The sequence below is a fragment of the Rhinolophus hipposideros genome (genome assembly GCF_964194185.1).
Source record: "Rhinolophus hipposideros genome assembly, chromosome: 13".
Classification (NCBI taxonomy): Eukaryota; Metazoa; Chordata; class Mammalia; order Chiroptera; family Rhinolophidae; genus Rhinolophus; species Rhinolophus hipposideros.
The window spans coordinates 29,136,434-29,208,522 of record NC_138059.1 but is presented as its reverse complement, the minus strand read 5'-3'; the positions used below and the strand labels follow the sequence as shown (position 1 = coordinate 29,208,522).

At 38.7% G+C, this 72,089-nt stretch overlaps 1 protein-coding gene across 1 annotated transcript; it reads left to right on the top strand.

The window, feature by feature from the left end:
- The first annotated feature begins 22,217 nt into the window (after nucleotides 1-22,217).
- On the top strand, nucleotides 22,218-57,847 carry ATP6V1C1 (ATPase H+ transporting V1 subunit C1). Its single transcript, XM_081070300.1, has 13 exons — nucleotides 22,218-22,433; nucleotides 36,848-37,016; nucleotides 38,256-38,323; nucleotides 43,059-43,144; nucleotides 45,424-45,518; nucleotides 47,143-47,234; nucleotides 47,987-48,085; nucleotides 50,242-50,310; nucleotides 53,822-53,914; nucleotides 54,008-54,101; nucleotides 54,832-54,929; nucleotides 55,936-56,062; nucleotides 57,160-57,847. Exons 2-13 carry the CDS (start codon nucleotides 36,885-36,887, stop codon nucleotides 57,253-57,255), a joined length of 1,149 nt encoding a protein of 382 aa, XP_080926426.1. The 5' UTR covers nucleotides 22,218-22,433; nucleotides 36,848-36,884; the 3' UTR covers nucleotides 57,256-57,847.
- The last annotated feature ends 14,242 nt before the right edge of the window (nucleotides 57,848-72,089 follow it).

Genomic DNA, 72,089 nt, shown 5'->3' with positions numbered 1-72,089 from the left:
TAGTAGTAGGCATAGACATAGTAGGCAGTATGTCTACTACAGTCCACTCCTTTTGCTGGTTGGATCCATTCTCCAAGGGCGTTTAGAAAGCCACTTCTCCAAGATTCTGATGGGCCTCTCTTCTTAAGGTGCACTTTATCAGAAACAAATTCTGTCCCTACTTCTACAGCTGGTCTCTGGCCACAATTGACCTACATCATTTCCCTCCTTCACTATCTATTCGAGATACCCCTCACCCTTGGTTATCATCTCTTCTGGCTTTGGGGTCTTACCTGGTGCATTGACCTAGACTCTCATCACTGTGAGACCTGAGCCCTGGTCACCATTCCTTTCTCAGGCCAGGATCCTGTACCTGTCCATTTATAGTCATATTGGGCAAGGGAACACCAAGCCACACCCAAGGAAATCACCTGAGTTTTATACATATTCTCTCTGCCCTATTGTGTAATAATAGCCTTACTCCTTCCTGATGATTAGGGTCAATTACCCCTGCCAAAATGATGACTGCTCTTCTTGTCTGTTGGTCCCTGGACACAAGCAGCCCAAAGTGCCCAGGCAGAAGCTGTAGTTTATAATTAAATGGACTCCTGCTGGATCCCCTGGCAAAAGTGAGTCTAGCCCTGCAAAGCCCAGGGAGACAGGAAACATGAAGTCCCTCAGAAGTGGGTGACTGAGAAGTCCTTGGTTTCTAGGGTTATTTATTCTTTCTACTTGGATCCCTGGGACACCTAAAGACTTTCACTATACATCTGTTTTTCAGCTCATACACAGACAGCCAAGTATGTAGTTCTGTTGCCTGTTTCCCTGTGAATAAACCCATGTGATAGTTCACAATAATAGGTACTTGAAAAACGGAATTGGCCAAAAAAGATGAAAATGCAGTGCAGCAAAACATTTAAAAAATGATAACGTTGGAAGTAAAAGTCGAAGGGAATGAGTTATAGAAAAAACAGCTGATGTGGGACATAGCCACCCTTCAGGAGACTCTAGATGTACAAGCTTAGTGAGAGCAAATTCATTGACTGAGAAAGTGGTTGTGGTGAAAGGACGAAGATGTCCCAGAAGAAGTGGACCTGGCAAAAACTTCACACTAAAGCCAACTCTTAGAGATTTTTCATGGCATTGAAAGCACAAAGGATAAAATGTTGGAAGCTGATCCAGAATTAAAGGAAGTGCAACAATTCTCCATAGAGTCACAGAAAAGCTGCTCTCTCCATATCATAAATTATACAAGAAGAAGAAAGTGAGCACTGTTCAAACTACTCTTGCTAGAAATAAACCACTTGAATCCTCAGTGTTTCTAATATTAAGAGTTATGTTGTACTAAATAAATATTAGTTGTACTATTGTTTTTATACATTTATAACTGATGTTAAAACCATTTTAATATTTTGACAAAACATTTTTAAAGTTGCAGAGCAATTATAATTTCCCCCACTGATTATTCAGATTGGTCTGCATGGTTGCATGGTCATTTTCACCATCTGGATCTCCCGTGCAAGGTGGGGACTGCCTTGACGTACTGTTGGAGATACATACAGCCTCTGTCTCTGTCATGGGGTCCACTCCATCACATGCCCATCATGCCAGTCCTAGGGTGACCAATGGCTTAGGAAGTTCAGAGTCTAAAATGTCAAAACCTTTGGGGACATCCACCAACGTGTCTCCATTGCTTCTGTTAGGGTTAAAGGTTTTCCTAACCTAGGCCGTGACTTTGATAATGACTTGCCTTGATTTTCTTTTCTTTTTCTTTGTTTCTTTGCAGTTCAGCCTCTTGGCTGAAAAAGACCTGAACTTTTTCTGTCCTGACACTGTGGAAGGAGCATCTTTGTGTACATCCAACGAACCTTCTAGCTTTCACACTCTAATTTCCTACTTGGCTTTCACCCTCAGCCTCTCCTTATCTTTCTGTACAGCACCAGTGGCACTTAGTAATAGCCACCCAACCTTCTTATCTTTCTCTTCAGTCTCAAATGCCTGATACATTGTACCTGTTGATATATTTTCTCCTACTGGTACCCATGCCCAAATCACACCCAGGGGAAGACTTAACAATTGAATGGCTACCTGTGCAAGTGGTGTCTGGGCTCTACCTGCCACTAGGGGCCCTATGGCCAGTCTGGTGGTGTGTGATCCACTTCCAAACCCTCACCTTATTGTCTCTTTCTTGGACCACTCCCAGCATCAACGGTTGCAGGTTAGAGGGAGCAGGACTGTGTTGAGGAAGAAATTAACTATGATATCAGCCCAACGAAGCCTTTGGCAACCCAACAGGAAAATATGGAACAGGTATTGCTTGTCAGAGTTTCCCCACTTAAGCCCAAAATGACTATGCCTTTATATCTCCACATCCTTTAGACAGTGGATTCAGGTTATTATGGGAAGGGCTTTGCCTTAGATGAAGCCGCTCAAGCGGCTGTTTGCTGACCACACTCCCTGCAGCTGGGCAGTGCATCCTTCCTTGAAGAGGCATCTGGAGGGCACATCTCTGTGCCTACCACATTGTGGGGTCATGTTCTTCACATCCAACTGCCACAAATAACAGCATTGAAAAATATCCATTCCAGTTGCCAACCCATCGTAGAATACCATAGAACTAGAATGCAAGTCTAACAGCATAAATCTCATCCTGAGCCTCAAAAAAAGTCACTATTCACACATTTTTGAAAGAAATAACACGCTTTGCTATTTCTTCATTACAACATAGATACTCACAAAGAGAAGAGTCATTTATATTTCCCTCTTTTAAACCTCCTAGAAAAAATCTTGAATGATTTTTCCTTTCCAGTATCATTGGAAAAGCAGCGTTGTCTAGTAAACCCTGTTACTAATATACACTTAAACTGTACAAAATTAAACACTTTTCACATGACTGTCATGGGTTCCCTCTGAAGAGCTGAATCATGTACAAAAGCAAACTCCCCTAGAAGAATAACAGAAACATGGAAAATGAGAGGAAGTCTCGCTGTTAGAGACCCAGCAGGAAGGGAGCTTAGAGGTTAGGCATGACCTGAATTCCTACAGAGCTAAAATAATTAAATGATTTTAGTCCACGAACAAGTGTTTACTTAGCATCTTCAGTGTTGCCTCTAAGGTTGCCCCTGGTCCTGAGAGGATGCTGAGGGCCACAGGGACTAAATGACTCCTCCAAACTCATGATGCTGACCAAATTGACTAAAGCCCAGGCCTCCTGACTCAAAGAATGGTGCTTGTTACTCTCATCGGTTTGCTTTCTCTTCAGCACTGAATGATATGTTTGGTATCTATATGGATATAAAACAGAGCAAAATCCAAGCTCTACATTGTTTATTTTATGACGCTGATTCATTTTCCAGATCATCTTAGCAGATGTCAGGGTGCATTGGCTTTGGGTGTGCTTTCCACCACCACCACACCTTCTCGCATAGCCCACATTACCTGTGCTCTTAATGGAGCCAGATTTCCCTGGTGATTATATCACCCTCCACATTCCCCAAGAGCTACCTTTAATGAATGACTGGCAGGTATGGAGATATAAATGTTCCCAAAGCTTTCCTCTGATAAGACAACTCTGAGAGGGATATACCTCCTGCCCAAATCACCTCTGCGTGGTGTCACCCCCTTACTCGATCCTCTTTGCTTTTCTGCTCTACCTCCTCACTCTCCTCATGATTTTTCCTGGGAATACTTCTTAATATATCATTTTCATATGAATTTCTGTGTCTCAGAATCTGCTTTCAAGGAATCCAAATGAAAAACCATCAAGTCTGCAATAATAACAACAATAATAACAACAACAACGCTTTCTTGAGCACCTACTGTGTAAAGCTGGGCCCCAGAGAATCTTGGTTAAAATCCTGGATCCATTACTAATTTGTTGTTTGATTTGAGACATGTTATTGAGCCTCTCCTATCTAAGTTTCCTCGTGTGTAAAACATGGAAAATAATCTCTCTCTCAAGGATATTAAGTGCCTGTTTCTATGTGGGTGTGGGTTGAAGACTTGGCCCTTGCTTTGAGAAGAGGTCGGGCCAGTGCCTTGTATGCAGTAAGCTTGCAGTCAAATAACTTGCTGAAGTGTCCATTACTGAATTCTGTGACCACAGAGTGAAAAAAAAATGTATTTCCAAGCTTGACTGATCAGTGGGGCAAGAGAAATGGTATTTTTCTGTATCCCTCATGGGGCTAGACCATTGAAGGGTTTTGTAAGCACTTGTTGACAGACCGGTAAATTCAAGTAAGCTCCCAAGGGGGGAACTTTGTAGGGGACCTGGTGGAAAGCGGAAGAAGCTGAAAGGAGTGAGTGAAACAGGTACAAGCTGGAGCATCAAGCCCGAAATAGGGAGGGGGAAAGGAGGGGCCTGGTCCATAGAGGTCCCGGGGAGCAGCTGAAGATTCCAGAGGAGAATGGTTTGGGAGGGAAGGCCTGGGTGCTTAGCTGGAATAGGTGAAACTGGATGGGGACACAGAACAGGTAAACAAAGCCAAGGAAAAGAAGCTTTTAAAAAGTTGTAATCCCTTACTAACTGCCCAGGTAGTATGCTGGGTAATTGTCAGAGATTTATGACTAAAAAACCCACAACACACCCTATTTGAGAATGTAGAGCCTGCATTGGCCAGCCACAATGACTGGAATTCCCACAATTCATCAAACCATTTGATTAAGGCAAGATTTCCTAACCTGGACCGAAGCCCCAAGGACCTTGAATTCAGGGGATCTATGAACTTCGATGAGAAAAAAATTGTATCTTAATTGTCACTCTCATCTAACTGAGATTTAAATTATGAATGCAGTACACAAATCTTAGCACTACCTAAGACTTTACCAGTAGAAATCATAGATTATATTCATATTACACTAGAGTTGCTGTGAATATTTATACTCATCTTATTTTGAAATTAAGAAAATTACTAGACTTGCTTTCTAGATGTAGTAACCTCTAGATCTTGTTTCTAACGTATTAATAAAGAAGAACATGCATTACTATATCACATTTTAAAACATGAGAGCAGTGCTTCAATATAATTGGTTTCCTTTTTATTTTATTTTATGTATTTAAAACCGTATTCTGAAGACGGGTCCATGGAAAGAAAAAAAAAAGAATTAAGGCATTGAAAGCACAGATAATAAAAGCTCATGCAAGTAACAGTGACTGTTTTTCTTGAACACAGATGAGCTTCATTCCTCAGTGGAGAGAGGATCCAATAGGAAAAATGAATTCTGAAGAGGGAGAGACAAGACAAAGTTGTGCTACTGAGGACAGAGCTGGGTGTTGTCACCACACCTGGGGAATCTTTAACACCCTGGAAGGACTTGCTTCAAAAAGAGAGTTAGAGGATCTGTTAGCACAACACAACAAACAAAAAACAACCTTCTTCCTGCAAAGTGATTGTAGATTGAGGAATGAGCCAGCCAACACGTGGTGTTGGTTAAAATATAGATCCCCAGGTCTCAGGTTGAGTGTGGGCATTTGCATTTTTAACAAGCACTCTGGGTGATTTTGGGATAAAACATAAGTAGGGGGTCTTGCCTACATAAAAATGTTGAGACAGAAGAAAATACTGTCGCTTTTCAAGTAACAACTGGCTGTCCTTTACATGCTAATTTGTACCTGAATTCCCAAGAAATGGAGATTTCGATCTTGTAGGTTATAATCCAGCCTCCTACTGGAGCAGCTGGACCTTCCACCCCTCCCTCCACCCCACCCCTGAAATTTTAAATCCTGCATTATTCATGAATGTATGGGGCCTTATTTTTCAAAGCCCCAGGTCTGAGCTTTCCTTGAACTAGATGAATTTTCTAAGATAGGTCTGTATTCTAACTACACTTCCCATCTCAATTTTATAAAGAGTAAAATATTTACTTATTAACGAAGACTTATTATGTAAATCACAATGTCCTAAATTTAGAGGAATTAAATGAAGCAGTTTTTTTTTTCTTTTTTTAAGTTCTGAGGGGTAAATCCACAGTATGTTTCAAAGAGCGATTTAAATTGCCAGTTCCCAGGATTGGAATGTTAGGAAGGATTGTCACAGATTTAGCATGAAAGCCACGTATGTATTTAACATTCCTAAGTAGTAACTGTCTCTCCAGTTGCACTTTGGTTTGAGAAACAGCAAGAACAAATTCAGCACGAGGGAAAAACTTTGTTGTTTATTTTAAAGGGAATGACAATGGATGAAGAGCTTCTGCCCACCAGAAAAGAGCAGTCTCTTTAGCCTCCCACGTGATTTTGTACCTCTGATCACATTGGAAAGAACCTTTTTTTTCCCTGATGCTGTCTGTGTTCTGCATTTTGGTACTTGGAACAAGGAAGTGAAGGGATATGTAAGACACACACGTAATAGAAATGTAAAGTACAAGCATATCACCAGATAATATATGTAATTTGGAACAAATACATTTTTATTTGCCTAAGGCTCAGAAAGTTGTGCCAGGGATGCAGTGAGAAATGAGAACTGGGTCTCTCCTTTCCCAAACCCAAAATTGCCTCTTGGCCAATTCTTCTGTGCTCATTCCCTTTTGAGTGGCCAAGACATGACATTTTGATTGTTAACTAAACCTCACTGTGACATTTTAATGGTATAATTAGTGATAATTCAGCCAATTTTTATTGGGCACCTTTCACGTATCCCAGGGTCTGGGCTCAGCCGTGTATGTACTTTGGCTCATTGACTCCTCACAATAACTCCATTAGATAGGTCTTACCATCCATACTTTACAAGAATGGGATTTTAAAGTGGCTGGCATAGAGTAAGCACTCGTTGAATGATAGCTATGCTTTTAAATCATTATTATTACTTGTATGAAAATCTTCCGTATGTAACAATCAGGACAATTTCCGACCCTTAGTTGGGCCTTGGAAGAGAGGTTTTTTCCATTTCTCCTCTCTGCTACCCCCAGTGGAAGCTTCTTTGTCAGGGAAGTAGCAAGATGGCTGCTACAGTTGCAGATACCACAACAGAAGTATAACCATTTGGAGGAAAAGGAGAAACCACCTCTTCCTGTATCTTTTTCCTAGGAGTGAGGAAACTTCACAGAAGCCTCCCAGGAGACTTCCCTTCATGCCTCATTGGCCAGAATTAGGTCACCTGCAAACACTCGACACAGTCATGGGTAAGAGAAATGGCATTACCTTCAGAGTAATGAGACCAATTCCTGACATTTTCCTCTAAAATACTTAGGTATACGGATATGTCCCTGAACAAAATTAAGATTCTGTTAGAAAGGAAAGAGCAAATGGATCCTGAGTGGGCAACTTTTAAATGGAGGGTACATTATCAGTCTCTAGAATTACAAAGAAATGTTTGCTTAGGATCTCTGTCTAAAGGAACTTTTAATCTAGTTGGTGGTAGACACACCAGCAAATGACAACAGAGTTTTTAGTACAGCATTGGTAACACAGTAAGCACCCAAAAATATTTGTCGGATGAATGAATACATGCTAGTATATCTGCAATGCTAAATGAATAATACAACTGTGCTGCAGAGATTCAGAAGCACTGCTCAACAAGTTCTAGTGCAATGATTTATTAAACTTAGTGAGGTTCTATTAAAATGCAGATAGGTGCACAGGCAGATAGACACACCTGCAGAATTCAGTATTTTTCATTTGTCACAGTTATCTGCATTTGTAACAAGAATCCTAGGGGAGTCCAGTACAAGGGGAGTCCTTTGGTGTTAGGGAGGGTGTTTGTGGGGACAGAGCCAGGAGTGCAGTTCCCAGACTCTCGGCCTCACATGGAAAGGTGCTGGCTCAGGTAGTAAATGGCCATCAACCGTGATTGGATGGCCATCAGCTGTGGCTAGTTGGCCGTCAGCTGTAACCAGTGAGCCATTGGCCACTAATATAACTGCCGTGGCTACACTAGCAGAAAAAAGGGGGCTAGCAAGAAGATGGTGGCTGAGCTAGCAAGAGTGGATTGCAGTTAGCAGGGTGGATTACAGCTAGCAAGTGGGGTTAGATGGTTGGCAGAGAAGTGGACAGTGGATTGCAGTTAGCACAGCAGATTGCAGCTAGCAAGAGGGGTTGGTTGGTTGGCAGAAAAGCGGATGGCGGATTGCAGATAGTGTGGCTCCTGCTTCCTGTGTCTCCAACCCGCCACCAGCGAGAATATAGTGGTATGACTCCTCTATCTATGGCTCCATGGGTGTCCCTTTTTGACCTCACCATATCCTGTGTTCTTATGTGGGGAGCAGGAGCTGAGACCCCGCCTGACACCTCACATGACAGTGTGGTTGGGTTGGATAGGTATAATTATTTAAAAAATAATTTAATGAATCATCAAATTAAAGAACTAGCAGTTTCCCTTCTATTATACTTGTAAAGTGGTTGCTAGGATCTAAAAAATAATGTTTCCTAGTTCTGTTCAAAGAACCATATAGTATAAAGGGAACTTATTGTGCAATTTTTTCACTTTTGGGCCTAAACTTATTGACTGATGAGGAAAAGGTGAATTATGTCTTAGTTAAACAGTGTTTCCAAGTTTCAAAGTATTTGCTTTATTTCTGAATAGAATCACATAAAATTATTAGGTTGCTTTTTAATAATGAATGGAAAACATTTGCTCATACTTATCCTTCCACAACACATATTCAACCCCGCCCCATATTTCTTTATAATTTATTGTACCCAGCAAATTTGTAGGTGTAGGAAGATACTTTTATTTTCTCCTTGATTACAAAACTTATGTTTATTGAGAGGAAACCTAAGTTTGCTACAGCTCTTATTGAATTGTTTAAAGTGATGAAATATGGTCTAAATTCCAACTAGCAGGCTTACTTGTGCTTGCTTTCATGTTGCTAATATTATTGTCATTCATATCCTGTTAGTATTTCTCTCCCTTTCATAATTCACCCTTTACTTCTGGGTTATAGTCACTCCCTTTGCTTGAGATGTGTGTGTATACATGTGTATGTTTTATTTTCTTAATGAAAACACTGATATTTATACACTATTTTGGATTGTATATTTGTAAATCCTAGTGCGAGACTTATAATAATCATAATCATAATAAAAATTATAAAGCAAGTATGTTTTCAAAGAAATCTCATTTCCATTATCTCAAATCTCAAAATATAAGACGTACTAATATTAATCTCATTTGACAGGTTAGGAACTTGATATTTTCCCAGGATCATAAAGCTATTAAATAGTGGAAGCAGGAAAACAATTTTTTTAGTATGCCATGGTGGATTTGGTAGTGTTACATAAACTGGATTTAATTTTATAGGATAATTTTTTAAAGTTAAAAGATCATCTCATATGCTAATAATAATTATTAGCTATATCTAGATGCTCTCTAAGTAAATTGTTACTTTGGGGGTTTTATTAATGTCAGGGATTGTTTTAACACAATCTGAGTGTTTAAAAATACTTTAACTTGGGGTGGCTGATGGCTCAGTTGCTTAGATCACGAGCTCTGAACATCAGGGTAGCGGTTTGATTCCCACATGGGCCAGTGAGCTGCGCCCTCCACAACTAGATTGAAGACAACAACTTGAGTTGAGCTTCCGGAGGGGCAGCTGGGCGGTTCAATTGATTAGAGTGTGAGCTCTCAACAACAAGGTTGCCAGTTCAATTCCCGCATGGAATGGTGGGCTGTGTCCCCTGCAACTAAAGATTGAAAACAGCGACTGGACTTGGAGCTGAGCTGTGCCCTCCACAACTAGATTGAAGAACAATGACTTGTTGCTGATGGACCCCAGAGAAATACACTGTTCCCCAATATTCCCCAATTAAAAAAAATACTTTAACTTGTGAAAGTTAAAGTTTTAAAAGTATACGTGTGTACACGTGTGTTAACAGAAAATAGGTTATGATTATTCACATGATTCTTTAGACACTGCATGTGTTCAGCTTCTGAGGAGGTTTTTTCCAGAGGTTAAGGTTCTGTTTAGTCTCTGAGACCAACCCTGAGGGAACAGAGGTGTGAGACCTTCTAGCTCACCATGCTGAGATTCATGATCATCACTGTGTGCCTAACACACCAGTTACTCTTTCGGTAACTTGGCTATTGGATTTTGAGATTCAGTTTCCTTCCTTGTATTCTATCTGTATTCATCAATGATAACGATCATTGTAGCCAGCAATTTATGGAGAGCCTTTGGGTGCCAGGTGCTCGCTTAAATGCATGATCTCATTTAATCCTCCTAATAAGTCTAGTGAGGAGTATACAAATGAGAAAGCTGAGATTCACATACAGCAGCAAAGGGCAGAGCCCAGCCCACCTTCTTTCTTGCATGGAGTCCCTGTCTAGTACCCATCCCTCTAAGATCCTGCTTTACAAACCTCCTTCCCTTTATCTAGCTCATGCTCCCTCTTATTAACCACAAAACTCTTACAAGCCCCAGAGAATCAATTATGCTAAGAATATTGTGTCAGATATTAACTTCTATAAGTTGTAATACACTGTGTCCTCCTTCCACAAATAAAGTGATATTTTGATATTAATTGTACTTTTCAAAGTACATCCCTACTCTGATTGAGGATCCCTATTTTGGAATCCACATCATGCATGACTTTTGCTGCTGTACAGTTGAGGACTAGAATCCTACTGCTGAACTCCAGGCCAAGAGCCAGGGTCCTTCCAAAGGCTCACGGACATTACTGAACGTCTGCCAGAACTGCCTGTCACTATGCTCTGCTGACGTGACTAGCTGTCATTACAGTCCTCCTCACACACTCTCATGAGCACATGGCAGTAATACCTGAGGTCAGCTCCTGCATCCCCCAGACACCAGGTTTTACCAAGGTGTCAAGACTTCCCTTCCGCCTTGCAGAGCTCTTACCTTTTCAACTTTCCAACACTCTGTTTTCTCTCACTTTCACACCTAAATTGCTTCAGTCCCATGGGCCCATATAGTGTGTTCCCTTCCCTTTTAATTACTAGGCAAAGACTGATTGATACAACCAAGTTCTATGCAGATAGATACCAGCCTGACTTCTGACCTCGGATTCACTCTACACAACTGTTAAAAGAAATTCGTGCATTTTAGTTCAGTTCAATATGTATCTATCAAACAGGAACTTGTTCTATGCCTTGAAGGAGCTTATAGTCATGTGGGGAGTTGGTGGGGGGAAGGGAGTGTTGTAAAAAAAATGTGAAGATTTTTGAATTTTGTCCTGCCTACAAGCTAACAAGTTAGTCTGCCATATTTTAATGGATGCTGTATGAGACATCATCCAAGGAGTTTATTATTCACGGCACAGTAATCAGCATGAGCACAATCTTATTTCTGTCAGCTCCTCTGACATCTGAGGCCTACAGGGTTACGTGGACAGACCCAGATGGATGCCTGGTCACACAGTGGGTTGCATTACGGGAGAGGAACCTTGAGTTGAGGGAACCCAAATCTTTCAGACTAAACAGTATAAAACTTACTTAGACAAATGTACCATAAGATAATGATAATAGTGGAAACTGAGTGTAAGGTTTATGGGAACGCTCTGCTATCTTCACAAGCTTTCTGTAAACCTAAAACTATTCTAAAATAAATATTTGTTTAAAAAATGCTTATCTATCCTTTTTTGCTCTGGAGAGAGATACTATCTCTATCTTCCAATACTGTTTCTTATACAAATATACTTGAAAAAAGAGTCCAGAACAATGGCAGAAATGCAAGAAACGCATGAGGCATTGTTTCCCAGTAATATCCACCCCTTGTTTCTACATTGTCATGGCTTCTGGTGAATTTTCCCATAAATATGTCACTCCACTGGCCACTCTGGATTAACCTAACTGACAGGCTGGAACCAAATCTGTTCTATTTGTCTCATATAGATCTTACCAAGGTCACTATGAGCAGGAATCCCAGCAGCAGGAGGAGGCTATTCTGCAGCCATGTCCTCAGCTAAGTTGCCTGGGAATTCAGAATCAACCTATTAAATAAATCCCAGAAGCCACCAGGGTTTAACTTAAGAAAAGACAAGGGATGCTCTCCTTAAGTTTCTGTACTGATCTTTTCCCTTGGCTCAAGCCATTCATGTAGGCACAACAGGATGTATTAACAATTGTATAGACTGCCTTGGCCCATGAGGAAGGACTTTGAAACAATTCTATCATCTTATAATATCCCTGACCAATAAGTTGAGGCTGACCTGAATGACCCCTCCTGGGTCGAGTTGGTGTCACCGATCACTTCAGCTAAACTCAGGGACAAATTTTGTACTGCTTTTTCTAATTGGATGACCTCCGTTGTAGCAATAACTGGCTGCTGATTATGCATAAATAATGAATAATCAAAGGAAGCTTCATTTTGGAGACATCTCCACAGTCATTTGAGGGCTACGTGATTTACTGGTGGTGTTTCATTAAACGCTTGAAGGTCTCTTATGATCACTCCTAGGGTTCAAGACCCATTATTTTGGAAATGAGTCAGGGTAATTCCTGGCTTCCATGCAAATACTACAGTCCTGTGGGTATACATGGTAGCCCTGGAAATAAAGTAGTATTTATAACTATTGGGGCACCCAATTCAGACCTACATTCAGTGAGTATAGGTTGACAGTACCACCAACATGGCCTCTCAACTGTTAAACCTTAGGGTTCTTAGTTTGGCTTTGAAAAATTGGGTCCAGTCCTTGTTTATGAAGGAGCTGCCTGAGGGCGGTCAGACTAAACTCTCCTGTTTGTCCATGTCACCAGACAGGTAGCATTTATTCACCCCACGGAATGACTGAGCAGTAGCTATAGGAATGAGGGAGGGGAAGACATCCAGAGGTGTTGACAGGTGTTTTGTGTGGGAGGTGCAGGAGCTGGGGTCATCCCTTGCTATTTTAGATAGATGTCCTGGTAAAGTGAAGGGGAATTGCTGATCAAACCTCAAACTGTGCTCAGAGCTATCTGGCAGGAGATGGCAGACCTGGCAGTGAGTTAAACAAAAGGTGCTTACAACAGTTTAGGAGAATCACTCTAAGATTTTCCTTCCTGAAAAAGCCTCCAGGGATAATTCTAAAGGACAAAGACCCTCAAGGTCCTTCCTCCCCCACACCTGCTGAGGTCTAAGGTGTTATTTTCCCAGGTGCTGCGTTGTTGTTCTCCCTCTACCATCACAAAACCAGTATGTCTCATTCCAGTTACTACACTTTCACTTTTTCCCAATCATTCCCTACTCTCACTGTATAGCGCATATAAAATGTATTATATATGTTGGGTTGAGGTTTGCAAAACAAGTTGTTTCCTAGTAGGGACAGGATTATGGCCACACGTGTAAGACTGTTAAGAGTGAAGTGAAAAACATGTTTTTGTGTGACACTGAGCGTAACAAAATTGAGTGACAGACACGTTCACCAAAACCACTTCTGGTTGTCACCTAAGAGGTAAACAAGTCCAAGGAAAAGAGGATAAAAGCAGAGCTCGAGAGTAATGCTGTGAGTTGTCCGACTGGGCGCTCAGCTAGGACCCTCTGTAAGGTGCAAGCCACCATACTCTGAGACTTCCCTGCAAGACCAGCTCGCCTCAGACCTGTCATCTCTCCCAGACCAGGAACCTTCTCCATCCCGATTGACTCTGGGACTTGGTTCGTTATTAAATTCTATTCTATTCTGTATAACCTTCTGTGCTTACCAGAGCATTGGCCTCTGGAGGGACATTGGTTCCCAAATAAAGCTGTGTTGCTCACTCTATCTGAACCTGTGTGCCGGGACTTTGTTCCCCACTCACGTCATGCGTACCGCGCAGGGACGTAGGGCCCTGCTGAAGGGTTAATGCTCCCTTGACTTCCAGGAAGAGACTGAAATGTAGCTACAGCCCTTACAGGCACTCGCAACACTCACCCAGACCTTTCATCTGGGAGAGTCATACATGAGGGACAAGGCATTTTTGTAAACTTACAGTGACTCATCATGTCCCCACTTTGGCCCATATGGTCCACTGTAGGGTGACTTGGTGAGTAGTGTCCTCAACCAAGTAGTCCTTATGACCCCTGTAACTGTTGTTTGATAGGGAGTGGTACATTCTGCCTACAAACGACAAATATTAGTACTAGTCATTATAAGGGACAAACCTGAGGCTGATTGCCTTCGGTGAGGAGGTGCCTTTGCCTGGATGAGAGTTAACAGTATAGCAACCATGGGCCCATTTGGAGTCTTAGAGACAACATTTGGAGTCTTAGAGACAGCAACCACCTCCCCAATTTTTCCTCATTAACAGGCAATAAAGCAGACCACACAATTTAGTCTATAACTGATTCCCTGGGACCACACAATTCATCTTACTATCAATTTTTATGGAATTGTTGAAAATTCTATTAATTGTTCTATGAGATCCTCATCCTTTCTCTTCCAGAAAGCTATGTCTCTGATGTAGCCCATATTGTCACCAACATTTTAAGAGCTGGGAAGCATCTGAGATTTTACTCTACAAATTAGCCTGGCTTGTCACAGTTTCAAGGACACTGGTAGCTGATACAAGACCCTGAGTCAGAAACAAAGGACTTTTACTCATTGCACTGCAAGCAGTATAAGCGTCGGCATATTTGTGTTAGTTTCCCCTGCATCCAATTCCCATTCGGAGACATGGATGGGGACAGATGGATGTGGGGACACACAGTTTCATTATAGGAGAGTAACCCTGAGCTTAGGAAACCCAAATTTTTATATTGTACAGGAAGTGTAGCTGTTCAGTACTTCAGAGGGAAACGTTATCTCTGTTCCAATGCTGTTCTATACAAACATCCTTGAAAAGATAATCTGGAAAAAAGGCAATCAGTGCCTCTACTCACAAGACAAGCATAAATGTGAGATCCATGAAGAATTGTTTCCCTACAATAGTCATATAAATAAATACATTCAATAAAATAGTAAGGGCTGAGGTAAGAATATTCAAGAGGCGCTTAAAATGGATGTTCATTATTTTTGTTGATACTTTTTAAAAAAAAATATTTCTTTTTAAGGAGGGCGCAGCTTAAAGTAATCCATGTGGGGATCGAACTGGCAACCTTGGTGTTATTAGCACTATGTTCTAACCAACTGAGCTAACTGGCCACCCTGTTGATACTTTTTAAAACACACTCTCCCCTCAGTAAATCAACTTTTTTGAAAGATGTTTGTGTGTAAATTGAGGAATTAATATAACAATAAAATAGGAGACTAAAGAGAAGATGTCTATAATTAGTAAATACATCAGGGGTTTTTTTGTGCATGTTTTTTCTTTTCTTTCTTTTTTTCTTTCTTTCTTTCTTTCTTTCTTTCTTTCTTTCTTTCTTTCTTTCTTTCTTTCTTTCTTTCTTTCTTTCTTTCTTTCTTTCTTTCTTTCTTTCTTTCTTTCTTTCCTTCCTTCCTTCCTTCTTTCTTTCCTTCCTTCCTTCCTTCCTTCCTTCCTTCCTTCCTTCCTTCCTTCCTTCCTTCCTTCCTTTCTATTTATTTATTTATTCATTTATCCATTCATTCATTTATTTTTGTTTGCCTCATGTCCTGGCGCTTGAGGATAGAACTGGCGGATTAGAAGCCGTAGGCACGGAAGTCATGACTTCTATAGGGCCAGAGCCCTTTCCCTCTGCCTCCATACATTACGGGGATCGAGACTGCACACCCGATCCCCGCCAAGAAGAGGAGGGTTGCTTTTTTTCTTAACTGATTGGTTGCTTATAACTACTGAGTGCTAACTTCCTATGCTATTACTTTTAGGCTATTCGTATAAGTAAGATGAAAATTAAATAGATTTTGACCATGGACAACCACTTCTCAGTCCAGAAGAGTAGTTATTCAAAATCTTCCCTACTGTGTCATTTAAAGTTTCACTGAGAAAATTAGAAAGTAATAATAAAGGTAACAAAATCTGGAAATGAAGGTGGAAGGGCAGAACTATTTAAAAAAATATTTGATCTTCCTATTTCTATGAACGTTTGGTGCTCCCCAAGAAGGTTTCTTAACATTTCCAAGGAGATACTGACAAAGATGATAATTTCTATTAGTTCAGGGGTCAAAAATACAGGGCACAGAAAAAAGGAACTGACAGGTTTAATTATTCAGATAAACCTCTTCCCCTCCTCTCTGCCCTAAAATGTTTGAAAACCTGGCCTGTCCTTTAGTTGTGAAATCTATTTGGTTATCACCTATTGAATGCTTACTATGTATAATGCATATTTACGCCTCTGCGTCAAAGGTGGTCTTGGTAAGGTTGATAAAATGTAAGTAAAATTAGCTCAATGCCATTAGAGCGCCATGAGAACTCAGAGTATAAAAGGAGTGTGTCTAAGAGACAGTGCAAGGAGAGGCGTTATGTTACAGAGGTTAAGAGCAAGGACCCTGGAGCCAGACAGGACTGGCTTCAGAACTCAGATCTGCCACTTACTAATTGGTCAAATTACTTAATCATCCTGTGTCTCAGTTCCCTTATGTTAAAATGGGGATAATAACAATAGTTGTCTCAAAGCGTTGTTGTGAGAATTAAATGACTTGTTATATACAAAGCACACAGAACAGTTCTGAGCACAAAGCTAAGTGCTCTAGAAGTTCGGCTGTCGTTGTTGTTATATATAATTATGGGGGTCAGAAAAGGAATCATGGATGGGGAGGCGTTAGTGGTGACCCTGATCAACAACAGGGAATGAAATGGAGACAGTGGAGACACTCCATAGCCGACAGCCCAGCTGAGGCGCCCAGAGGACACGTGTCCTTGACTCTTGCTCTGCGGAGGGTTACACACAGACACTCTACCTGCTGCCCTAAGTCTATGGCACAGGTTGCTTATGCACATGCATGTATTTGAATAGAAATAGTCTTGACAGATGTACCCAAGTGATTTTCCCTGAGTCATGGAATAATGGGTGATGTTTATTTTCTTCTTTTTGTTTATCTATACTTCCTAATTATTAAACAATTAATACATATTGTTATAACAGGAATAAATGAAAACATGTTTTTAAAAGCCATTATTCATTAAATTCTTCACGTTTGTTGATAAAAATTTTGTTTCTATTCTTCTCAAGCAAGAGGCATGTAGAAATTGGTGACTGTGATGAACCAGGAATTCACTATAAGGCTGGCATGTAAGTGCCAATCTCTGAGCTAGTGAGTGAGCTTAGCTAATATCTCAAGGTGGCAATGTGACCATAATTTATTACATGATTCCATGTAATTCTTACAACACAACAGGTAGATTTTAATGTTTCAATTTTACAGACAAAAAAACCTGACAGTATTATATACTATGTTGTTAATCAAAAATTTGGGAATCAGAATATCATGGGCCTAGTACTAGGGTTTTCAGCCTCAGCACTATTGACATTTTGAATCAGATAATTCTTTGTTGGGGGGGGTTGTCCTGGGCACTGCAGGATGTTTACCAGCACCCCCGGTTTCTATTCACTAGATGCCAGTAGCATCCCTCTCTCCACAGGTTGTGACAAGGAAAAATGTCTCCAGTCATTGCCAAATGTCCTCTGGTTGAGGACCACTGCTCTAGTGTATCCTATTCATTAACAATGAACGTTAAACCCTAAAAATTCAAAATATAAGCCTCAAACCATTTCAGCACTTGACTTCCATAGGGCCTTAGTTCTGCAAGTAATTCTAATGAATGTTGTTGAAAATGTTGATGATGAAAACAGATATTATGATGTAATGAACATATTTGGCATAAATACTTTTCTATCTTTTCTATTATTCCCACCCAAATGTGGACCAAGTGGAATGAGCATTTTTAAGACTTCTCATCCATACTGTCAGATTGCTGACCATAAAAGTTGTACCAAATTACATTTCCACAACAATGTAAGAGACTCTATTTTATCACACTCTCACCAACATTGGCTCTTATGTATATATTTAGATCTTTGCTAATATAAACTCTTATTTATATTTATATATTATTTATTTAATTTATAAATATTTATATTGCCTTATATTTTTGAGCATTAGTATGAGCAAACATTTTCCCATATGTTTTAGACAGTGGTGGTATTTTTTGTTCTCAATTGTGCTTTTGCTCATTTGCGTATTGGGGTTTTATTGTTTTTGTAAATTTGTCTGAGCTCTTTATATTATGTAACCTAGATAGCATAAATTTCTATCTCTCCAAAAGCTCATATAAAGCATTTAAGCTTAGACTTTATAAAGTTTTGGGCAGATGGCAAAGGATTTAGATCACAGCAATTGAAGCAGATCTCAAATGGAGTTCTAAAGACTCCTATTTTTATAAAACTTTTATCATATTGCTGCTTTCTTTTTTCTCTTCTCTCATCCCTTTACTTCCTTATGCCTTCCGCACCTGTTTGCACCCCTCCCCCAATTTCTTTCCTTTCCAATCTCTGTTGGAAACTAGTACAGTTACATATTTGGTTTCTTTGTCTCTATTTACCTAAACTCTCAGTATATCTTCCATTCCAATAGCTTATGAAGGTATTTTTGTAAACAAGGACATTTCCTTTTCTAAGGGGAATACCAGTACCAACTTTCAAGATATGAGGTGTGATCAAACAATATAATGAATGGTTAAACTTAAAAAAATGTATTGCAGTAAAAGACACATTGCATTAATCCCCCTCAAAATATTCCTCCTCACTTAGAACAAACTTATCGCATCATTCTTGCCATTTTCTGAAGCAGTTCTGGAAATGCTCTTTTGTGTCTTTAATTGTGCTGTCACAGCTGCCTTGATGTTCTGAATCATTTTAACTTTGGGGAAAAGCCAGAAGTTGCACGGTGCCAGATCTGGTGAATAAGGTGGATGAGGACACACCATAAATTTTTAAAAAATTTATTTCTTTTTTATTAGTTTCAGGTGTACAAAGCAACATAATAGTTAGGCATTTAAAAAAAAATGTCTTCATAAAGTGATAACTCGCCCCCCGGAACTATTACCCCTCTGGCATTGTATATAGCTGTTACAATTCCATGGACTTTCTTCCCTATGTTGTACTCCACATCCCGTGACTACAGCTACCTAGTATATATTTAGTTATATTGACATTCAATGTTATTCTACTCCAGCTTCAGGTGTATACAGACGTATAGCACATTGGTCAGGCACCTACACAATCTATGATGTGATCCCCCGATAAAGTCCAGCTGATAAATCCAGTGCCCATCTGGTATCTTACATGATCTTTACAACACTGTTTTTGTTTTTCAATTTTTTTTAAATTGGGGAATATTGGGGAACAGTGCGTTTCTCCAGGGCCCATTGGCACCAAGTCGTTTTCCTTCAGTCTAGTTGTGGAGGGTGCAGCTCAGCTCCAAGTCCAGTCGCCATTTTCATTCTTTAGTTGTGGGGTGGTGCAGCAACCTTGTGGGAATTTAATCGGCAACCATGTTGTTGAGAGCTCATGCTCTAACCTACTGAGCCATCCAGCCGCCCTGAACAACATTATTGATTATATTCCCCATACTGTATTAACTACCAGTTTGTATTTCTTAAGCCTTCACCTTTTTCACCCTGCCCCCAACCTTATTTCCATCGATCACCCTGATAGATCTAGTACCTATCTGGTATCATACCTAGTTATTACAATATTATTGACTATATTCCTTATGCTATACCTTACATCCCCAGTACTAACAACCAATTTGTATTTCTTAATCCCTTCCCCTTGCACCCATCCTTAATTCCCCTCTATTTAATAGAAATTGCCATATACCAGAAGGAATGTGTGACCTGGAGCCTTTCGTTGTGATCAAATGTATGGTGAATGCTGCTGTTGAGTGCCATCCAATGGAGGCAGGGATCTTCAATACAGGAAGCATCATGTCGAACCTTCATAACAGTGTGTGACAAGTTTCAACTTGTTCACTGCAGTCAGTCAGGTATGAGTTATGGTTGAGAGAAGTTGTGTTTTAAAGTGTGCCGTAAATCATCCTCCATCACGACAACGCACTGTGTCACACATCGCTTCTGGTATAGGGCATTCTGTCAAAAAAACACACAACACATTATGTTATTATCCACTTTATTCACCAGATTTGTTACCACGCGACTTCTGGCTCTTCCCCAAAGTCAAAATAATTCAGGACATCGAGACAACCACGACAGCACAACTAAAGACACTCACGAAAGAGGACTTCCAGAACTCTTTCAGAAAGTGGCAAAAAACGATGGGATAAGTGTGTTCAAAGCAAGGGGGGGGGAGTATTTTGAGGGGGATTAATGGCAATGTGTCTTTTACTGTAATAATTTTTTTTAAATTTAAACATTCATTGTATTGTTTGATCATACCTCATATTTTTTATATTGGAGGGGGGTGAAAAATAATTTTGATTCCTATTGTGCTGTCAGTTTCAAACACTTTCCTCACTTTAATTAAAATATTTATCTTTTTCCCTTGAGAAAATAAATCTTCTCTCTGCATTTCTTCAGTGCTTTAAGCATAAAAGGTGCTTCCAGATGGGGAGTATTTAGATTGTTAGAAATGGAAGAAAAAGTGTGCCATGCCTGTTATACATACTTAGATACCTATTATAGTCTTAGGAACAGCATGGAAAAGTGTAAAACACATTCTCTTAGTATTAGAAGCCATTAGAAAGCAATTATGCCCTGCTTATATTAAACATGCTTGCTAGATTTTTAAATGAGATATGCTCGACCTCATAATAGTAGTTAGAGCTAACATTCGTTGAGCACTACATTATACTGCCTCTCAGGATAACACGGTGTTTAACACATTGGAAAGTGTCAGGAATAGATGCACTTGAATTTAAAAATTAAAAATCTGAGATGAAAATTCTGTTTTAGGCCCATACACAAACATAAAGAAACCAAAAGATTTCAAATGCAGACCTTAAAATTGCACTGTCCAAAGCAGTTGCCACTAGCCCCTAGTGTATTTAAATTTTAATTAAAGTGAAATAAATTTTAAAATTCGTTCTTTAGTCACACCAACCACACTTCAAATGCTCAATAGCCATATTAGGCTAGTGGGTACCATCTGGACAGCACACAATAACATTTCCATCGTTGAAGAAAGTTTGATTGGACAGCCTTTCTAACAAAATTTAGCTTTAGGCCCATTTTATGATGCCAGATAAAGCCTTTGGAATTCCTGACAAGTTTCCAAAGCCGAGTTATGGAACTGGTTGATAGAATTTCCTGAACTTCATTCAATATTGGTGAAAAGCATCGGGTTGGCGATAGTTTGGTTGGTTGTTACTTTCTGTCCAACCTAATACTAAGGCTCTAAGAAATTCTCTGGTAAATGTCTGCAGGGACTCAACAGCAAAAAAGGTATAGGATAGGTCAGAAAACCTGGGTTCTATAGTATACCGTAATAATAGCCACAATTTACTGGGTGTTTCCTACGTGCCAGACACTGCGCTAAATACACACTTTATTTAATCCTCACAGTAACTCTGTAAGGTATGTATTATTACCACCATTTTACAGGTAAAGAAGCTGAAGTTTAGATGCCTAAGGTCACACAGCTAGTCAGTAGTGGGGCCGGGATTTAAAACCAGATGTATTTATTCCCTTGTGCTAAACTCTGACCTCTGGTTCTTCACTTTCCTCATCTGTATGTAAATCTAAAAGGACTCAATTAGACTATCACAAAGTTCTCCACCATTTCTAAAACTGTACACTTAAGATCTGTGCGTTTTATTTTATGCAAATGGTAACAATAAAAAATCATTACATGAGGATATAAAACAATAAAAATAAAACTATGTTCTAAATTAGAATAATGCTTCCTACCTTCCCAAATCAATGAAATACGCAGAAGAGCGGCTTGCTACCCAACTCCCAAACGCTGTGCTTTCTCCCTTCCATGCCTTTGTCCTTCCTTCCTTGGTTTACCATTTTGCGATTTCATCTATTTATTATGTTTACCGTACACCACATATCCCTGACCTAGATAACATAACTAGATAACGTGCTCAAGGAATGATGCGCTTTGGTAGCTAATCCTAAAAAAACCTAGCACCATGCCTAGTGCACAGCAAACGCTCCATGGACGTTTGTGGAATTAACCTGAAGTGGACTGGAAGGAAAATGTCAATCAGCTGAAGCGGACCAGCAGGGACAACACTCAGAAAACGGGGCTGTCTCAACGAAACCCCCAGTGGAAAAGCCCGTGTAGGGGCCGGAGACGAGGTCTGACCCGCAGCAACCTGAAGTGGGATAACGTTAGGGATGGTGGCGGCGACGTTCCCAGTGCGCGAACGAGGCTCCGCGCCGACGCGGGCCGAAGCGCGAAACCCCACCCACCCGGAACAGCGGCCGCCAGCCCGGACTCCCGGGGCGCCCGCGTTTCCCGCGAGCCTCGCGGCCCAGCCCCTCTCGGGAGGTCGCGGCAGTCGCTGCGGCTGCGCAGTGGCGCGCACGTCGGCGGAGCGGCGCGCGCCGCGGTCAGCTGACCGCCTCTGTTGGCACGTGACCTACTCCGTGGGCGCTGGGGGCGAGGAAGCCGTGAGGCCGGAGCTTAGGTTCGGGATGGATGGAGCGCTGAGCCGTTAACGTCTGCCAGGCTGTCCGCCTCCGTACCGGTCACTGCTGCCACTGCCCCGTTTGGCACCTTCCTGGGTCAGTGAGCGATGGCTGCCTGGGATGGGGAGTTCCGGCCTGGCCGAAGCTTGCGCTGCGGTCGCCGCCCGGGAGGGCTGGGGGCGGGCGCGAGGGCCTAGGCTGGGTCTTTGGAGATGGCTGGGTGGCTGGGTCTGGTTTCTCGGCATCGGTTCTTCGCAGTCTTGGGCCTAGGTTCCGTCTGGTAAGAAGAGGAAGGAGGACAAAGGAGAGTACCTAAGGGGTACTCAATGGCAAAGGCAGACAGGACACACTGCGGGTCTGGGACATTTCTCCTTGCGGTGTGTGGGGTGGGGGGGGTCGGGGCACAGTGAATCCACACCCCCTTGATGGAGGGGGATGGAAGATGCCAGTGGCCCAGATGAGGACCAGTTTACAGTGACCCAGATGAGGGGTAGCAGTTCCCAGGGCTTAGAAGCCCCTCCTGGCAGGCAGAGGGTCCCAACAGAGGACGCGGAACCCTTGTAGACGGGAAGAACTAGGATCCAGAGAATTGAAACCATTCTTCATTAGAGTGGGGGAAGGGTAGGCAAGAAATCTCTGAAAAGGATCTTGAGGGGGAGAGTCACAAACGGCAAATTGAATCACCGGAGAAACGGGAGCTTAAGGGGAAGCCAGAGGAAAACTCTGGTATGTCAGGGGAAAACCAGACGCTTGGTTGAGTGCTTACTGCTTAGCACTGCTCTGGGAGGGGAGAAATGAGGTGTAAACAGGCCAGCCTTAGGAGCTTGCACCCGTGTCGGGGACATAAGTCACACACGCGACACGTTGAAGTACAGTGAGGTTATATGCCATTAGCTGAAAGAGAACGCTGAGTGCTTTGAAGTTACGGGGCAGACACACATGTACGAACCAGCACTATCAACAACTGTTGTGGAGGAAAGGTGACGAGTTGGGTCTGGGCAAGCCAGTGGGATTTGAACAGGTAGAAAGAAATGGGGGAACTTTTTAGGCATGGAAAACCACAGGATTTGAAGGCCTGAAGGTGAAAAAGAGTGCTTCCAGGGGAGCCAGAAGACCAGGTTGGCGGTGGATTTGAATTGCAGGGAAGTGGGAAATAAAGTTGGGGTCAGGTAATGAAGACTTGAACGATACTTATTTGCTTACTCATTTGACTGATATGTACTGAACTGTGTACTAGGTACTGTGCTGGTGCTAGGGTTGAGAAACCAGGGTCTCTCTCGTAGATCTTATAGTTAAGCGGAGGAGATGGATTTTAATAAAGAGCCATGCAAGTGTGAAATTTGCTTCAAAGGAGAGTAACCGTGGAGTGAAATAGTTTATAAAGGACATGGCCTTTGCAGAAGGTTCGAAGAAGGCTTTTCAGAGGATGTGACTTTTGAACTGACATCTGACAAGGATGTGAAGGTGTATGTGAAAACATTCCGGGCGGAGGGAACAGCAGATGTCAATGCCCTGAGATGAGAGGAGGAATAAAGTTTGTGAGAAGTTGTCGGAGGACTAGCATCGCGGAATTGGGAGGGAGCTGTGTGAGAGAGGCAGGTGGGGGAAGGCTGGGGTCAGGCCCAGCAGGGCTTTTATTCCTAAAAGCAGAGGGAAGCCAATCAAGATTATAGGCAGTGAAGTGAGTCAGAGGTGGGTTGGAAAATAAAATTTTGTTGGGAATGTGGAGGCTGCAAAAGTGAATGAGGGGAGATCGCATTGTTGTGATGCCAGCAAGAGATGGCACAACGGTTTAAACTGTTTCCTGTAGGAAGCGAAGGGCCTCTGAAAGATTGGAAGGCAAGATGCCTTATTTCTTCCCTAAGGAATTAAGGAGAATGTTTAACTATGCTCACTTTTAGAGAGGCTAAGGTGGGGAAGGGAAAGAATGATTAGATTATATTTGCACCCTTCACTGAGGGTTGTTATAACTACCCTCTAAGCAGTCCAGAAATACACAGGGGAGGCTGGATCAATTTGGGGTTGGTGGGAGACTCCTTTGCAAACATCTATTTGGCTTTCTAAACTATGCTTTGATAATGTCATCTACTCCAGAATACCTTTTTTATTGAATAGTAGGATATATTTTATTGAATAGTAGTTAGTCACAGGTAGGACTCGATTACCTTTAGTATTTGTTCTCATAGGTCTTTGAGAGTAAGTAGATGAAAATGCTATTCATTGTATAGATAGGAACCTATCTAGGACTTTGGAACGAGAAACAGATAAAGTGATTTAAGTCTGGCTTAACTTTCAGAGTCTTCTGACTGCTGGCGTATGTTCCTTTCCATAGTACTTAGCACAATCACATCTAGAGAGAAAGGTGAGTTTCTTGAAGTGCATTGTAATGTTTGATTCAGAACTTTTACTGAACTTTTTCTAGTAGGACAGCTCAGGTGTTTTGGCAGTGGTGGTCAGAGCTTTAAAAACTGCTTTTCTGTAAGCTTGGGTAAAGCTATTCAGTTTACAGTTTAGCTGGAGGCAATGATGAGCAATAAAGGTGAACGGAAAATGCTCAGGTTGTCAATCACAGTTCTTTTGGCAACAAACAGGCCTCAAATGTGCTGAAGACTGAGCCTCAGGATTGTGTCTCAGCACTCCCAGATCGTTTTCTCTCTTGTTATGTCTTACACAGGAACTAGATAAAACCTAAGGAAACAGTACTCGGGATCTGACTAAGGTAAATGCTGAGAGCTAGGTAGTTAGTGTAATTCTGATTTTAAAACTGGGCAGGAAATACTCAGTTTTTTATTTTTAGGAGCCTCGTTTACATTAGTTTTTACAACCTAAAAAGAAACTTGGGCTTCAAAAATCTGATTCTCTGATTTTTACCCCCACAACTTTTGAAGTAATTCCATTGGCCAAAGAGCAACACTGGAATGCCAAACTTACCTTTGCGAAAGGGTTTCCTTGTAGTCCCTCTGTCCCTAAACAGTCAGTCTTCCTTTTGAACTTCTGCTTAGGGGTAGCTACATACAGTTTTGACTAAGTGCCTCCTAATTACATTTTATTCTTGCCGATATTCTAATCTGTCTGTTAAAGTAAACCTTTTTCACCCTTTGGATGTGGATTTTTATACAACTTCAGTTGTAAACTAATTCATGTTAGATTCCCATTTCATCGATGTTTTTAAGACATAGTAGAGTGCCCTTGGAAAGAGAGCTCAGGCAATGAACCAGGGCAGTCTAAAATTTCCTTTTGGCACGTGTGATCTTTGAAACTTGAAATTTCAATCTGTATTCTTGATAATGAAACAGTTATTTTCTAGTGGGAAATCTACTTCTAATGGTATATCATTGTACAAATCTGTACATTTACTGAGTTCAAAAAGGAGCCAGGTGGGCATTCGACGAGAGATGCTTTGGTTCCATCAGAGGATAAAAGATGGAGCATTAGCTCTGTTTTTAAAAAGAGGGGTGTGTGAGTGTGAGAGAGAGAGAGAGAGAGAGAGAGAGAGAGAGAGAGAGAGTGTGTGTGTGTGTGTGTGTGTGTGTATTTGAAAATAAAATGCCAGGTAAGTGCAAAAATGGTGTCATATAAAAAGATATTGATGTAGCTTTTGAGCAAACTATTAATGAATAGGAAGTTACCCATAAATTAAGCTGATTAGCAGGTGGATTACTTTACCGTGAAAGGTTTGTTTTTTATGAACCAGCCTATAGTTTAGTATTTCTCTGTGGGTGCTATTGGCATTTGGACAGAATTGTCCCTTGTTTAGCCCCCATCCACTAAATTCCGATAGTGACCCTCACTGTGGGATGACCTAAAATGCTGCCATATATTTATTTCCAAACTCCTCTTGTAGGAAAGAGGTACCATTTGGTTGCAAAACACCATATGTGGTGCCATCATTTATTTGTTGGACAGATAGCCGAATGCTTGTTAATGACAGGCACTCTCCTAGATGTTGGGAGTATACAAGTTAAGAGTAGTATTTAAATAAACCAGCATGTAAAGTGGATGCAGTCACTAGCTGTGTGACCTTGGGCAAGTAATTGCTTTAACTGTTCTCTCATCAGCAAGTGGGGGTAGTGAGAACATCTTTGGAGGAACTAAGTACAAAATTGCTTAGCATGTTAAAGTGCTTATTACATAGTACATATTCAATAAGTTGTGGTTACCAGTAAACAATCTCAAGCTTACTAGAGTGACGTATTGAGGAAAACTAACATGTTTTTAGTCTTTAACTTCATGAATTTCAGGCTAGAATACATTGTGTTAGAGATATTAGCCCCTTTGAGAAGAAAACGTATTGTGATCCAGTCCCTATTCTAAAATACCAGCCTGAAAGAAAAGGGAAGTACCTTTTTGGGAGCTATGAGTGTAGACTCAGGGAATCCCCTGGCGTGGAAGGAGTTGTTTGCCCCTTGGGTCATTGCTGAGTTGCCTGTGGCAGAGGAAGTCTCTGGGAGCTTAGAAGCTTCTCGTCAGTACTTTCAGTAACAGGTTCCAGTGCCCTCCTTGGCATGTCTACCAGTTTATCTAGCGTTACCAGAAATTACAAAAATTTTCCCAACATTTAAAATCCTCTGTATTCTGTGCTTCATAAATTAAAATAAATTGTGCATTCTTGAGCAGAGCAGGAGTTTACCCAGATTTTGTTTTGCTGTGTACTTGATTTCATGTATCATATTGCTTTTCACTTTTTAAGCTTGTAAGCTTCCACAGAAAGCCTGTAAAAAGTGGATTGGTATATTTAAGATTTCTAAACTCCATAGAACAAAAATCATTTCTGTATTGTAGGACTACCAGTCGTGTGTGATTCTTGATAATGATGATACAACATTTAGCCATTTATTAAAGTATATTTGCCATTTCTTGTAACAATCACTATATAATCATGGAAATGTCTGTTTTAGTACAGTAGTTCTGACACCTGACTGATCATCTGAATTACTTGACGGACTTAATAAGAAAATAGAAGAAAAAGAGTCTTGGGTTTCACCCAGTATAGATTCATAGAATATAGGAGCAGAAAAAGATCCTGGATATCATAATCCAGGCCTGTTCGTTTTACAAATGAAATTTATGCAGACAATGATATACAGAACTGGGATTCGATTCCAAGTCCTCATATTCTCAGTGCAGTGCTCTGGGCATTATTACATTGTGCTTCCTGAGGTTGGCATTTTGGTTTTCTCTGGCAATGAGATAGAAAGGCTATTACCAACCTTGATCTGGAGCTTCAGACATAGCTACTACTAACCTGCTTTGCCCTTCTCTTTTGTATTCTCTCTCCAGGGTTCGTTGTTATCATGCCATTTAATGGTCTCTAAACTTTTCAGTATTTTCAAGTGTGAAGATACCACCCTACCTTTTTTAAAAAAGTGTGGGTTTTTTGGAGGGTAGTTTTTACATATATTAATTCATTATTTTAAAATTAAGAAACAAATATACAGAAAGAATGAAAGCATTCATAATCCACTCCCAGGAGGTAATCTTTAACAGTTTTTAAAAATAATTTAATGTTTATACCTATACATGTCCTTGTTTCCTTTCTTAAAGTTGGAAAAGCTGGGCCAAAGTGTGTGCACATTTTTATGGCTCTTGATAAATATTGACAAACTGCCTTTCAGAAATTCTCCCCCTCTTGTTTTAATCACAAAAATTTTGGGGGCTCTCATGTAATACAATTTTAGATTGAGTACATATCAATGATGGCAAGTTATTATATATTTATTAATGCTTTTAAATGAATTTATATTTTATCAAGCATGATAGCATGCCATACATTTGCAAATTAATGACGTGTGCATATGTGTGGGACATTTATTCAAGCTGCATCTGTTCTTTTTATTTTTAACGAAATGGAACATTGTTCCCCCTTATTACCAAAGCAGTACATGTTCCTTGTGTCTTCGTTCTTCACAAATACAGTATTATAATACTGTAGTCTTTCAGCCTACACTTGTTACCTTTTTCATATTGTTGTTGTTATTCCTGTTTAGAAAACAGGAGTAATGTTAAAGCATAGGGGCTGAGAGAGGTTGGGACGTTGTGCTGGAATCTCTACATAGAAACAAGCAGAGCAATTAGATAGCAAAACCAAAAACTCACGAACAGTCTACACAACAAAACTAGATGGGACTTCATTTTCTGGCCAAGATGGAATAACTGATACGATACCGTGAACAACTAGAAAACTGAACAAAATACAGGAAAAAACTACTTCCAGACATTGGACAATAGGTAGTACAGTAACAGAGAGATAGGAAGCACATGAAGTGGGCTCTTCAATCCCTCCGGCTTTCTGCCACTCTCCGCGCCATGGTTTAAGAAGGGAAAGCAAGCAGAGCAGGTTGGTGTTGCTGAGTTGAGACTGTAGTTGGGGAGGGCTTATTTAGCTAGAATTTGTAGGTTAGGTGGGCAGAGAGGAGGGAACTAGATAGACAGGAAAACAAAAAACAAAACACCAGAAATCTATATAGGGGTCTCTGCAGAAGGGCCAGCAAACAATCGCTACAGCGCTTGCAACAATTTCCAGGCTTGTGGGGCTGAGGCTTTTGAATCCTTTATTGAATACCTGGGGCATTCAGTAGAATCCCTAGAAGGTCAGACCTTGGTACCGTGTTTGGAAACACGGTACTAGAGCTAACGTAGCCCCCGGGGGTGAAGCCTTAGTCACAAACGAACAGTTTAGAAACAAGCCTTGAATGGATCACGCTGATCCTCAAGTGACTTGACTACCTGTCAGAACAAAGTACAACATTCTTAACATCGAGTGATCATCAGTGTAACATCGTGAATTATAAGTGTGCCCAGTGATTTAACAGAAAACATGAACATAATGAGGAGGGAAATGGAAGGTTTGAAAAATGGAACTTACAAATCTGAAAAATACATCTAAGGTGAAAATTTTACTTCATGAAATGAATAGCAGAGAAGTCCAAAGAACAGGTCAGCAAACTAAAAGATACAGCAAGAGAGTATCCAAACTGAAGCACAGAGAGAGAAAAACAACTGAAAAATGAATAGAATCTCATTGACCTGTTGGACAATATCAGGTGGCTTAACGTGATTTTTTTTTCTCAAAAGAAGGGAAAGAGAATCAGAAAAAAAAAGAAAAGGGATACAAGTTTTCCAAATTTGAAGAAAGCTATAAATATAGATTCAAGAAGTTCAATGAAGTCTAAGCAGGATAAAGCCTTGTGATCTTGAGGTTGACACATTTTTCTTATGCCACAGAAAGCATGTATTATAAGAAAAAAATTGATAAATTAAACATGAGAATTGAAAACGTCACAGAACTAAGTGTTGATGAGCAGGTGGTAAAACGAACTTGCTGGTGGGAATATAAAATGTTATAACTACTTTGGAAAACAGTTTAGCAGCTTCTTATAAAGTTAAATATATGCTAATCAGTCAATTCAGAAATTCCACTTCTAGATGTTTATCCAAGAGAAATGAAAATATTTTTACAAAAAACTTTGTAGTTGAACGTTCATAGCACCTTTCTTGTTAATGGCCCCCAAACCAGTAACAATCCAAATGTCCATCGACAGATGAATGGATAAGCAAATTAGTACATTCATGGAATGGAATACTAAGCAGTACCACAGGATACGCTCAACATGGACAAATGTCAAAGACATGCTGAGCAAAAGAAGCCAGATACAAAAGAGTACATAACGTATACTTCCATGAAATTGCAGTGAAATTCTAGATCTGGCAGAAGTAATCTATAGTGTGACAGAAAAGCAGATTAGCATCTGCCCAGGGCTGGCAGTGGGGTAGGGAGTGAATGGGACCAGGTGTGAGGGAAGGTTTTGGGATGACAGAAGTTTTCTTAATCTTGGTTTTGGGGGTGATTACACAGATGTCAGTAACTCATAAAACTACATTTTTATTGTATATAAATTATATTTCAGTAAAGTTGATTTTGATAAATAACGGGGAAGTGAAGGGAGCTAAACAATTATAAGCCAGGTATTTTATGTCATTTAATCCTCGCAGTTACTTATTCATTCAAGAATATTCAACAAATACTTTTTGAGGTTCTACATACCAGCCTCTATGCCAGGTACTGAGGATACAGTTCTAAGCAAAAACTATCAGGGTTTCCACTAATCCTAATGGGCAGTTATTTTATTTGGAAGAGAGAATAAAAAGCGTCCCTCAGGGAAATACTAAAAAGAAAGTGCTATAAGAGCATATAATACGTGTTTACCATGCAGTATATGCTCTCATATATATGATGTGATACATGTTATATATCTCATATAATATATGAGGCACTTTCTGTACCTTGGTTTCTTCATTTGTAACTACTACCCATCTGATAGGGTTGTTTTAAAAGTACTAAATGAGTTTATACATGTAAAGTGTTTTGACTAGTGCCAGTAGATAGGAAGCGCCCAGTAAGTATTAGTGCTGCTATCTTGAGGACATTTGACAATTCTAATTGTCTGATGTTTCAAGTACTAACTGTACTGACTCAAGGAACACTGGAATACGTTTGACCAGGTTTGAGGGAAGAGATTATGGGTTTGACTAGAAATGTGGGGTTTTAGATACTTTCGAGACACCCAAGTGGAGATGTCCTACTGTAGTCAGCTGTGCAGGCTTGTTGGGTACGGCCCTTAGAAGCAGCAGAGGGGCTCGAGCTGGAGATACTTGGGAGCGTGTTCAGCATCTAGACTGGAATCTCCTTGAGTGTAGATCAGATCATCAAAAGAAGCTAGTGTGTCCACACACACTTACACATACATGTGGCGGGGGGACTGAGATGTGGATCTTCCGGAACTCCAAGTTACTTGGTATGCCATTTTAATCATCTCTCTTTTGTGTAACATATGGTTTGCCTCTATTGTTTGCCTGACTTCCAAAATACAAGATGAAACAAAAGGAAATAATTAGGTATGAAAACAAATTATTTCAGGTAGTTAGAAGAGGTGGAGGAACCCAGGTTCTTAGTGAGATGACAACCAGTGGACACCAATTATGGCTGTTTCCGTGCAGCTGAGAGAAGATGGGAAATGCGTTTAGCAACACGGATTTCCTTTTCAGACCAAAATATATATGTGTTCATCTGCAAAGATAAATTGTTGGAAAATTTCAAGGAGAAATTTTTTAATGTGATCTGCATAGGTGACAGGGTAACAGTGGACATTGTTTAAAAACAGAAAAAACGGGAATTTGCAAAACATTTATTGATGATGTCCTCATTTGCAGTTCTTATATTTATCCTTAGATATTTAAGTAGCTTCTCTTTCCCGTCAGGCTCTTTTGATAGTTTTGACTATAGCTTTGACTAGGGGATAGAAGAACTGAGGCCATGGCTTTGCCTAAAGTACAGGTAAGTTTTCTTTTCTCAAGCCCTCTCTTTTATATTTTTGACAATATGTTTTATTTTCACCCTTAAAATAAAAGACAAACACTTAGTAATCGGCAACTTTACCAATTTTTAATTTATAAACTACTCTAAAATTAGGATTTGTTTTATGACTCTAAATAAAAAAAATGATTAAATATTTCTCTTGGCCTTTATTTTTTCCTCTAATCACACTTTTTGATTAATTCAGTCATTGTTATAATTACATTTGATTTATTCATAAAATAAGTCTTTATTAATATCCTCCTTTTGGCAGGAATTGTGTATGTTGGCTTTTAGGGCTTCAGTGATGATATGATTCTGGCCCTTCAGGATTTCTCAGTATGGTGGAGACCAAAGTATGTTATAAAAAAAAAAAAACAAGAGGGAGACTAGTATGATAAGTGCATAATAGTGGCATTTGTAAGATATTAAGTAAACAAGATATTTCCCACCTGGGATACTGGGACGATCCTTCAGAGGTAGAATGCGTTGGGGCAGCAGCTAATACAATCACCCCCCAGGAAGGGAGGCTGAATGGAAAGGAGAAAATGGAAGTGCATCATTTTATTCACTCCTTCCAGTATCTCTGTGAAGAGATTTGTAATACTACACTTTACAGAGGAGGAAACTAGTAAGGGGATAGAGTCAAGGCTTTAACTATTGTGAAACTCCAGAGTTTGGGTTCTTGATCTCCAGGTCTCTTGAATCTCTCATTTAAAAAAAAGAAAAAAATTTGCTTTTCTGTTTAGAGGAATCATGGTTTCTTCTAGGAGATAAGATAGTTTTGGATGCTGGTTGATGCCGTTTCAGAAACGGTGATGATCCTGGATGAAAAGAAAAGGGAAAGAGCCCAGATCTCTTTATCTAGCAGAATTCACTGGGCCTGGAATCAAACATAGGGTGAAAGGGTTAGGTTATGTGTGGATCTCTCTTCAGATAGAGCTCAAGTCGGCTTGGGTGCAGAACATTCTCTTTTCCTAGCATAACAATAAAAAGAACGTGGCCTTTACCGTCAAATACAATGAGAATTGAACCCCATCTGCGAATTGTGCGTCCTTGATAAATTACTAACCTCTCTGAGTATTACTACCTAGCTTATAGGGCTGGCATGAGAATTAAGGTAACATATGAGAAGTGTGTAAGACAGTACCAAACATAGAAGATGTCATCCTTATCTCCAAACAGGCTCTAGAGAGGGCTCCTGTTAAAAGATGGAATTAGAGAACTTTCTATAATTTTCCTATACATTTCTGGACTCTTGTTTAGAATTATCATGACATTATTTCATTTGATCCTGATAAAAGCTCAGTGAAGTAGGGTAGGACAAGTATTTATTGATAAGAAAATGGGGTCCTCTTTCTGATTTCTTAAAATCCTTTGGAAACCTATTGGATGAAAAAGATTTCCTAGAATCTAGATGGCATGATAGTGACATCTACTGTAATTAATAGCTCATATTATTACAGTCTTTGAAGAAGCTGCAGTTTAGATAATTTAACAGTATCCTCAGGAAGAACTTAACAATTGATTTCATCACTTGCCATTTTTGGGGAGAGAGGAGGTATAAAATGTGTCATCAAATATGTTTTGTTTAACAGAAGCACTTGTATAAATAATTGCAATAAAATCTCAACTTTACAAAACTGCTATGACTTAGAAAATCTGGATTATTAAAAGAGGTTTAAAGATGTTACTGCGTTCAGCTGAGAATTTAAAGTTTCAGGTAAGGTAGTCCTGTGATTGGTGTTTGGGCTAAAGAAAACTAGATTTGATAAGTGCAGGCTTATTAGGTGGAGGAGACCAGAGAGAAGGAAACAACCAAGGCCACAGTGGTCAAAAGAAAGGGAAAATGTAGCCAGTGTTAGAGCAGCCTAATTAGGTGAGGTAACCACCACCTTCCCCTCATCCGCCCCCTTGCAGTGGAGAACATGAGCCGGGGATGATAGGAAGGCAGGTGATAGACCCACACCATTTCATTAGGAATTTGAATTTCAGTTAAAAAGCAACTTTGATACGTTCTGGTGTTAGTACAGGTATAGCCCAAGCTCTTACCTTTGCAACATTGCACAATTAGAGTTGTTACTGACCTGAAAATATTTAGTAAAAAAATCCTGAAGCATCAAACAGGTTTGTGTTCAATATCTTATACTTGGTCATAAGAGGAGAGATATAAACATATTAGAAAGCATTTCCACTAGAGTTAAAACAGAAAAATTGTGTTTTGAGGATTAATTTGGTAACTAGACTAGTCTCTGGCCATTTCATTTGAAAGTTCACTAAAATCTATTTTTTAAATAAATTTGCTAAGCATTGTTCTTTTTAATTTATTGTAAGCTACATTCTTGTATCAGGTTTTAAAATACTTAATTTTGAAATATTTCCATTATACAGGAAAAGTTCAAATATTTCAGACTAACAGACATTCATCCACGTACCCACTACCCAGATTTAACAGGTATTAACATTTTGCCACATTTGCCCAGATATTTTTTTAAGGAAATAAAATTTTACATACACAGCTAAAGACCCTTTTTCCTATGCATGTTTTGTACTTTCTGTAAGTATATAACAACGTATATTATGTGGGAACTTTTGTTGATAGCTGCTTTGGAGAACAGTTTGAGAATACCCAATAGAATTGATGATGGTCTTGGTCAATTATCTCATGAAACATAACAAACCACCCCAAAATCGAGTGCCTAAAACAGTGATTTGTTTTTTATTTCTCTTGGCTCTGTGGGTTGCCTTGGTGGTTCTTCTGCTTGTTTCACCTGTACTCATTGGTGGAGCTGCATTCAGCCAGGACATTGGCTGGACTGGAAGTTTCAAGATGGCTTCACTCACATGTTTGGCACTTTATGCTGGTTGTCAGCTAAGTGTTGTCATTTCTCTGCCATGTGGTCTCTTATCTTACAGTAGGCTAGACTGGCTTGCTTCCATGGTAGTGTAAGGGTAGCCATCAAAGAAAGTAGAAGTTGCAGGGCATCTTGAGGCCTGGGCCCACAGAGTATGGCTTCCATGTGTTTTGTTGGTCAAAGCAAATCACAAGGCCAGTGCAGATTCAAGGTGAGGGCGAATAGACTCCACCTTTTGATGGTGGGAGTGGCAGTCACATTGCATAGGAGCATGGGAAGACTTGTTGTCTCTATCTTTGAAGACAGTCTACCACATTATCATACTCTCAGTTCAGCTGTTTTACTCCTGTCTGTGCTGGTGAAACTCTTTCACAAAAGCAGATATGTGTTACAAAGTTGTTCCTGGCAGACTTGTTTATAATAGCAAAAATGTGAAACAATATAAATATCCTTCCAGAGGAAAATGGATAATAAATTTTAGTTTGCTCATGGAGTACCATATAGCATTTAAAACGAAGTATATCTATGTGAATCATTGTGATTAATTCTAAAAATAGGTTGAGTGAAAAAATCAGGTTGGAAAAGAATATGGATAGAATTATATAACTTGTAAGATTAACATTTGAAATTTTTCATGTAGGCTGGTGAGGGTTTTGTTTTTGCTTTTGCTTTCAAATCAAAGCTTATCTTTGGATAACCTCCTTAGAACTTGGAGCTTTGAGTGGCTTCCATCCTGGGTCGGCCAGTTAAGCTGTACAGCTCTCTGGCCAGACTGAGTGCTTTTTCTGGTCTAGCCATCAACTAACAAGTCTATGTTTAGTTTGTTGACCATTTGAATGTAGCTCTTAGTGCAATTTTGTCAGTATGGGTGGAAAAATCATCTTAGAGTACAATTCTTGAGATACTCATTTAACATCACTGTCTAAATTTATACCAATGTAACTTCTGAGTTTGTTTCTCATTGTAAATGGGGAGGATGATATGCATCTCATAGAGGTGTTGGGAAGACCCAGATGATGCATAAAACATTTAGAGCAGTACCTGGTATATGGTAGATGCGCTATCAACTGAAGTTCAAGAAAAGAAATAACAAATATATAGAATAGCATCTATGTTAAGTTCACCGTCAGTTGTGTACTGACTAGGTAGGATTACTTTAATTACAGCGGGCTTCTGAAATTAGAAAAATCCATTATGATTTACATTTTAAAGAATGTTTAAATTTATCAAGTTCTTTATAAAGTTCATTATCTGATTTTGTTATCCAGGCAACTTTGTAAAATAGTTATCTTCTATCTAAAATAGACTCCAAGTTTCAGGATAGGTTAAACAAGCAGTGGTAGTAGAAAGCTTATAGTATTTAGTTTGTTCTAATGAAGGCATATTAAAGTGGAAATAATGATATTGTTGTATTTTCGTTTTTATGAGTTAGTTTTGGGTTTGTGTGCTTTAAATACTTAGATTCTGAATAAATTTGGCTCTGGACTTTTTCTTCATGTGTGTGGGGCAGGGAGGGAAAGAAAGAGGGAGACACTATAGAAGGGAGTTGGTTATGTCTTAATGGAAATCTTTGGAAAAGGAGAGCCATAGCCTCTCTCTCACTCAGCTCTATCAGTGTCGTATTATTCCCCTTTCCCAAAAAGGTCATATTTTTAAATACGAGGCTGATTAGCAAGATATTTTTTTTTTTTGGCAAATTTGTAAATGTTTGATGGTAGCTTAGTATGTATATGCCTGGGCTTTGAGGAGATTTCCTTATGGATTAAAGTTGAATATGGATTAAAATTAACCACCAATTTGGCTAATCTTGTAAGATTTGCTACACCAGATAGCCAATAGTTGCCAATTTATTTGGTGGCTAATGTTCAAATGTATTGAGTCAATTAATTCTTTTTCAAAGGTAAAAGTTACGCATCTTTTTTTTTAATTTTCTGATTTGGTTTATGTTTAAAGTTTACGATAAACCTATAAATTAATGTCTCTGACTTTTGTGGAATGAAACTATTGGTAGTTGGTATCTTGAGTAGTCTAACTTCTTGAATAATTGCCATTTTAGGATGTTTTGTAATTTAAAAAAAAATTAGGTATGCATGTATTAGATCTTTATCATCCCTTTTTCATAGTATTATAAACAAATCACCTTTTACCGCTTAACATGGGTTTACTTCCAGGTAAGTAAATTTGACTTTGCTTGGGATCCTATGTCAGTGTTAGTTTTGAAACAGCTCTACATATTTATCCTGTGATTCTGAAATACTTTAGAAACAAATAATATTAAATTATTTTTTTGTTTTATATTTCAGAATCTCTTGATTTTGGAAGAAATTCCTGTTGACAAGTATGACTGAGTTCTGGCTTATATCTGCTCCTGGGGAGAAAACATGTCAGCAAACATGGGAGAAATTGCATGCGGCAACTACAAAGAACAATAATCTTGCCGTTACTTCCAAGTTCAACATTCCTGATTTAAAGGTAAAACTGCACTGTGCAAAATAGTGTATGTGAGTTCATCATGAAAGGGAGGACAGGCGTGTCTCTGCTTACTTTTTGGTTAGAAATAAGATATCCAGGTTTCTTCTCTAGCCATTGGCATAATTTAAAACCTATCTTGTTCTTTCCGATTTTCAGATTTTAGATAATGAGGAAATTGAGATTTTAGAAGTAAACGTCAAAACAAAATATTTTTTCTAAACTTTGGTGCTTTTCTAAATTGTAATTTAATTGCAGTGAGAAATCTTACGAAAAGATATATTACATTCACAATTAATGATTTTAAGAAGTGAAAAAGCTTAGTAATATATTCCTAAATATCATTTTTCTGTTATTAAATTCATTCATATTAAATTCATATAATGCTCACTAATGTAAATGTTTTACCATTGCACCTGTTTAATCATACTTGGCAGATCTAACCTAATTATTTAATCTAGTTAATCTATTTAACATTTATTAATGATCAGTAACCTAGCAGCCCCAAAGTGAAGCAGACTGCCAGTAATCAGTTGAACTTTTGTAAAGAAGGAAAAGATCATGATATTTATATTTTGCTGGTTAACTAAGTGAGGCAGTTATACACAGCACTCATTTATGTAAGAAATACTTAAAATTACTGGTTCTTAGTATTTGGGGAGTTATGAATTCCTTCGAGAGACCGATATGGACTGTGGACATTTCTTCCCAAACGTGCTCGCTTACACACAATTTTTTTGTTATTAGTTTCAGGTGTACAAAACAATGTACTAGTTATTTACACCCCTCATGAAGTGAGAACCCCCCTCCCCAATCTACAACCCCTCCGACATCACACATAGCCGCCACAGTTCCACTGACCCCTGACACACATGCAGTTTTGCATAGAGCTTCAATTTGCATAGAGCTCTCTGATGCGCAGTCATGGACCCCTGTTAAGAGCTGCGTTTGTAAAGCAGCTTCGAATGATTCACCGTCACCGGGCAGTACAGGCCTGCCGTTACAGAACCTTCACATTTTAAACGGTGGTTGTACCCACGAATTAGAGGATTATTTTGTACATATAAATAGCTTTGAAATGTCTGGCAAACATGTTTTAACCACACTTGCACATTATGAAATGAAAAATGGAGAACTTAAGATTTATGGACCCTTCAAATCAAGATGTTGTATCATCTTGTAAAAAAAATAAAAATAAAAAAGGTGACACCTAAGTAATAAAATGCTATACTTCCCTTCTAGGTTGGCACACTAGATGTCTTGGTTGGTTTGTCGGATGAACTGGCTAAACTGGATGCATTTGTAGAAGGGTAATGTACTTACATGCACAGACTAGGGCAAAATTATCAGGCTGCCTGAATATTAGCTTTATTATCACATGTATGTTCTGCTTATTGGAATGGTTTTAGAAAGTGATGATTCTTTTTTCTTTGTAATCAACTTTATGAAGATATAATTTATATACAATAAAATACACCTGTTTGAAGTGTGAAAATAATTTTTATTGAGGTATAATTTACATACCATGCAATTCACCTATTTAAAATGTGCAAATCAGTGATTTTTAGTATATTCACAGAGTTGTGCAGCCACAATCAACATTTGTGTATTTTCATTACCCCTACCCACCATCCTGTTCCTATTAGCTGTTACTCCCTGCTCCCGACAGCTCATTAATTAATCTGCTTTCTGACACTATAGATTCGCTTATTCTGGACATCTTGTTGGAATCATGCAATATGTGGTCTCTTGTGACTGGCTTCTTTTCCTTAACATAATGCTTTCAAGGTTCAGCCATGTTGTAGCATGTATCAATACTTAATTGCTTTTTATTACCAAATAATATTTCATTGTGTAGATATACTACATTTTATTAATCTATTCAGCAGTTGATGGACATTTAGGCTATTTCTACTTTTTGGCTAGAATGAATAAAGCTACTATGAATTATTTGTGTATAAGTTTTTGTTTTCATTTCTCATGGATATGAACCTAGGAGTGGAATTGCTGGGTCATAAGGTAACTGTTTTTAGCATTTTGAAGAACTGCCAGACCATTTTACACCTGGACCATTTTACAGTCCCATTAGCAGTGTATGAAAGTTCTAATTTATCCACATTCTTGACCATGCTTGTTACTATCCATCTTTTTTATTATAGCCATCCTAGCGGGTATGTAGTATTTTATTGTGTTTTTTACTTCTGTTTTCCTGATGGCTGATTATGTGTTGAGCATTATTTTATGTGTTTATTGGCTATTTGTGTTTCTTCTTCGGAGAAATGTCTATTTTGGATCCTTTGCCTATTTTTTAATTTGCCTTTTTTATTGAATTGTAATAGTTACATATTCTAGATACCTATCAGATGACTTGTAAATATTTTCTCCCATTCTGTGATTTATCTTCACTTTCTTGACAGTGTACTTTGCAGCACAAGTATTTAATTTTGGTGTCCAGTTTATTTTTCTTGCTTGTAGTTTTTATACCAATCCAAGGTCACACAGTTTTATATTTTCTTCTAAGAGTTTTATAGTATTAGCTTTTACATTTAGGTCTTTGATCTGAGTTAATTTTTGTCTGTGGTATGAGGTAGGAATCCAGCTTCATTCCTTTGTGTGTGAATAGCCAGTTGTCCCAGCACCATTTGTTGAAAAGACGATTCTCCATTGAATTGTCTTGGCACCCTTCCAAAAATCAGTTTGAACATAAATGTGAGCGTTTATTTCTGGACTCAGTCTGGTTCATATTTCTTTTTATCCCATAGTTCTGTTTTTATGCTAGTGCTACATTGTCTTGATTATTTTAGCTTTATAGTAAGTGAAATCAAGAAGTGTGAGTTCTCCAACTTTGTTTTTCAAGATTTTTTTGCCTACTCTGGTTTCTTTCATTTCCACATGAATTTTGGATCATTGTGTCAAATTTTGGCAAAGAAGTCAGCTGGAATTTTGATGGGGATTGTGTTGAATCTGTAGATCAATTTGGGGTGTATTGCCATCCTAATAATGTTGTAAGTCTTCAATTCGTGAACATGGGGTGGTGTGCCATTTATTTGAAGATGGTTATGCGTTTGTTTTCAGAATTCAGTTCTATTAGAATTTTTCTAAGCTTCGGTGTTAGTCACTTTTGAAATACAGTTACTGAAGTTAGGTATGGAATCCTTGCTAACTTTCTGCATTTTGGTTAGTGTACAATCCCTTTGACTTTTGGAATGGAGATCTTTTAAATACTTAGGGCATACTTAAATAGGTATGATCTGTAAAATACAGAATTTTGGAGAATCTTAGAAATGTACCTTGATTAAAGCTTTAAGGAAACAGGCCTGAATAGTAGGGGACTTACTCTCGTAATCCGTACAGAAGGGTTTCCCATTTATGCTGTTACGCTTTTCTGAATTGATAGAATTCAGAATGCCACCAAAATGCAATGGCTCTGGTAATAGAGTCTGAGATTTCACAGAGAGATTTTTTAACTTAACAACATGTAATAAGGAAATGAACAGATGTGAAGATGTACTAATGATCTTTAATACTGGAGCCAGAAAGGCCGGCTAGGAGATAGTTTTACAGTAGATTAGGCAAAAGAGATTAAAAGCCTCAGCTAAGACCAGGCACTTGGCAATAAGAATGGAAAAGAGAGGATGAAAGAAAAATAACAAATTACTTTAAGGTTAATAATTCCATGCATTCATATAGAGCAAATGTGAAAGTAATTATTGATGATATTCTCAAAGAACTAATTGGTGGTAAGAATCATCTCTTGGTTTCTTGAATATAGGTTTTTAATTAAAAGAGTCTGAGGAAACGTTTTGTGGTTGCCATCCCTGAGCTGATTGTCTTTCCTACAGTCCCATTTACCTCATCACATTTTCAGGTCATGACAACCAAAGAGCCATTGAGAAGGGTGGTTCCTGAGAACATAATTATTAACACTTATTTGGATCCTCATTAATTACCTCGATGGCTTTATAGGTCTTTCTTTAAATGGGCAGTGGAATGTCCTGAATGTAGTTTAAAGTTTGGTCACATTTTGTAGGGAAGGAATCTGGAAAGTAATTTTGGTCACATTTTAGGGAAGGAGTCTGGAAAGTATTGAGGGCAAATGTAGTTTGATTAGTAGAATTGAAAGTAACCTGTGCAGTTTGCCAGCCGTTCTTTTCTGCACTGTTATGCAATCTTGTCTTCATCAGCCTTCCTGAAAGATGTGAGGAATTTAAAAATCATGTAGTTGTTAGGCCTTGGTACAATTGACAGATGGTAGCTTAGAGATGTAAACGTTTTAGTTTTTAAAGTCTGAACATTGTACTATGTGGAATAAATGATAGTTTATACTTTTTCAGTCATTAGAGCAGTTTTTTTTTAAGGTGCGCATGTGTACTGGCACATAGATAGGCTTGTGGAGATCCATAGGGAGATTATGACGTTCTGAGTCAATGTTAAGTTTATAGATTTGACACCAGGTACACTCTGAACTTTTTCTGTGGTAAACGTTTGCACATTTTTGAATGTCCATAGCAAATGGTTCTGTTTACAAGATGTTCATCAAGTTATGTGGGAATAATGGTTTGAAGGAATAGGTGAATTCTGGAGACACAGCCAAGTGTATGTACAAATCCCAATTTAAGCATATTGAAGACTTATGGCATTTTTTGTGACATTGTTCCACTTTCTTAGAGTTGAGGTCATTCAGTATAGGATTGTTATTCAAATGTAGCCCTTCAGTTGCTTTTTCTGGTCCTTACTGGTTGATGTTGCAGGAGTTTCTCTTTTCCTTTTTTTGTTTATTGTTGCAGGAGTTTCTTAATTTGTCTTCCAGTTTACCCTCCCTGCCACTGAGCATACAGTCATCAGAGTGATTGTCTGAAGCCCTGTTCTGACCATGTTACACTTCTCTCTAAAGTCTGACGTCAGAGGCTATCTATCTGTCTGCAGTCTGGCCCCAGCCTACATCCCCTTCTCTTCAGCACTACGCTCTGGGCAGTATGGGCCCTCATTATTCTGACTGCCAGTTGCTTTTCTACCTCTCCTGAGCTTGACTCATCATGTCCTGTGGCAAGAATATAATTTCTTCCTGTCTAGTCATCCTTTTAAAACCATTTCTGTCCTCATTGGCCCTGCTCATGAGCCATGATGCTTTCTTGATTACAGTGGCTGGAAGTGATCCCTTTTTCCTGTATGCGCCTCTGCCTGTACCCTGGTAATCTCAGCTGGTACTTAACCAGCATTTGCTTTGTATTTAGTCATTTCTATTTTTTGATAGCTCTCCAATTCAACTTTAAGCACTGTGAAGCTAGTGATTTTGTCTTGTATATTTTTGAATCCCACCCAGGGCCTAGAGGCACACACGGAATGGGGGAAAAACACCAGACTCTAGAATCAAGACACCACAGATATGCCATTGTCTTTGGGGCTCTGTGACTTTGTGACTAAGTCTCTTATTCTCTTTATACCCAGTGTCTTTACTTATAAAATAAAGGGATCGACAAGGTGATACCTATATCTAGGTGACTCAGTAGTTTTGGCACTGTGGTTTCCTGTATGGGATTGTTCCTTGCAAAGAGTCGATGTCCAATAAAACAATAATGAATAAATGATGTAGGACCTCATTCTTCATCTTTACTGTTGCTTGTGTTCTGTTGCCTGCCGGATCCCTTTCATCGTAAGTGAAAGTGCGTAACCGATGAATGCCCGCTCCCTGCCTCCTCCTTTCTTCTTGGTCCTCGCATTCAGAGCCATTGCCCAGTTTTTCAGCTTGTAGTACATGGATATTTATAGATGGCTTCCCATTACCTTTTTTCCAGACTAATAAACATATTTCATGTAGTCTCTTTAACACTTTATTCAGTTTTGTTTTGCGTAAAACAAAATTTTTGTCCATTTTATCTTTAAAGTATTATTTATAGATGTTAATACCCACTTTTCTATATTATATAGATATGTACAATGGGAACATATGTAGTCAAATTCATGTCTTTATGTAATGTGTTCATTGTATAGCATGAAATTTAGGTCTTTTTCCTGAAAATCATATATTTTTTTTTTTCTCCCAAGGGTGGTTAAGAAAGTAGCTCAATATATGGCTGATGTATTGGAGGATAGTAAAGATAAAGTTCAGGAGAATCTGTTGGCCAATGGAGGTAAGCTAATGTTTCATGATTTGATATTGACCTATATAAAGTGAATGACTTAGCTATAAAAACAAAAAGTACTGCAAAACGTATCTATAGATAAGGATATTAAATACAATAGAAGGCCATTAAAATTGTTACTGAATTTCTGCTAGTTACATCCTGTCCTCTGAAACACAATCTCATGTAAGACAATCTTACATATAATACAGCTTATGATAATGGATGTCAGGTCCTTCCAAAAGCAGTATTCTAAGGATTTACCATAGTTCTTTCTGGGATCTATTTGTGAATTCACATTTACAAGTGTTTTTCCAAGTTATGTGTCTTAGCATTGTTCCAGTTGAATACTTGCTGTCTTCTCTAGATTTTTATTTAAGAGCCTTCAGCTGCTAAAGCCTTCAAACAGAAATTATTAATTTTATTGCAGAGTAATGCCTCCCCTCAAATCTGTATATTACATTTCTTTACCTTAGTGCCTATAAAATAGTCTTACTTCTGATCTCTCTGTAGCTAGAAACTAATATTTACATCAAGTTTGCTCTCTATAATAATGGCTTTGTAAAGATGGCTTTGACATCACTGCTGTCTTTTGTACTTGGATTTGTGTTTTTCTTATGGAATATCACTTTAGCATTTGCTTCATTTAAAATAGGCTGATCTTTAGTGATACGTCGTTATAATATAAAATAACCCTTTCCTTCCATTCTATCCTGTGTTGCTTACTATGATAAGATCACTATTTTAACTTTGTTAAATTAACATTTGTTAAGTAGAGCCCCAGGGTGTCATGGGATGGGGATGTCATAAGATGGTGAGCCACTGTTCAACAAAAGACCTTGAGGGAAAGTGAAATAGAGAAGTTTATTACTCACAGGTCCTGGCGGAGGTGGGGCCATGTGGAGAGAGGTGGAGGGGGAACTAGGGCACGTGCCTTTACTAGGGTCTGTGAGTGGAGTGCTTTGGGGTTCCTAGGCTTAGTCTGGATTGGTCAATTTAAATCAAAGAGAGTGGGGTTTTGGTAATTTCAGGAGTGTCTTATCTAAAGGGTACACAAAGGGAAGGCCCTGCGCAGTGAGGGAGAGTGCTTATCACAAGGGTGATATCAGCGGGAGTTATATTTACTTGTGACTTCCCAGGCTGTTACTTAGGTCTGTTGTTGAGGGAGGGGCTGGTGTAATTTCTAAGCTCCTGCAGGCCACTTGGCCGTACAAAATGGATACTGAGGCAGCAATATGGAGTACTTTGGCTGAACTCTCAAAAGTAACAGTATTTTAAATCCAGTGTTTCTCTAATCTCATTACTTCTTGCAAATAATACATGCTCAATAAATACTTAATTAGTAAAAAAAATTAGTAATTTATTTTTGCTCCTTGTTATAATAGTGCTCCTAATCTAATTGCTTACTGTTTCTGTTAATTTGTCTTTGGGCCAGAAGGATGGAAGGTCGATGTTAATTTAGGGTGCCTTTACTGATCTTCAAAGTATTTGATGAACTAGGGCAATCAGTAGGTAGAATGGGGGTTGACAATTGAGGAGGGCAGTGCATCTAAAATTGCTTTTGGAAATACGACCTGTGTTGTTGACTTGTTGGTATTATGTAGGGAGAAGTTGAGGAGAGAAAGATATTTTGATATGAATTACTTTTGCCGGTTAGCTCTACTTGACATTTGTGTTTCCTGACCTCGATCCAATCAGACTTGAGGGGTAAAGTGATCTTGATTACTAAACTTTCAGGGAAGTAGTTATTGAGTCTCTTTGGCTCTACATTTTTTATTATTTTCATTTGAAAGTGAAAGGTTCTGTGTTTTGAAGATTTTTGAAGTACAGACCCCTAGAAACAATCACCACATGGTTTTAATAGATAAGTTCATTTTCAGTTTGTTTGGATTAGTTGGCAAAGAGAGAACATACTTTTGTCAAATTCTACTTATCGAGGAGACAATTTTAAGTCGTTTCTTAATCTTTGTTTCTCTTTCTCCTATATATGAAGCATATCATGGGTAGGTACATATTTCATTTAATTCAGTCATCAAATTGGAAAGAACATTTTAATATATATTAAATTTTGAGTAAGAATAAGGGATCCAGTCAGATTACAAGGTAAAATTTTGATTAATCCGTGTTACTTAATGTGGTCCCACATTTATTTAATTAGGACTCTTTACAAATGATGACATCTTTACTGATTTTCTCAATGCCAATTTCAGCATTAAAATCTATTACTGTGTAGCAAACTACAAAAAATTCTGTTGCTTCTCAGTAATTAATCTATTCCCTTGTTTCAGTTGACTTGGTTACTTATATAACAAGGTTTCAGTGGGACATGGCTAAATATCCAATCAAGCAGTCCCTGAAAAATATTTCTGAAATAATTGCCAAGGTAAGATAAAAAATGACACAGGTAGGACACATTGATTTATAGTGGCTTTATTTTATAAGCATTTAGCGATGAAATACTCTAGGTTTTGACAAGGCAGCTTAAATATATGTCATTGATACAAACAGGAGGTAGGGGTACCCTTCAACTTTACTAAAAAAAAAGATGTTAAAAAATATAACACTTTCATTTGTAGATTATTCAAGTTTTGTAATATGCTTATTTATATACTTAAATATTGTATCAACAATGTTGAAATAAGAAAAGAAACCTTAAAATTCTGTAATTATTTATACAAGTTTTCAGGATAACTGAGATTATGTAGAACAGGAAATTAGAGTGTATTAAAGATTTATGAGTCACATAGATGACAGTGGTCACGTAAGTGTATTTATGTACAGTACTGATTCAGACATTAAACTTTATGTGTTCTCTGATGCCTTCTGACATTGATCCTCTACATAGAAAACTGCCCGTATTCATGTACCACATGATTTTATGTACAGTTTCAAGGAGTACACAGATCCTGAAGGCTGAGTTGAAAGCCCCTTTTATATTGCAAAGTCCTGGAGCGTGAGCGAAAATGTAAAAGTCTTACCTGAAATTATAATGAGGCAAATTGACAAACACCTATTAATTGTTTGTCAACATTTTTATGACCTGGCTAGGGTGAAAAAGTATGGTTTAAGTTAATTGGATAGACTTTCCTTGGCTCCCAGTGACTTTATTTGTACAGTGTGCTCTATAATTAAATGTAACTGAATAGACTGGATAGATTTTAACTAAAGTCATCATACAATTTAATGAAAATGAGTAGTTTGATAATGTACAGTGGTGCTCTTACTATGACTGAGCCTTATTTTCTTTTGATCCTTACCAAGGATTTAGTCGTCTTCTTCCTGATACTATTATAGAGGAGGAAACAGGCTCAGAGAGGTGAAGCGACTTATCCCAGTGACATAGCTGATAATGGTAGAGCTGAATTGAAACTAGGTTTTCAGATGTTAAATCAGTTATCAGGAATGGCCAGGGCCGAGTGTGGTCTAAGGCGCCAGACTCAAGGTGCTCAAATGTTAAATCCACTGCCTTGTGTTTTCTCCTAAATTGTTAGTAGTGTTAGTCAATATTTTGAAAAACCAGCTTTTATAACATTTATAAATAATTTCAACTACAATTCAAATTACACTGAGAAAATATTTTGTATAATAATAGGGAGTTGTGGACAAGAAGACTCTCTGTAATTTAGTTCCTTTTGGGAATTAATCGGTTAGCCTTGTGAATTAAAGCCTTTTAATTAATAATCTCTAAACCCGTTGGCCTAGATTCCATTTACATGGTTTAAGAAGTAATACAATAAATAATTAAAATACATGTGGACTAAAACATCATCTTTAGTAGAAAAGAGTCACATGGAAATTACCAAGATTGTTTTTGAAATGACCTTTTAAAGCTGTGCTTTTAAAATAGAATGTTTTTACATCAGGAATTAGTAGTAGTTTTTTTAAAGTTATGTTTAAGTACAGCTACTTTAATTGTATTAGTAGAGGCAGATTTAGGAAAATCTTGTGTATGTATGTATGTGTGTGTGTGTATATATATATATATATATATTTTTTTTTTTTTAAAGGGAGTGACTCAGATTGACAATGACTTGAAATCTCGAGCATCCGCATATAATAACCTGAAAGGGAATCTTCAGAATTTGGAACGAAAGAATGCGTAAGCATACCAAGTATTTGTGAATATTAAGAATTTAGGGAAGCATTGTAGCATACACTGAGTGAGATATTGTTTAGTAAGTTCCAGCTGTTTCTATAATAAAAATCGAACACACTTGTTTTGGTTGCTCTCCTTGTAGTATGACTACTACAGGTGTATCTTTAATCACTTAACTATTGAAGTTAAGCATTTATATCCTAGAGGCAAATTTGCCTGGATACTCTCTAGTGGTGCAAACTGGGCAAGACATTTTCATTATGAGAAGATCAGTACTGGGAGACTAATTGAAGACTGATTTGAAAAAGTTGATTATTAGGTTAACTAACCAAAATTGCCTGGTATCAAATGATACCCAGGGAGAGGCAGGAAAACTAAAAGCTCTGCTTAGATGATATAATTTCATAATTACAGTGAAATAGACTTTGATTGATATCTAATGAATAACACTTTCCCAGTCAAGATACTATATATATAATCAAGAAAAGAGCCCAGTTACATTAATTAAAGCAAGCACAAAGGGAGATAGATACTAGAGGCAAATTTTGATAAATGTTGACATTTCTTCAGTTGTGTGGATGGGAAATATTCAGCTAAATTTTGATGACTTATAAAGTAAAATGTTAACTAGACTAATCCCTCTCTTGAGATGTCTATATAGTTTTGTATGTGTAAATATAATTAGCTTGCTATTTCCTTACAAGCATATGAAAGCACATAATTATCAGCCTAATGATTTTTTTCTTCTTCCTCAGAGGAAGCTTGCTAACTAGAAGTCTAGCAGAAATTGTGAAGAAGGATGACTTTGTTCTTGATTCAGAGTATCTCATCACTTTACTGGTCGTAGTTCCCAAGTATGTCTTTTTATTGTAAAGGTGTTTTTTTTTTTTACTTAATTAAAATACAAGAAAATGTTAATATCTGATATTGTAATTTGAGGTTTTCCGTAAAAGCCAAGTGTAAAGGGGATATCACATTGTCAGTCATTCTATCAACCGACATATATTCGTGTGGCACATACAATAGAATTTAGTTCATAACTTGAGACATCAATTTCAAATCAAAATTAGCAACTTAGTAGAGTTGGCTCACTAAAAAATTAAGTAATGCTAAATTATTTTATGTAAAAAATTAGATTTTTCAAAATAGGAAGCTCTTTGTATTTTTTTTTAAATCTTTATGATGGTTAGGATGAATTAAGTCCTATAATAACAAGCAAAGGATTTAGTGGATCAGAGTTTAGGACACTTTTTTCTGTACAGGACCAGAGAGTAAGTATTTTAGGCTTTGCAAGCCATATGATTTCTGTTACAGCTACTTAACTCTGCCACATCAACTTTGTGGGTATAACTGACAGCAGCCATACACACAATATATACACAAATGGATGCGGTTGTGTTTCAGTAAAATTTTATTTACAAAACAGGCTGTGAGCATAGTTTGCTGGATTAGATGACCCTTTTAAATATTCTTTAATTAGGCCTTCTGTGTTAATTAACATTTGATCATACTGTGTTTCCCCGAAAATAAGACCTAGCCGGACAATCAGCTCTAATGTGTCTGTTGGAGCAAAAATTAATATGAAGACCCGGTCTTATTTTACTATAATATAAGACTGGGTCATTATAATATAATATAAATAATATAATATAATATATATATATAATAAATACAATATAATATAAGTAGTATAATGTAATATCAGGTCTTATATTAATTTTTGCTCCAAAAGACGCATTAGAGCTGATTGTCCGGCTAGGTCTTATTTTCGGGGAAATACGGTAGTTAATCTTGATAAAATGAAACCTTTGGACAGTTGGAAGATTAGAAGTTGTGTTTGTGTGTGTATGAGAGAGCAAGCGAGAGAGAAACAGAAACATTATTAATGTTTTCACTTGTGACTTAACATCAAAGTCTTGCTATCAGGGAATCATTGGAGGATTCAAACTGAGATGGGAAATTAGAGAACATCATTTGTGAAATCTTCCTTTACTGTACTTTCCATTTTTATCTGGTTAAGAAACTAGGAATATTGGAAAATGATGCCTCCTGGAAAAGGGTGTGAAAGTACCTCTATCGAATTGAGAGTGGCTACAATATTCTGTTTTTTCCCTCCTTACTACAGAGTGGATTATTCTTTGCTTATGGAAAAGGGCTTAAAACTAAGGGTTTGGCTCCCAAAGTTGTATTTTGTCTTTTAGTAACAACTCATCTCTGCTATACTAGAACACTGATTATTTATAATACATTTTCTGTGTTTTTATAATACATAAGAAAATAATCTTTGCCCAGATAAAAGATTTGTCTCATTTAACCTTAATTAAAATTTGTGTTTAAAACCAGAAGTTTTCATAGTTTTCTGTACACTATAATTGAACCACAGAACATAGGGCACCTTAAGTAATGAATTATTCTCTATCCTGGTCTACAAATACTACAGTTCTTTATTTTAAATTACAAACATAATTGTCTCTTTCCACACTCCCCAAAGCCAATGTTCTCTAGAGAAGGTTATTGCACAACGTTCTGTGGCAGCATAGCTTACCGTCATTTTATTTACTCAATACTTCCTGGCACTCTGTGCTTTTAGAAAATATATAGTTTCATCCAGCTTTTTATAATGGACACTGAAAATAAATGATAGTGATTTTGGCATGACCTTTTTCTTCCTTTTTTTTTAATGAGGTAATATGTATCAACCCTAAAATTTGAAAGTTATTTCGAATCTATACTTTGCCTTACTTACTTCCTTTCCAAACTTGGTTCTAGGAGGTGCCTTTTTTGCAATAGTTACTGCATATAAGAGGGTGGTGAACTGTAGTCCCTGCTTCACTCAGTGTATTTGAAATTCATTCTCAGTAGGAAACTTGAATTTTTTTGTCTTATAGATTTGAGGTATACTTACTGTAGCCAAATTTCCTGTTTGTCCCATCATTTCTTTCGCTTTGTGGACATGGCAGGAGGTAGGACTTGCTCTTCTTTTCCAGGGCTTATTGTACATTTTCTGCAGGTTAAACCACAACGACTGGATTAAGCAGTATGAAACACTCGCTGAAATGGTAGTTCCAAGGTCTAGCAAGTAAGTAGCCATCTTTGTAAAAACTCTTTCTCTCCTAGAATTCCTTTTATAGTTTGGATGTTGGATTAGGAAATATCTGTGCCATCTTTGTGATAAATTTACAGTTTTAAAGCCATTTTTTTCACCTTATAAGTAAGTTAGTTATATTATCATACTTTTAGACCTGGAAGGGACTTTGCACAGTCTGGTTGACCGCTCATGTTTATAGATGTAGAAGTTTGAGGCCACAGAGGTGAAGTGGTTTGCCCAGAGTCACACATCCTATTAGTGGCAGAGCTAGAACTGGAACCCAGGTCTCTGGTGTAACACTTTTTCTGCTGCACTGTGCTACCTTCTGAAAATTTGTCATGTAATATTGTAGACCTACGATGTGTCTATAATTCTTCATTTAGCTTGTTTGCAAAGATAGTGTACAAAAATGGCTGCTGGAGTACTGTATTGATTTTAAAATATTTACCATCACTTTCCAGTAAACATAGATTCTACCTAATCTATACTCAAAAAAATCTTTTATTGAGCACTTTTTAATTTATTAAATACATAAATGGATTAACATACATTGTCTAATTTGATATTTACAATTCTATGAAGTAGTTTGGGCAGTTATTCTCATAGATGAAAAAGTCAAAATGCAAAAGACTTAAATAGTTGATGGAAGCATATGGCTGTATTAAGTGTCCAGTGGCAAAGTTAGGCCTTAGAACTCAGGTTTTTTAACTCCAGGTCCTGTACTCTTTGACACTGTACCATGTCATTTTTTACTATATTCTACTATTCCATATAAGGGGTGCTTTGAGAAAATAATAAATGTAGTGTATATGTCCCCCCCAAGGAATTCCTTTGTATGTATATGCCTCAAGAGGTGGCAGTGTGGTGGAAGGAAACTATAGGAGATAGTAAGGAAGTAGTATTAGTAGGCCAGGCCCATGAAATATTTTCTTTTCCAGTTTCATTGTGTCATATGGGAGGTAGCTTAGTATAATGGGAAGAGTCTTGGACCCAGGGATCTGAGTTCTATTGCTGGCTCTGCTACCAACTTGCTGTGTGACCTGGGGTAAGTCTTTTAACTTCTTTGGGCCTCGTTTTCTTTATCTGTAAGATGAGTATAGCACCTTCCCTGTACATGTTAATGAGGTTATTTTAAGGCTTAATACAATTTACAAAATGTAAGGTAACATGATTAATACTATAGTTTCACAAATGTCGACTCTTTTGAGACCTATGCCACAAACGTGTGCTCATGAATTTTTTTTTTTTTTTGGGTGGCGGCGTGGGAATACCTTCCACTCACACCAGCCCTTCACATGGTAAACTGAAGACTAATGCTGTGTGTTGATATTAGTTTTCCACTGAAGCTCTCTGTCCTGACAGATAATACCTCTTACACCTTTGTGTAAGGCATTAAAGCCTAGAGGTTGACTTTATGTCTGGGAGGCAGGAGAAGGAGGAGAGGAAGGACCCTATGCACACACTGTCTTCCCAAGTTGTACATATGCCAAGCCTGAGTTCCAGGGGAATGGTGTTTAGGCTAGTTAAGTAGGCCCAGATTTACTCTGAAAGAAGGACTTTAAAAATACTGCTTCAGAGGTTTACATTTTTTGAAAATCACTTTAGTAGTTTCAAGGAAAAAGTGTTACTATATTTCCCTGAAAATAAGAGCTAGCCGGACCATCAGCTCTAATGCGTCTTTTGGAGCAAAAATTAACATGATATTATTTTTGCTCCAAAAGACGCATTAGAGCTGATGGTCCGACTAAGTCTTACTTTCAGGGTAACACGGTAGGCAGTAACAGTTCAGTGCAGGCAATACCTGTCTTCTGAATGACACACAAGTACTCACTGACCACTTGAGAGTTCCCAGCTCTTCCCCACTCAGTAAAAACATCTGCTCCACCTATTTCTCAGTTCAAAAGACATTTGGAATCACTGGCTTGAACCTGCTGTTTAAATATAGTCATCAAGAGCAGAGCAGTAGCTCAACTAGCACTGTGAGGGGGATGGGTAGTTCATGGGGGGCCGACAGGCTTTAGTGGGTTAGTCTGGAGTTCTGTCCACTCTTTGGGAAAGATCTGTATGACTTGATGTTGGGCTTTTGGTTATCATAATACCTAATATTGTGGAATAGTTACTGTGTGCTGGTCATTGTCTAAGTGCTTTATTTTTAAGTCACTTATAAGTAGTAATGCTTTGACTTGTTGCTTTTTGGCATGATACTTGAGCAATTACTCTTGGATGGAGTGAACATGAAAGTGGAGTTCTGAAGTAGAAGAATAGATTGAAAAATACCATCTTCAAACCTGAAAGGAGCAGTTTCATTTTGAAAATAAAATCTAGCTATTTGCAAAATAGTCTACCTAAATCTTAAAAGATTGAACAATTTGCATTACTGCCATTATTGTGTGGTTACGTGCAAGGAGGTATATAAATGCCATGTCAATAGGGCGGCCAGAGAAGTGAAGCGTGGGCTGCTGTTCTGCTTCTTTTCATTGGAAAAACTGTTCAGAAAGAAGTGCTGCTCACTTGTCCTTTTAGCATTCCCACTTTCCTTTTTGTCTGTCCGCTTTTGCTTGTTAAGATAGTCTGGGTCAGCTCACTGGTTAACTTTGGGCTTTCTCTGTTGTTGGAAACAGTACCACAGACTCACTGTGCTTCATGGGGGCTTTAGTTGAGAGAGCTAGCACAAGTGAGGCAGGAGCCTAGCTAGGAAGGCCTAGAAGAAAACCACGCTAGCCACTGTGCAGAGGGAAACTTCTCTTGTGTTTCACAACAGAGGTTGCCAAGATCACTTTTATGAAGAAAAGCAGGTAAGATGTCTTGACAACGAAACAGGTAGGTTGATTAGGGAGCTGAAAAGATGGCAGGTCTTTCCAGTGATGTCCATGAGAGCTGTGACTGGGTAGAAGTGATGACCTCACTGGGATCTTCTTAAGCCTAACAGGAAGTCCTGAGATGCATAAAAGTGTGTTTTTCAGAGGGTATTTAGACAGTTGCATTAGTCAATTTTTGATGTAGGATGTGATGGGAGAAAAGGAAGGAGCTGAGGTAGAGGATACTGGCAGTGTGGAGAGGGTACGTCAGTCCTCCGGGGGTGGGCTGGGCTGGAGAGGGGAAGAGAGAATTAGGTTTCCAGAAGTGAAGAGGATATTTAGCAAGAAAGCAGGGGGACTCTGGAAAGACATCAGCTATTAGACAGTTTTGCCTGGGTAAGCCTAGCACTGATACAGATTGGAAAGCATGGTTCTTAGAGTTTGGGTGCTTTACTTGAGTTAATGTTTAATATTGTTGGTTAGGAAGAAATAAATATAATATAGGGCTAAGGCATTGTAAACAAAAACATCACAAGCACTCAGTGTCTTCAGTGTTTGAAGCAATACAGATAAATACCATTGAGATGGTTTGCGAAGGGCTGCCACACCCTTTTGTCCTCTTTCTCTGTTTCTGAATTGTCCTCAGTGTGAAAGACAGCAAATAAACACAAAGTTTTAAATGGACTTCGTCTTTTTTTTCCCAGTGTTCTCTCAGAGGATCAAGATAGTTACCTTTGTAATGTCACCTTGTTTAGGAAGGCAGTTGATGACTTCAGACACAAAGCCAGGGAAAACAAGTAAGAGCATTCTTATTATTTGTTTGTTTTTTAATTTTCTAGATCACCTATACATGGTGTGAACAGTTTTGTGTTTTTTTGCCCCAAATGTAGATTCATTGTTCGCGACTTCCAGTATAATGAAGAGGAGATGAAAGCAGATAAAGAAGAAATGAACAGGCTTTCTACTGACAAGAAAAAGCAATTTGTATGTGTTCTTAATGTTCAGTGTTACCAGTGTTAAAGCAGAAGAAAAACTAGTATTCCTTTTCTTTGATTTAAAAGAAAACAAAACTTCTCTGATTTTGCTTTGTAAAGAATTTGATTTTAGTTACTTTTTCTGTTAAATAATCAGAATGAATTATATTTTTGATTTCAAGCTTAGATCTATGAATAGTGATCTTAAAATGCATACCTTGAAATAATTACTCTATCTAAATCCATATCAGAAATTAATTTTAAACACAGTATTTTGGTTAATGCCCTGTGGTGGGACAGATTATATAATATTAGTATTCTCTTTTCAGCAAGATTTTTCATTTTCTTGAGGAAAACTTTTTAATGCTGTAATCTTTTACTGAAGCAATTTGTATTGAAACCATTGGAAAATTAGTACGTTCTAGGCAGAATGGAGAACAGGGATGGAATTGGTGTCAACTTTCTTGCTATCTTCAGGTGTAGGATTATTGTGAAGACCAAAAGCTTGTATGGAAGGGGTGAAGTGAGTGAAAGAAAAGGTGTTTCCCTTGTAATGCTAGAGGAAGTAAAGGCAAATTCCACTTAAAATTATTTCTAAGTACTTTGTAAACCATGTTATATCTCAGTTGGAAAGAAAACTAACCCTAACCAAGTAATGTCAGGTAAAGCCAGTTGGTTTATCTAATTCCTAGCTGCCATTTTTAAGACTAAGTTTGTGGTGATTTGTTTTTCTTTTATAGGGACCACTTGTGCGGTGGCTGAAAGTGAATTTCAGTGAAGCGTTTATTGCATGGATTCATGTGAAAGCATTGAGGGTTTTTGTTGAGTCTGTTTTAAGGTAAAGTTAATTGAGAAACTTGAATCTGAAGAGTTTCATAGATCCCTTCATATTGGACCTCTTTATTATAACACACAGTCCAGTAATAGGAAATTGACTTGTAGAAACCAAAGGGCCAAACCAAAGGGTCAATCATGAGGTAGAGATTGTCAATATTATACAGCTTTTTATGTACATATTAGTCGTGTCCCTAAATACCAGGTTTAGAAAAAGAGACCTATGCTGCTGTACTCTCTGATTCTTTTCTTATGTACTTATTTAAAAGTGGATCATAAAATATTAGCCAGTATTTGTTTAAAATAAAGAGCTTTCAAATATTTATATGTATTAATAGTTTGGTATATAGTATACTAATGACTTATTTGAAATAATTTAACCTAAAATATTTAATATTTTGACATACTTAAAATCTAAATTATCTTGTGATCTTCTGTACATGTTGTTCATATAGAAATTGTTTAAAAATACTTATCTGCAGCTATGCTCACTATTTTTAAATTACTTTGAGTTTTCAAAGTAGATGTGGGTAATCTTATGTTGTTTGTCGTGAAAGTATTTTCTAAGTATACATATTATCACTATTTACTGAGGATATTATTCACAGATTACCTTAAAATTGAAAAGTAATTAAAGTAATTTCTACTAGACAATTGGCTCTCATTTCAAAGAAAAATATCTAGTTGACAGTGAGGACCAGAGAAGATTTGAATTTCTATGTTTAATAGTTGAACTTGTAAAGGTGTTCATTAAAATGGGATACCATCTTCCCATTAGCTATGATTAAAGAAGAGTGTGAGAATATTTGCTTTAAAAAGAAAGTCTCGGGCCGGCCTGGTGGCGCAGGTGGTTAGAGCTCCATGCTCCTAACTCCGAAGGCTGCCGGTTCGATTCCCACATGGGCCAGTGGGCTCTCAACAACCAAAAAAAAAGAAAAAAAGAAAAAAAAAAAGAAAATCTCCTTATATGTTTGCTTGTGTTACATACCATACTTTTTCTTCTTTATAAGGTATGGCTTGCCAGTGAACTTCCAAGCTATGCTACTTCAGCCTAGTAAGAAAACAATGAAGAAACTAAGAGAAGTATTATATGAATTGTATAAACATCTAGACAGCAGTGCAGCTGCTATTATTGATGTAAGTATTTATTAGATAACCTCGTAGAGTAGGAACTGGAATGAATTTCAGAAAGAATTATTGGAAAAGGATAAACAGAAAAGGGATAGGGAATATCGTGATACCCAATCTTTTTTTTTTTTTTCATTTTGAGATTCTCAGTTAGTTTGCTAGATAAATAATTTACCTTGTTTATCCTGTTTTATGCTAGTTAGAGCTGCGCTTTACAGCATTTCTAAAAGTCAGTCATTATCTTGCTATAGATTGGATGTTTATAATTGTAGAAATATAGAATCAACCAGTGATACTAGTTGTTTATAAAAATTATAACTTGCAGAGGAAGAAAATAAGTAACTATTTTTTAACTTTATTTGGTAGAAATAATGGAGTTAATAAACATTTTACAGGCAATTTTTATTATCTTCACATATAAACAAAGTATATGTGATTTTTTTTTGTCATTTCTGTTTAAAATTGCAGTGGGTTTATTTTATATCTTATTTCAAATAGCTTGATTTTTTCCTTTTTAGTTTGGGATGGTAGTATCTCACATGTGCATTATTAGTTGGAAAAATCATGAAAAACCATGAAAAATCGGGGTTTTTTGGTAGAAGAAAACGAAGGAAATGACTTTCTGCATTTTCATGGAATTGTCAATAAAACATGAGGTTAAGTATTTAATACATAATTTCCCACCAGTAAATTCTTATAATGTGCATATGTAATATATATCTTTAAAACCACACTTGGTTTTATCCAGCATTCTTTAAGCCTTGTATCCCATAAACTCAGTACCTCAAGCTTGAGATTAAAAAATAAGTTTTTACAATGTATATTAAAAAGAAAGGGAGGGTCATGATTAAACACATACAGTATGGCTTCAGAGTCAGAGTGTGCTTGAAGCTGGCTTCCTGCTCACTGTCGGTGCTTCCCAGGGTAAGTCAACTTTCTGAGATTGTTTACTCATTTGCAAAATGAAGATAATAAAGCCTAGATTAAATTAGTATAAATATATAATCTTAGTCCAGAGTAGGTGTTTAATGGAAGGTAAATGGTAATACTTTCTTTTCCTTCTGTAAGTACATAATGGAACAATTTGTCTGGTTGGTTTTTCATAGGCGCCTATGGATATTCCAGGCTTAAACCTGAGTCAACAGGAATACTACCCCTACGTGTACTACAAGATTGATTGCAACTTGCTGGAATTCAAGTAAAAACGCGCTCCTCCCTGACAGTCCTGTCCTTGTGTTGGTGTATGCTAACAGAAATAAGTTACAGTCTGAGTACTTTTACCTCTCTATTACCCTTTGCTTGCTTCTGACCCCTTTTCCTAGGTGAATTCTTCCATTGTGGTCCATTGTTTCTTTTTATTGATCAAGTCTGTAAATGTGTACTAAAAAAAAAATCAGAGTCTATTTATAAATGGAATAGTTTATTTAAAGAGGTCTTTCCTCATCAATATTGTGGTATGCATAATTCCATTTGTTACCGTTGTGCACAAAAGCCTTGTTTACAAGGGAATGGTGTAAACATTTATACCATTTGTTCACTGTGTTTAGTAGACATAACTGTTTAATAGTTACTGAATCGTGATGTAAAGAAATGTACAATATTCAGAAATGTGCTTTCTGAATGTTTCAAATTACAATCTATGAACACTGTTGACACCCACAGGAAAGAATAAAATTACCTGTGCAAAGGTGTATTGTGGTGTGTGTAACTTCAGAAGATTACAGTTCAGCTTCAGAGTTTAATAAATGGTATCATAGCTAACTTGCTATGCTACTTTCAGGATTTTGTTATATACTGAGGTGTGACCATTTATGTCTGACTTGCATTATACTTTAAATGTGTCAAATTTGGGTCAGAGCACAAATATGAAGATCATTTTTAAACATATGATGGGTATTTACACTTGGACCCTAGACTCTTAGTTCTTTCAAATAATTAGGAAGTAGGGCCAATTTCGAATAAAGTATAGCAGAACTATCCAGCTTTAGTCATTTATTTTGCTAAGTATTTATTTTACATGTTTCCTTTTTAAGATCTATAATTATAAAAGCATTCATTTTAACATTTATGTCATTTTGACATAGTCTGAAAATTGAGGCATTGCTAACCTTAAAAAAAGGGGAATGACTTAGTTTAGCTTCCTGAAAGAGCTTTTAGAAGTGGGTGTCAGGGTAGGGCTACCCTTCCTATAAATGGGAGAAAGACAACTACATTTTATTTTAAGGGCATTTATAAACTATCCCCTTTTCTCTAGAAATCTTGTCTCCAAAATGCTTTTCATTTCAAAAGTTTACATTATTTCAAAAGTAATTGTTAACTTCAAACCAATATAGACAGACTCCTGTAAAGAAAACCATGAGAGATGATGCCTGCCCCCGCCACCCCTCAGCCTCATTGCTTCTTCCGAAGGAACTGTGTATATCCCAGGCCTTTTCTGTATCTCCACAGCGTATCACACACATACACGCACACGCACACAGGTTATTTTTAAATCAACATAGGATTATACTGTACATACTCTGTCCCTAGCTTTTTGGCTTACTCCTACATCCAAGATATCTTTACATATCAGTATATGTAGAGCTGCCTCATTCTTTTAACCAGTTACATGGTTTTCCATCATGTATTTGTGCCAAATTATAGCTGGCTAGCTGAATATTTAGGTTTTTAGTTTTCGCTCTTACAAACACTGCTTCAGTAAACATCCTTACACAAATATTTTTGTTTCCTTATATTAGTATTTCTGTAAGACAAATCCGGGAAGTGGGTCTGGTGGGTCACGGGGTGTGTACTGCTAAGTTATCTATTTTAATTCAAGACATGTTTGGTATACGGATTTTATTTACAGTTTTCCTTTGGTAAGAAGAAGCTGAAAACTTTTGGTTTTGATGTCAGAAAATTCTGGTTGTCTTTTTTTATTATTATTAAATTTATTGGGATGACAATGGTTAGTAAAATTACATAGGTTTCAAGTATACAATTCAGTAATACATCATCTATATATCACATTGTGTGCTCGCCACCCAGACTGGTTCTCTGTCTTTTGCAAGTGTTTTTTGAGTCTTAGTATCTGGAAAGGGGTATAATCTCTCTATCATGAGAGATGTGTTTTGATGATTAAAGTAAAAGATTCATAGGCCTACACGATGATTTTAAGGTTTTATTCAGACTTTAATATTGTTCTGATACCAGTGGGTCAGAATTGTGTCAAGCTTAACTTCCCTGATGATTTTTCTCAGGGATGCGGTGGAGCAGAGTGGCTGAGAGTGGGGCTCTGGAGGCAGACTCCAGCTGTGCTATTGAGTAGCTCTTCGATCTCCATGCCCAGTCCCTCCTTCATGGAATAGGCGTCCCTGGAGTACCCACCTCACAGGGCTGTTGTGCTGAGTAAACAAGATCCCACGGGCACATAAAGTACTTAGAAAGGTGCCTGGTCAGCGCTGGCTACGTGTACTTCCAATCCAGTAGGAGGGCCTGTAGCTCCTTTTCACTTGTGTTTAATCTGGGAGTGTCATGGTACACGTTACTGTGGAGCCCGAAGGTTAGAAAAAAGTAATTGTGTGTGAGGGGGCGAGATGAGTAATAGAGTCTGTGTCTGTAACATTAAAGCAGTTTGAGTGTCTGAGCTTCAGTGTTGGATTATTTATATTGACCATGGCAGCTACCAGTCCTGGGAAGAGACTGTTCCCATTGCTTACTTTGCTTGGTCTGCCAAGGAGTCTACTGGTTGTCCTCTAGGATAGAGCTCAGATAACTTTGAGATTCATTAAACGTTTATCGAGTGTCTGTTAGAGACCTCTCTGCCAGTGCTCACACCCAGCACCTCATCCTTTCCCGTGTTCATGCTGGAGGGACTGGTTGTCCCCATTCTACTCTTGCAGAGGCTTAAGGTCAGAGAAGTCAAGTGATTTTTTTTGTTGTTAAAACTCAAATTTTGAGTCGGAATCGGAATTTGAACCTAAGAATTCTGACTGCCCTGCCTTCCGCCTACTGTGCCTCCTGTACTCCACTAGGTACTTACTGTATAAGGGAGGCCAAGACATTCCTTAACTGCAGTCCAAGTTAGACAGTGATATAGAAAAGATGTTAGGTGTGGACCATCAGTTGGGAAAATGTGTTGGTATTTGGCAGGAATGCAGGAGCCCAGGACATTTTGTTGATGTTGATGATGGGCGATCATGTGTGTACGTGTTGCATGCTAATTTCAATAGCCTAGTTTATTTGACCTAGATTTTCCTACCTCTGATAGTACCTGCAGGAGTTGCTCTTACCACTGTGTGGTCCAGGTGGAACATAATCCGTAGGGCTTTTTGAGCACAAGTCAAGTAGTACCTTTAAAGTAATATTTGTACATTACAAATACTCCGCAAATGTGAACTTTTCTTTGCTCTCACTTCAAAATTAAATAGTCCCACATATTGGAAATAAAATACAAGAAATTTATCTAGATATGAGGTTATTTTCCTTCATTTTATTTTTAGCTGCTTTTTTTTTTAAAAAAAAAAAAAACTTCAAAATAACATGCACAAGATTAAAAACCATATACCCAAATATTATAGAATAGCTTATAAAGAAAACCTTACCAGCCTTTAGAAAACATGTGGTGGTGTTTTTTCAGTTAACATCAGTAAAAGATGATTTTTCCTAGAACTTCCATAAAGTAGTCTTATGTTCTGGAGTAAACGTATTGAAAACTTTCCTAACTTGGTTCTTGTCTGTTGTCTCAAATTGAAGTTTACCCATTTCAATAATATAAACTTATATATGGTCCTTATTTTTCTAGAATAGTTTTAGAGTAATATGTGAATATAATTCTGGCTTAAAAAAATATGAAACCTTAGAACCATTTTATTCACCAGCAGATTTACCCATAGAATAATTTTAGGTCTGAGCCCAGTGACTTAGGAGAGAAAAAGGAAACAGAATAAAACCATGCAAGTGATTAGCAGTGAGAGAATACCTCATGGGATTGTTTAGCTAGAGAAGAAAATGAAACTGAGGAGCAACAAGACAACATCCTTTCTACCAGGAATGGTCAAACAATGCAAGGATAAAAACGTTTGAAATGAAGCAGAAGGCAGTCTGCAAATACAAACAGGACATTTCCTGATAGTTGCTCACTATTGAAATGGATTATATCCACAGTGGTTCTTACTTGGGAATTTAATAAAAGTACAGATTTATTGCCAAACCCCACAGAAATGAGGTCTGAGAAGTAATCTACATTTTTAACACCCAGAAGATTCAGATGCTAGTGGTCAACCAATTACATTCTGAGACTGCATTTCAAAGATTCTCCCTCTGAACCCCCAGATAGGGTCATTGACTTATGATTTGTGAGCATATTGAGGTCTCATTCAAATGGTGATTCTTCTTTATTTCACACAGCCCACACTTGATAGAATTATTATGGGTTAATCAGTTTTTCCTACCCTGTCACCTGAAGAAGCATTTTACATCATTAATCAATAGAACCAGAAAATTCTGCCTCAGCAGAAACTGATCAATGTAGGTGTCCTTTACTCTTGTGAGGTCATAGAATATCAAATTGAAATTTGCAAAAACTGTCTAAAATGATCAAGGTCACAGTTTTATCTTTTAATTCAAAACCCACTTGGGGTGTGATTTGTCACTGCTTATAATGTTTAAAAGAACAACCAAGACACAGACTTTCAAAGAAGGGTTTGTATGAGAAAACAAAAAGGGTATTAAAGTAAAAGTGAGAAAAGAAGTTGGATTCAGCAAAGATTATTGCTGATGTTAGACCAAAAAAGGATAAACTGTATGTACACTACCTGAACTTGAAAGTGTTTTTTTTAGCCAAAGGACTAACAAAAACTAACCAGAATTATCAAATCCAAAGAGCAGCTTTCATGTATCTTACCATTTCCTAGGTATGTGGCTGACTTTATTGTATGGTTCTGCAACAAATCATCCTTAACGTATCTTTTCCACCAATAAAACTTGCCAGATTTCATATTTAACTATATACACATTTGGGCCAATTCTCAGAGTAATTACAGGTCAGTACAGGTTTTAATGTGTTACTAGAAGCATAAAGTAATGTAACTTAGTTTTTAAAATAAAAATTGTGACTACTGTACACAGGTACTGTATTTTACCACAAGAGGGCAGTCTGGTGCCATTGGAAGGCAAACGGGTAATTTCTTCTCCCTACTCCCCCTCATGATTAGTTATGAAACATACAGTCCATTTAGAGAAAACCATTCTGGTTTGGATTATTTTATTACAAGTGTTTATTAATACAAAGTTTTCAGAAAACGTAAGATGACTCATACTCATTTTGTGACTTAATCCAACGTGTGTGTGTGTCTGTGCGCGTGTGTGTGTGTGTGTGTGTACATATAGAAGCACTGATTCAGCAAATAGTATTGAGCACACACTGAACCAGGCACTGTTTTAGGTACTGGCGATATACTGAGCAGTAACAGGGCACAGTGCTTGCCTTGATGGGCTTCATAGCGTACTAATCTGGTGACAGTCTTGACAAAATATAAACTTGGCAGCCTAAAATTAGAAAAGTATTTTACTGCTTTGTGAAATCCAAAGTCTGAAAACATACTTAGGATATCTGTTCAGAAAAGTCAACCTATATTATCAGTCAGTGGGTACAGAATAGACCCATAGTTTTCTCAAAGCTGACTACACAGTTGGTCTGGTTCAGCAGTGTCCAAAAGATTTGTCTATGACGGTGGACATTCTGTATCTCTATTACCCAGTGTGGTAGCTTCTGCCACGTGTGGCTGTAGGTCACTTGAAATATGGCTGGTCTGAAGAAGGAACTGTATTTTAAATCTTACTTAACTTGAGCTACATATGGCTAGTAGCTACTGCATTGGACAGCGCAGGCCTAGTTGGTCACACTTGAGTAACTGTTTTGCCCTTGCATTTCCCGAATGCCTGTATCCTTTGGCTTTTTTTGTTTTTATAACTGGAAGAACCAGCCTAGCTCCTATTCACTTTGGTTACCAGACTTAATTTCCCCAGGAGTCTGAGAAACAAGGAGAGAAAAGGATTGCTTTCTGAGTCATTGTTGATGAGCCTCAGGTTGCTACACAGCTTTTTCTTTGATCACAAAAGACAACTACACATACTTTGTGCATTTATGTGCAGGAGAGCAAACTGGTTGCAATACTGAAAGACCAAAAGCTGTTTCTGATGGAAAATATTGAATCAGCGGGTTTGAAAACACAGCTGTGATGTTCTGATGGGGATGTAATTTCTGCTGTCAGTCATTTCTCACTTAGCGTTCGTTGTGTGCAGGGCATTCGCCATGCCAGGCTCTGTAGGGAGACAGCAAGGAGACGAGCAGCACGTGTTCCTGAACGATATTATTTGGCTCTCTCGACTTAGGAATGTAAAAGGTTCATAAACAGTTCAGGTCTCTAGCAAGAAGTCTAGCATCTTACAGGGAGCCCTTGGAAAGAGGCAAGTTGTATGTGAAAGGGCAGCACACTGTGGGTTGTTTTCATCAGTGATTGTTGGCACAGACCTTACCTCTTTCTTGAGCCCAGTAACACTGTTCTGCAGGACAAGTGGCCCACGGAAGGAGTCCAGTGAGTGGCCAAGCGCCTTCCCTCTAGCCTGCGCTCCCACTGCTCTTTGCTCATTTGTCTGTCCCTCACCCTTTGCGTCCAGGACCTCAGGCATTCTGGCGGCTTCCCCTCCTCCTCCCTCCACTCCCAGCTCGCCTTTCCCCAGTTGATTGACAGCCTTTAAGCTGGCCATCTTGTCCCCCTCTGCTCACCTCTAGCTGACCCTAGCACTGCTGCCAGAGGAATGTCAAGGCACTGCTCACAGATCCTGAAGAGCTCCTCATTTACCCACAAAATAAAGTCTCTTTGTTCACGATGGAATTTTTCCTTCTTTTTAATTTGCTTCTCTGTCTTTTCTGAAAGAATATTGTTTAGTTTTGTTTTTCAATTTGACCGGAGTCTCTTTGATGGGGGAATTAGCAGCTGCCATGGTTGGTGTCTGCTTTTCTGTGCTGCCTCAGAAGTGCCGCATTTGCCAGGCTCAGCTCTGTGTGCCCTAAGTGTGATCTTGAGCAGCCTGACGTGCTGGGTTCTGAACCCATTTCCTCATTTGTAGAAGAGGGATAATTATGATAACACTATGGATTATGAGGATTAAACCTTGTGGTACACATGAATTGCTAGTAAGGTACATGGCACAGAGGAGGTGGCCAACATATTAACTACTACTTTTTTGTTAGTATTGTTATTTTTTATAGTAGATTTTTGTTTCTTTTTTGCTTCTATATCTTATGTGAATTGAAATTAGTTTCCCTGTACATCTATGTAGAAGGCAAAATCCCCTATTAAAAACCCGCCAGGCTCATATGACTGGCAATTTCACTCCAAGGTATATATCCAAGAGAATTGAAAACATCTACACAAAAATGAACATGGAGGTTCAGAGCAGCATTATTAATAGCCTCAAAGTGGAAACAACCCAAGTGCCCATCAACTTACAATAAATGAGTGGATAAGTAAAATGTGCTAAATCCACACAATGGAATATTACTCAGCCATCAAAAGGAGTGAAGTCCTGATCCATGCCATAACACGGATAAACCTTGAAACATTAGGCTAGGTGAAAGGAGGCAGACACGAAAGGTCACATATTGTATGATTCCATTGATGGGAAATGTTAGGAATAGGCAAATCCAAAGATACAGAAAGGTTAGTGGTTGGCAGGAACCAGGGAGAGGGAGGAAACGGTTTGGGAGTGACTGCTAATGGGTACAGTGTTTCTTTTTGGGGTGATAAAAATGTTTTGGGATTAGATGATGATAGTTGCACAACTTTGTGAGCATACCAAAACCACTGAATTGTACACTTTGAAAGTGAATTTTATGATAGACGGTATTTCTCAATTAAAAAACCTACCAAGGATTATCTCAAATTTTCTAAAAATTCAATTATTTGCTCTTATGTTTATATCACTATAGTTTAAAAAAATTAATTCGAATTCCCTTTTAGGAAAGATAAGGAGTTTGGCAGTTTAGGGTTTTTACTCCTTTCAATACTCTTGCTATTTAATCTGAATTTTTATGGTCTCCTTGTCAGTCAGTTTTTTTTTTTTAACTTTTATTTATTTTAAGTGTGTTTTTTCAGGACCCATCAGCTCCAAGTCAAGTAGTCAGTTTCTCATTATCTTTTTTTCTTTTTCTTTTCTTTTTTTTAAAATATGGAACGCTTCACGAATTTGCGTGTCATCCTTGCGCAGGGACCATGCTTAATCTTCTCTGTATCGTTCCAATTTTAGTATATGTGCTGCTGAAGCGAGCACTCTCATTCTCTTTTGCGTTTTCCTTTGTTCCATGCCTCATCCCGGTTATTCTCAGCTGCAGCAGTTATCAAACCCCACCCCCATGTCCAGGGCTAAGTCATACATACGTTTCAACCTGGTGTCACTGGTTGTCACCTCAACGTCAACACTCATTCCCAGCATTGTCTGAGGAAAAGATAAATTGTCTGAGTACTTTATTGGTCTCATAATTCTTTCTGTTGCTTTAGTATCTGTGTCACTGACCACTCATCTAGGTCAAAGTATCCTTAGTTCATTCGTTCACCCAATAACCATTTACTGAGGGTATACAAGTTCCCTGCAGGCAGAATCCTCATTCACTCAGCAAATATTTGGTAGTTGAGGAATACCTGGGTGCTGGGGCAAGAGCAGTTAAATGAGGAAAAGGACCTTGCCTGCCTGGAGCTTACCTGCTAGTGGTTGAGAGGCAATGAACACATGAAACAAGACCTTTCACCTCTGGGCATGTGAGGTGGGAAGGGGTGACGAGAGCTGCTTCAGACAGGGTGGTGAGTTGCCCTGGAAGATGCCAGCCATGTGAAGAACTCGGGGAAGAATATCCCTGGCTGAAGAAACAGTAGATGCAAACAGCAGTTCCCACAAGGGAACTAGGTCAGAGAGTTTGTGTCGCAGAAGACCTGCATGGCAGTAGCTTAGTGAGGAAGGGGCTGTAGAAAGTGCAACCCATGCAAATTAGGCAGAGTCTTATAGGAACCACTGGAGGGTCTAATTTGCATTTTTCAAGGATCACTCCCTCATGTTTGTGACCCAGTTTCTTACATCATATTTGGCACGTTCATAGTAGGTACTGGTTTCATCCAATGGGTGGATTTATTGAGTATACTTGTATACTGGGACACAAAGTGTGCTGGACTCTGTACAAGAAAGCCCTCCACCGTGTCACTCTTTTAAGACTATTTTGCAAACATACTTAATGCTGTCCTGCAAATGCCCCTGAAGATCCAGGCCGCATTTCATAATTTGTATACTTGATTACTGGTTTCTTTTGTAGCTGCCCCAATTTCTTCAAAGTCTTAGTTATTGTGTGTTTATAAAATTAGTTGGCATTTTGAATCATATTTGAACATAACCGGCTCACTGCAGGCTTACACTAGTCACACAGTAGTCCTTTGATAATAGCCAACATATGACAACAGGAATTTCAGGAGTGTGGGGACAATCTGTTTTCCTTCTCATTTTCCTAATATGCCTATATTTCTCACTTCCACATTCCTTAGAGGGGAAGTTGTCTTTTTCCTTCAAACTGTTCCAGCATTTTGCCAGGAGACAAGAGGCTATTATCGCCACTCATTAATGTACGAAGGGTAAATCTATCATATAAATTGTTGCTACTCTAACTTCTCTGTTGGCTCTGCCTCTAAAGTCATTTGTCTCAGCTAAAATGGATCCCTAACATTCTTCCAGGGAAAAGACTGCAATTTGGAGAGTTGTGAACATTGGAATGTACGAATCGATTGCTTGAGAAGTGTTAGTGCTGAGTTCTGGAATGGGCCTGTGTAGTTAGGTATGTCTGTCTGTTGAAAGGAAGTGACAAATTTTCCATAGTCATAGCTTCCCCGATTTTAATTGGCTGCTTGCCCTTGTGTCAGAATTTCTTTTCTAAAATAAATGATTTGGAAGACTCTTATCTCTACACCCAGGCACACAGCTTCAGTTCCTCCTGCCTGGGAAAGTTAACTCTCTAGCTATAATGTAGTACACATAATCAGCCTCCGAAAACTCATTAAATCCCGCCTTGAAGTTGTAAGGCAACAGTAACATTTATTAGATTCCTCATTTTGTTTTCCTTCTTTGATGCCATTGTTTATTAATTTATTTTATTTGCCTTGTTTCCCAGCTTATCCCGCTATTCTTTGCTTCTTAATTTTGTATGGTAAACAAATTTTTTTTTCTTTTTTTTTTTTTTTACATTCTGGTTCTCTTGACTATTTCACCTGGGTAATCCTTCTATTTATTCTTTCTTCCTTTTTTCTCCCTTCATTCCAGGACCCCTTTCCAACGAACCTGCTTTTTCTCTGTAAGAATTACAGTTTAAAATAAAGCCTACTTGTCCGAAACTTTAGGTCACTAAGCAGCAATTTCAAATCTTTTCTGAAGGTGAGGGGAAGAATGATAAAATCATGCAATTGGGCAGGTTCTCTAGAGGAACAGAACCAATAGGATATATATAAGTGATTTTATATTTATAGAATATTTTATATTTGTAGGATATATATAAGTGATAATGAACTGGCTCACAGGATTATGGAGGCTGGGAAGTCTGAAATCACCAGAGCCAGTTTCCCAGTTCAAATCCAAAGGCCAGAAGCCACTGTAGAACCAAGGAGTGCTGATTTCCCAGATCAAAGGCCATCAAACAGGAGAATTCCCTCTTACTTGGGGGAGGTCAGCTTTTTGGTCTAGTAAGGCCTTCAACTGATTGGACAAGGCCCACCATGTCAGGAAGAGCAATCTGCTCACTCAAGTCAACCTCATCCAAAAACATCCTCACAGAAATACCTAGAATATGTTCAACCAACTATCTGGGCACGCTGTGGCCCAGTCAAGTTGACACATTAAATTAACCCATCACAGGCAGTTCTTACTCAGGAACCACACAATCCTGATCTTGGGGATATTTGTTGTTTGCTATATACAAAAGCTGAACCAAAAGAAAAAAAGAACCTGAAATCTCAATCAGAGCTGTTGCGTTATTTTTTAAGTTGTCCACCAGTGTGGTTTTACATCCTGGTCATGTACCTTTTTACTGTATTTTGTATGTTTTCTTCTTTACTGATATCTGGTCAACTGTCACCTATTCCCCACAGGAATTGTTTCAGATCTCCCCATTTTCACGGGCCCTTCCCAACTCCTGCCCCTTTGCTCTCCTCTTAAGATCTGGCCTCTTCTTTAACAGGTGGGAGAAACTGAGACTCAGAGAGGCTCCTTACTGTGCCTAAGGTCACACAACTATTGAATGATCAAACTGCAATTTAACTTGAAGCAATCAGCTCGTTAGTCCTGGGAGCCTGTGGGTGCTAATGCCAAGTGCTAAACGCCCTCAGTTCCCAACACCTCCACACTTCTCTATCCTCTGTCCTCCCCATTTCTGGAAAGGAACGTCCTGCTCCAACCCGTATTTCCCTGCCCTTTCCACACGCAAGGCTCTGCTCCCGTCTTACCGTGCACTGCCCACCTGTTGGTGCACAGGCTCTAGCACTTTTTCTGCTCCTGTGATTTTCTCTTCTGTCCTGTTTATTTTTCCTCTTTGTATTAGATAACCTAAGTCTGTTCTTTCATCCTAAAACTCTCCCTTGACCGTTGTCCCTCTAGAGCTTCTACTGATTCTTCCCTATTGCTTTTACTCCCCGTTCTTGATTCTTTTTAACTCCCAATAAGCCCTCAGCCTGCTGAAAGCCACTTTCAGTTCATCCACTGGAACTAGGTAAAGTGATCGAAAGCATCCGTTTAATCAAATGTAGTGGCTTCTCTGCTTGACTCAATAGCATTTGTCACTTTTTGTCACTCCTTTCCCCCCAAAACTCGCAGTTCTTTCTTGCGCAGTTTTCCTCTTTATTCATGTCTGTCTATCAACCTGCTCCCTCTGCTCACCCACTTTTCCCCCAAAACACTCTTCTCTCTGAAGGATTCACTGTCCCCCAGACACTTCACATTTCCAAGTTTCCTCCTTTGCTAGGAAGCACCTGCTTCTTCCAGGCCAGCTCAAAGGCCCTTTCTCTGTGGAGTCTTTTTTCTCTCTGCCTCCCTGTACCCTTGGCTCTCCCTGTGTGATGTGTGTGCCTCTGTTTTGGTGAGTATGTTGTCTTTAGCTGATTTCGGGGTTCTCCTTCACTTGCTGAGTGTGACATGGTGGAAAGAGCATGGGCTCTGGGAAGATATACACCTTGGGCTGCATCCTGACTCAGCCACTCCAGAGGCGTGTGACCTTGGCACATAGCCCTTGTTCATGAGTAGCATATGGTGGTCGTATCCGCCTCACCGGGTCAGACGAGATCACAACACTAAGGCATCTGGTACAATTCTCAGTAGTAAATAGGTTTGGTAGAACAATGTGGGGTGCTTTCCATTTTCTCTAGACCTTCGCCCTTTGAGACTCACTACCTAGGGTCATACCTGTAGTATTAGTTTTCTATTGTTGCCATAACCAATTACCTAACCATAACCAATTGCCATAACCAACCACATACTCAGTGGCTCTGACAATACAAGTTTATCATCTTACAGTTTGGTAGGTCGGAAGTCTGACACAGGTCTCACGCAGTCAAATCCAGGTGTGGGCGGGGCTGTGTTCCTTCTGGAGACACTAGAGGATGATCCGTTTCCTTGGTCGTTTGGGTTGGCAGACTTCAGTTCCATGAGGTTGAAAGACGGAGGTCCCCGTTTCCTTGCTGTTGGCTAAGAACCCTCCTTAGCAAATAGCAGTCTCTCTCTGGTCGTTGCACGTGGTGCCCTGGAGCTTAGAACCAGCAATGGGACATCAAATCTGTCATTCTCTGCCTCCTCTGATCCACACCTCACTCTTCCACTTATAAGGACCCTTGTGATTACATCGGATCCACCAGGATAATTGAAAATACTCTCCCCATCTCAATGTTCATAACTTTACATCTGTAAAGTCCCTTGTGTCATGTAAGGCCACATATTCCCAGGCTCCAGGGACTATGGTGTGGGCATCTTTGAGGCTCCCTATTCTTCCACACTTAAGCATTTCTCTAAATTCTCTGAAATATCACTGTGTACATTATTCCCTTTCATCACTATCCTGTAGTCATTTTCTTCCAAAGAATCCTTTCTTTCTACAATACCAGACAGCTCTTCTTGTGTGTGGTGAGAGAGGTGGTTATTGCTTGTTTTTGGTATCCCAGATCTGGTCTTCCTTCTTTGGGTGATGATACCCAGATTCTCCTTGGTACCAGCCCCCATTCTCAGTATAGCTGAGGTGGTGTTGACCCCACCAGCCAGCTCAGGAGTGGGTCCTGACAACACAACTTAAAAGTGATTGGGCCAGGGATGGGGACCCGACCCACACCAGGCCAATAAGGCACAGTCTTGGAACCTTCGCTGGAATTGTTGGGAAAGAGGCCTTTCTCCTTCCAGTGGGATAGACAACTGGATAGAATGGCAGCCCAGAGATGGAGGTGGTTATCTTGTGGCCTGCCCATTCTGCTTCTGCCTATTCGTCAGTTGTTCTGCTAAGCAGATGCTGCAGTCACAGACAGACCTAGAGAGATACTCAAACAAAGATAAGTTTGTGGGGCGGGCCTGGTGGCTCAGGAGGTTGGAGCGCCATGCTCCTAACACTGAGGTCGCCGGTTCAATTCTCACATGGGCCAGTGAGCTGTGCCCTCTACAGCTAAGATTGTAAACAACAGCTCTCCCTGGAGCGGGGCTGCCGCAAGCAGCTGGAGGTTGGCATGAGCTGCTGAGTGCTGCCACGGGCTACCGTGTGCCGGTGTGAGTGGCGGGCAGCCAGCGTGAACGGCAGTGGGCTGCCATTAGCGGCCATCAGCTGGCAAGAGCTGCTGTACGTGACCTACCAGCAACCGACTGCCTCAGCTGGGGGCAGCGCAAGACTCATAATACCCGCATGGGCCAGGGAGCTGTGTCCTATACAACTAGACTGAGAAACAATGGCTTGAACCGATGTGGGGAGTGTGTGGGGATGTGAGGAGTGTGTGGGGATATGGGGGGGATGTGGAGTGGATGGGGGTTGGGAGAGGGTGGAGGGGGTGGGGGTGAAGAAGGGGGAGAAAAAAAAGGTAAGCTTGCATCTGGGAACACCACAGTGTTTAAGGAAAACCAACATGGTGAACAAGAGGCAACAAACAAACAAAAAGAACATGGAAGAAAACATGAATCAGATAAATAGAGCAAGACTTTTGAATAAGAGGATATCATAGTCAGGTTTGTAGGCAAAAGCTAGGTCCTTCTGGAATTGTTAAATATTAAAAAGTCTTGACGGTTTTCTAAGAATTAATTTACTCTCAATCCAATTTAACATTTCAACAAATTCTCCAAAGGCATGTGAATATAATGTGCTTAGCGTGGTGGTTTGCACACATGCTCAATAAATATTAGCTATTATTCAACTTAACAAATGTAAAAAAGAAAAAAAGCAAGTTGAAGAACAATATGACATTGTGTGACTATGTATATTATTCAAACATTGAGCAAAACTCCAACTTTCTACACAGACCTATGTGCCTCAGAAAGACCTGGAAAGAGTCACTGGTGGTGAAAGGCCCAGGGTGGGGAAGGAGGAGTGGTCCGTGGGGCTTTGGCTTCAGCTGCATTGTGTGCATTTTTCACAGTGAGACTATATTCAAGTCCAGTATTCTTTTTTTAATTAAAACATATTTTTTTTGTTTAAGTAAAGGAAGAGGTAATAAAATCCCACAAAAGCCTGCTATCATAGTATAATCTATAACATGGGAATTAGTTTTGTCCGTTTAGCACAGTATAAGTAATTTAAAAAGTATCCTTAGTGTTAATCCTTGTTAATTTAAACTCATTTTTTAATTCAGTGTTTTTCAAGATACAGGCCCAGGTCCATTAGAGGGCTGTAAAACCAGTGTAGGGGATTTCAATCAGCCCTTTCTTTATAAAAGGAAAGAAGGAAAAAAGGAAGGAAGAAGAGAGGAGGGAAAGGGAAAGGAGGAGAGGGGTGACAGGAGAAGAGAGG

Excerpts from the sequence above, each read along its gene's own strand:
- ATP6V1C1 (XM_081070300.1), top strand. The coding sequence starts at position 36,885 with ATGACTGAGTTCTGGCTTATATCTGCTCCTGGGGAGAAAACATGTCAG. Across the intron at positions 37,017-38,255 it reads TCAACATTCCTGATTTAAAG|GTTGGCACACTAGATGTCTT; the intron begins GTAAAACTGCAC and ends CTTCCCTTCTAG. Across the intron at positions 54,102-54,831 it reads CTGACAAGAAAAAGCAATTT|GGACCACTTGTGCGGTGGCT; the intron begins GTATGTGTTCTT and ends TTTCTTTTATAG.